This window comes from Salvia splendens, chromosome 2 (assembly GCF_004379255.2).
Source record: "Salvia splendens isolate huo1 chromosome 2, SspV2, whole genome shotgun sequence".
NCBI classification, from domain to species: domain Eukaryota; kingdom Viridiplantae; phylum Streptophyta; class Magnoliopsida; order Lamiales; family Lamiaceae; genus Salvia; species Salvia splendens.
The window spans coordinates 36369462-36430409 of NC_056033.1; the positions used below are offsets into that span (position 1 = coordinate 36369462).

At 39.0% G+C, this 60948-nt stretch overlaps 5 protein-coding genes across 5 annotated transcripts; 1 reads left to right on the forward strand and 4 right to left on the reverse strand.

The window, feature by feature from the left end:
- Positions 1-10372: 10372 nt before the first annotated feature.
- LOC121792476 (transcription factor MYB3R-3-like) lies at positions 10373-15878 on the reverse strand. The gene is made up of 9 exons (XM_042190435.1): positions 15751-15878; positions 15238-15389; positions 14543-14594; positions 14301-14358; positions 13981-14075; positions 13772-13875; positions 13144-13272; positions 11455-12417; positions 10373-10751 (listed from the first exon to the last, which is right to left on the reverse strand). Exons 2-9 carry the CDS (start codon positions 15381-15383, stop codon positions 10727-10729), a joined length of 1572 nt encoding a protein of 523 aa, XP_042046369.1. The 5' UTR covers positions 15384-15389; positions 15751-15878; the 3' UTR covers positions 10373-10726.
- A 1108-nt stretch (positions 15879-16986) lies between these two features.
- On the reverse strand, positions 16987-19066 carry LOC121779273 (protein TRM32). The gene is made up of 2 exons (XM_042176584.1): positions 17770-19066; positions 16987-17693 (listed from the first exon to the last, which is right to left on the reverse strand). Exons 1-2 carry the CDS (start codon positions 19034-19036, stop codon positions 16987-16989), a joined length of 1974 nt encoding a protein of 657 aa, XP_042032518.1. The 5' UTR covers positions 19037-19066.
- A 12940-nt stretch (positions 19067-32006) lies between these two features.
- LOC121792462 (probable protein phosphatase 2C 4) lies at positions 32007-34875 on the forward strand. Its single transcript, XM_042190419.1, has 4 exons — positions 32007-33654; positions 33746-33859; positions 34156-34420; positions 34524-34875. Exons 1-4 carry the CDS (start codon positions 32233-32235, stop codon positions 34637-34639), a joined length of 1917 nt encoding a protein of 638 aa, XP_042046353.1. The 5' UTR covers positions 32007-32232; the 3' UTR covers positions 34640-34875.
- A 1857-nt stretch (positions 34876-36732) lies between these two features.
- On the reverse strand, positions 36733-41337 carry LOC121792485 (pectin acetylesterase 5-like). The gene is made up of 12 exons (XM_042190448.1): positions 40975-41337; positions 40779-40861; positions 40475-40604; positions 40143-40228; positions 39926-40015; positions 39414-39538; positions 38590-38650; positions 38077-38133; positions 37908-37985; positions 37727-37832; positions 37249-37394; positions 36733-37147 (listed from the first exon to the last, which is right to left on the reverse strand). The coding sequence occupies exons 1-12, from the start codon at positions 41219-41221 to the stop codon at positions 37034-37036; spliced, it is 1323 nt and encodes a 440-aa protein (XP_042046382.1). The 5' UTR covers positions 41222-41337; the 3' UTR covers positions 36733-37033.
- A 355-nt stretch (positions 41338-41692) lies between these two features.
- Positions 41693-44610, reverse strand: LOC121792493 (actin-like). The gene is made up of 5 exons (XM_042190466.1): positions 44348-44610; positions 43252-43323; positions 42763-43156; positions 42040-42653; positions 41693-41969 (listed from the first exon to the last, which is right to left on the reverse strand). Exons 2-5 carry the CDS (start codon positions 43309-43311, stop codon positions 41904-41906), a joined length of 1134 nt encoding a protein of 377 aa, XP_042046400.1. The 5' UTR covers positions 43312-43323; positions 44348-44610; the 3' UTR covers positions 41693-41903.
- Positions 44611-60948: the final 16338 nt, after the last annotated feature.

The window sequence follows — 60948 nt, forward strand, 5'->3', positions numbered from 1 at the left end:
TCGACTCCATGATTCCTCCACCGTACCTTCACCGAAACAATTGTCTTATTCCTCAATTCTTGCACCCTTCGATCCAAAATAGCCTCGGGCTTCTCCTCATAGCTTAGATCGGGATTTAGGACCATCATCTCTTCTTGGTGAACGATGTGTGTGGGGTCAAACACGTACTTCCTCAATTGTGACACATGGAAGACGTTGTGCACATTTCCAAAGCTTGGTGGTAGAGCCAACCTGTATGCTACCACGCCGACTCTATCCAAAATCTCGTATGGACCAATAAATCGGGGTCTCAGCTTTCCCTTCACTCCAAAACGAGTTATTCCCTTAGAAGGGGAAACTTTCAGAAAGACCTTTTCCCCGACCTCGAACTGTAACTCGGTCCTTCGAACATCCGCATAAGATTTCTGTCGATCTTGTGCCTCCTTGATCCTCCCACGGATTTGTCGGACAATCTCTATCATCTCTTCTACAGAGTCTGGTCCGAGAATTCTTCTCTCACCCACTTCATCCCAATAAAGTGGCGATCTACACTTCTTTCCATACAAGGCCTCATATGGGGCCATCTTGATAGTCGCCTGGTAACTATTATTGTAAGCGAACTCTACCAAGGGCAACACTTCTTCCCAACCTACGCCTCGATCTAGCACCACGGCTCGTAGCATGTCCTCCAATGCTTGTATCGTTCTCTCCGACTGCCCGTCGGTTTGCGGGTGGAAAGCTGTACTGAAATTCAACTTAGTCCCCAACTCGCGTTGCAGGCTTGTCCAAAATCTAGAAGTGAATTTAGCATCACGATCAGATGTGATTGTCGCTGGAACTCCATGCAAGCGTATAATTTCCCGTACATATACCTTAGCCAACTGATCGGATCCATAAGTGGCACGAACAGGCACAAAATGGGCAGATTTGGTGAGGCGATCTATAATCACCCAAATCACCGTGTTCCCTCGCTGGGATTTTGGCAGTCCTACCACAAAGTCCATTGCAATATGTTCCCACTTCCATTCCGGAATCTCGAGGGGTTGCAATTTCCCATAGGGCCGTTGGTGTAGCGCCTTTACTTGTTGACATGCCAGGCATCTCTCCCCAAATGCCGCAACATGCTTTTTCATACCGTTCCACCAAAACTGTCTTTTCAAGTCTTGATACATTTTGGTGCTCCCTGGATGAGCAGCGTATGGGGTTTCATGTGCTTCTCTCATGATTTCCATCCTCAGGCCTTCATCCTTAGGCACACACAACCTTCCCTTGTATGTGAGACCATTATCCGCTGCCTCACGAAAATTTCCGAGTTCACCCGTCCTCACTTCTGAGCGAATCTTCTCTAGTAACGTATCTCGCCGTTGAGCTTCTACAATTCTGGCTCTTAAGTCGGGTTCCATCACCAACGTGGCTACTATTCCTTCCACAGTCTCGGGCATTCTCACTACTTCCAACCGCATCTTACTGAACTCTTGGATTAAACTCTCCTCGATAGTAAGAAAGGTGGCCAGCTGAGATTGAGACTTCCTACTAAGAGCATCGGCCACTACGTTTGCTTTTCCCGGATGGTAATTTATACCACAATCGTAGTCCTTCACCAACTCGAGCCACCTACGTTGGCGCATATTCAGCTCCTTTTGCTCAAAGAAGTACTTTAGACTCTTATGGTCCGTGTATATCTCACAACGGACTCCATAGAGATGGTGTCTCCAGATCTTCAAAGCATGCACCACAGCTGCCAGTTCCAAGTCATGCGTCGGATAATTCAGTTCATGGGGCTTCAATTGTCTCGATGCATATGCAATCACTTTCCCCTTCTGCATAAGCACACATCCCAGTCCCACCTTCGACGCATCCGTATATACCGCATAGTCAGTCTCTGGCTCCGGCACAGCTAGGATTGGTGCGGTGGTCAATTTCTCCTTCAACAACTGAAAGCTCGCCTCACATTCTGGCGTCCAAATCATCTTGACTCCCTTTTTCAGTTGTTGCGTCATTGGCCTTGCTATCTTCGAGAATCCCTCGATGAATCTTCGATAATAGCCCGCCAGTCCTAAAAAGCTTCGGATTTCGTTTTGTGTAGAAGGTGACTTCCACTCTTGCACCGCTTCTACCTTGGCCGGATCTACACGAATTCCATCTGAAGTTACTACATGTCCAAGAAAATTTACTTCCTTGAGCCAAAACTCGCATTTACTGAACTTGGCATATAGTTTCTCGTCCCTTAGAGTTGCTAGGACGGTTCTCAAGTGCTCTTTGTGCTCCTCCTCGTTCTTTGAGTAAACAAGCACGTCATCGATGAAAACCAGGACAAACCGATCCAAAAATGGATGGAACACGCGGTTCATAAGGTCCATGAACACTGCCGGGGCGTTCGTCAGTCCAAAAGGCATTACAACGAACTCATAATGACCATATCTTGTTCGAAAAGCTGTCTTGGGTACATCTTCTCGCCGAACCCTCAGCTGATGGTACCCAGACCTCAAATCCATCTTAGAGAAGACTCCTGCCCCTCGAAGTTGGTCAAACAAGTCGTCTATCCTTGGTAGTGGATACTTGTTCTTCAGCGTTAGTTTGTTTAGCTCCCGATAGTCGATGCACATCCTCATCGTTCCATCCTTCTTCTTTACAAACAACACTGGTGCTCCCCATGGTGACACGCTAGGTCTAATGAATCCCAATTCCAGTAGCTCTTGCAGTTGCACCTTAAGCTCCTCCAACTCTTTTGGCGCCATTCTATAAGGTGCTTTGGATATTGGTGCCGATCCGGGCTCCAGATCGATCGTGAATTCTACTTGCCTGTCGGGTGGGGGTCCCGGCAATGCATCGGGGAAGACATCGGGATATTCACTCACTATCGCCACATCTTCTATCTTCCTGTCTTTCTTCTCCTCCCCATTCAAATAAACAAGGTACGCTGGACATCCCTTCCTCATCATTGTAGTGGCTTGCAGCGCAGAGATAATGGACTTGCGTCGGCTCATTGGGACTCCGTGAAACTTCATCGGCTCTTTTCCGGGGGTTTCAAACGAAATTTCCCTTTCTCTACAATGAAGGGTAACGTGGTTCTCCGCTAACCAATCCATACCCAAGATTATGTCTACGCTACCCATCGTCATTATTTGCAAATTATAAGCCACTAAACTGAGTTCACCTATTCCAAAGTTCACACATGCACAAGATCGGGATATATCTATAGCCCCGCCTACCGGTGAGGTCACACTCATAGTGGGTTCGGTCTTAACAGTAGGTAATTCCAAAGTATCCACACAAGACGTTGATATAAAGGAATGCGACGCACCCGTATCAAACAAGACAACTATAGGCATATTGAGAAGTGTGCCCATACCTGCCAAGTTTCCTTGCTCAAAGGTTTCTTTCCCGTTTGCCGGCTGTTTCCCCTTCAAGGCGTAGGCCCTTGCTTGCGATGGTAATCCTTGGCGGCGTTGTTGCGGTGGAGGTGCAGGTAGTGCCTGGGATTGTGGACGGAAACCTAGCTGGTTCTGTCTCGTTCCCGTTCCCCTGTGCTTGTTTGGGCAATTTCGGATGTAGTGGCCACTCCCACCACAGTTGAAGCACCTAGGGTCTCGACACTCCCCGGCGTGGTACTTGAAGCACCTTCCACATTGAGGGTTCCTCGGCGGAAAGTTTGCCCTCGGTTGGAAAGTATTCTGTCTCCCGCCATTGTAGGGTGGGTTCCTCATGTGTTGTGGCCTCTTACCACCATACTGAGCCTGGTCACCATCCCACCTCCTCTTCTCTTGGTGGCCCGGCTGAGCTTGTAGAGGTGTCGCGTTTGTTGTTGCCACAACTCTTGGCTTAGGGAGTGCATCTTCCACGTCCAGTGCACAAGTCAAGATCTCCGAGTAGGAGAGTTCTCCTCGACAGGCCAATGCGGCCTTTATCTCATCTCTAAGCCCGACCCGGAACTTCACCGCCCATTTCTCATCGGTGTCCATCAACTCGGGCGCATATCGTGCCATCTGCGCGAGGGCTCGGTCATACTCGGTTACAGTCATTCGGCCTTGGCTTAGTGTGTGGAACTCTACCACCTTGGCCCGTCTGTACGTCTTTGGAACATACTTGTTATCGATCTCTACTTTAAACTCCTCCCATGTTAGCGCCTCCAGGCGGGCAGGATTCATAGTTCTTTGCCGAGTCTCCCACCAGTAATCGGCAGCACCTGACAGTTGAAAGGTAGCACCAGCAATGCGCTCCCTATCTGTGCACTCCATGACCCTGAAGATACGCTCGAGGCCGCGTATCCACTCTTCCGCTTTGGATGGATCTCCTTGTCCGTCAAATTTTGGGGGATTCTGCCTTGAGAACGTAACTATGAATCTTTCTTGTTGAGGCGGGGGTGGAGGTGGTGGTGGCGGTGGTGGTGGAGGTGGTGCCTCCACGTTGGGTCCTTGTCGTGGTTGGCGTGCACGTCTTGGCGGCATTCTGATTCAATATCCAAAAAGTGTTACTACAATTCTCATCCAAAATTACCACTTTCTCAAAATTTTCTTATAAAATCTTCATGTAGTATAAGATGCAACACATAGGATATATATATCAAAATCCAAATTCTCATTAAAAGAAAGAAGGCCAACATTGTTCCCAAGAGTAGATCGTACTGCAAGCAAAAACTGAAAAGACAACGAACTATTCTAATTCTAGACTACGACTCTATCATCCTCATCCATAGGCCCTTCCTCCGGGTCTTCGTCGTCGTCCTCCTCGGAGTTCCCTGGCAGAGCCTCCTCATAAACATCTTCATACCCTTGTTCACCCTCGTACATGCTCACATACTTGTCCTGATACACGACCCTCTCTTCCACCTCCTGTGGGGGCTGCTCCTCTCGAGAGTCCACCAGTGCACAATACACGGCTTTCCGAAAGCCAGCCATGTCACCCACCATGTCGTCGGTAGCGGGCTCATGCCACGTGTACCTCCTCGCCGTTCTTTCGGCCCACTCCTTCCAGCTATCGGGAAGCAAATCTATTAGCTTCTCAATGCCGTCATGCTCTGTCACTCCGAACTCCTGAGCTGCCCTCCAGAGGGTGTCGAAGTGTGCCACGAACTCGATCAACGGTACGTGATCCTTCTTCCGGTACACTCTATAATCCCTGAGCACCCTCTGTGCCCTAAGTCTATCGCGATCACTCCATCGCGGGGTTCGGAACATACGCGCCATCTATAGAAAAACAGAAACAACCGCCTCGCGTATAAAAACAGAGTACATAACCGAATAAGAGAGAGAGAGAGTGTGTATGCACGTATCGCTGTTCTAACCCAAACCCGCTGGTGTTCAAAGGCCAAAAGCTCTTATCTATCATAGGTCCAAGAAGCACTAGTGAAATTCTATCACGTCTAAGTTCAAACATTCAAAAGGCCAACACATACTCACATAAAAGCTCACATCAACATTCACGTCATCATATCATCACACATCAGCCACATGCTTTCATATAAGTTCATCATACATCAACAGTTCATAACACCATAACAGTTCATAACTCAAATAATTTCCAACTTTTCCACATCACGTTGTACCCTTCCACATTTCTCAACATTTACTTAAACTTTACATAAAAATCATTTTCAACACCAAAATCACAATTTCCTCCACTTCCATATACTTTCCAAAATTTCGAAATTTTCATTACCTCATTTCAGGTTGAGTGCGATGAGTCGGATGTTGAGCCAATGACACTTTTGAAAACTTACTCCAGTCAGAAAAAGAATTTTTTTTTTTTTTTTTGGGTCCAGAGCAGAAAGAGAAAACCTAGGCTCTGATACCACTCTGTCACGCCCGCATTTCCTAAGGATAGGAAGTACGGTGGACCGCGACTAGGGGAGGAATAAAGAAGCGGGGAAGAAAGGGGAGAACAGGAATATTTGACCCAAAAGCATTTATTAAAAAGAAGTTCACTTCAAACATTGTACTAAGAAGACATTTCTAAAGTTAATGTAAACAGAGTTAAATAAAAACAATGTATCGGATTACAAAGCAGCGGAAAAGACCAAAAGACAGATGATGCCGGGTATGACGACACGACACCATCCAAAGACCAAGTAAAACACTCATTTGGCTTTCACTGCTCAACATCCGTCATCCCCATCGCCGCTCAACCTGCACATTAAGAAAACAACATGCAGGGCTGAGTACTTATTGCACTCAGTGGACACACGCCAAAATCATAGTTTGTCATGCCACATCAGTGTAACCTTGGGGTTTTAAGTGTAAGAAAGTAACCCAAGTACACAAAATATATTTCATAAATTCGACTGCGCAGTCATTTTCAGATATTGCCACCCTTATTCCCACTATCATACACTATCTGATCCAACCATGACAAGGGGCGTGGCCACACCCCAGGTCAACTAGACCGGCCAACTTGCTCTCAGATGGCTCCCGGTCTCGTGTACACTAGCCTGAGGGTTCGCAGCCCAACAGACCCGAATTCGATTAAACATATGTGGTAAACCACTTCAGATAGGTTTCAAAACAAAACAATTGGCAAGACAAACAGTTCACCTCCATAAACATTTCCGGAACAAAGTCCGTATTTAAAGATAACCCACATAAAAGTAGGGTAGAAAAGCCCACCTCGATTGCTTAGCTTTTAAAACAGTTCCCTTCAACCACACTTTCCTCGAAAAAGATCACCCTTTTGAAAGATAAATAAATCATGATTAGAGTCAGGGTAGACGATGTTTAAACGACAATGCATGATTCCTACGTGGACGACTTCAACATCTAGCACGTTACACGAACACACACTTAACGACATCTCATAAGCCAAACACACAAAGACACGCCCGAAAACACACCCCGCACGCACCCGACACGCAAACGACGTACCCAAAACGCGCACACGTCACGCACACACAGCACTCAAACTCCTGGCACACCCACACTGCACAAACGGCTCACCTGGCTCGGAACAGGTTCGGGAAAAAGGCTCGGCGTCTCGCCCTGGCTCGGTACCTCGGCCGGCTGTCTCGGCCGCCTGCTCGGCACCTCGGCCGACCGTCTCGGCCGTCCGGCTCGGCACCTCGGCCGACCGTCTCGGCCGTCCGGCTCGGCACCTCGGCCGACCGTCTCGGCCGCCTGTTCGGCACCTCGGCCAACCATCTCGGCCGTCCGGCTCGGCACCTCGACCGACCGTCTCGGCCGTCTGCTCGGCACCTCGGCCGACCATCTCGGCCGTCCGGCTCGGCACCTCGGCCGACCGTCTCGGCCGCCTGTTCGGCACCTCGGCCAACCATCTCGGCCGTCCGGCTCGGCACCTCGACCGACCGTCTCGGCCGTCTGCTCGGCACCTCGGCCGACCATCTCGGCCGTCCGGCTCGGCACCTGTCTCGGCACAGCTCGGCACCTGTCTCGGCACAGCTCGGCACCTGTCTCGGCACAGCTCGGCACCTGTCTCGGCACAGTCCAGTGTACACTCACTTTCCTCCAACCTCCGATTCTCAAACCCTATACGACATTCACACCACACCTCCTACGTCCCAAAACACACCCAAACACCTGGGTCATCCCTTCAAAACTCTCCACAACACTGCCCTAGGCCGAACCCTACAACTCTCGGCCAACACACACGAAAACTCTCGAACCAAACACTGATTCCTCCGAGCCATCTCTTGGCCAAACACACCCACATACATCACAAAAGCACAACACTCAGAAACACACCCAAAGCACACACAAACAACACCCAGAACACACCACACGCAGAACTGCGCAGTTTACTTGCAAAAATCATAGTAAAATCATACGACATCCAAAGAAGCTGAAATTTACACACCACACCGAAGACACATCCAAGTTTATACGGTTAAAATTTCGTACCAAAAGGAGATCGTTTGCTCAGTCAAAACGGGGTCGGAACCCACTGTCAGTTACCAACAAAACATGCTCGACAACAACACATAATCACAAAACCTATTCAGCATCTAAACCTTCCCAAAACGTCCTACATGCATGTTTTTTCGAATTAAACGAGAGTTGAGGCCTTGTATTACCTTTCCCGGATAGTTCAACGTGGTGAAAAAGCTTTACTTCCTCTTACGACTCCGATTCACGACGAAGGGGGTATCACCTTGAGGAATCCAAGACGATGATGAGAGGGAGTGAATGAAAAAGATGAGAACCGAGAGGGAGAAGGAGAGAGGGAGCTTACCGGTGTTGAGAGCAATTGCAAGAGAGAAAAGAGAAAAACCGATGTGGGGAGAGATTGGAAAGGGGATGATGTATCGGTTAAGAGGGAGTGGGGAGGTTGAGAAAGTAGTGGGGAGGGGGAGAGAAACCGAGAGAGAGAGAGAGAGATATTTAATTTATTAATTAGGATATTAATTTGCTTTTCAAAAACCATAAACTAAAAATTCACACCCATAAATAATGTAAAACAAATAAAACATACCACACCATATCTTAAACAAGATATTCACAAAAAGCAAACACCCTTTAATTAAAAAAAAAAACGGACATTACAGTACGAATCTTCTGCCATCCACTTGTTGAGTCTTTAAACCCAAAAAAATCTATGGAGTACTAATTGGGGGCCAATTTACAATAAATTGTAAATGATATATTATGGGTTTTTTGGTTGATTTTGATTTTGATTTTTATCTTTGGAACTAGATTCTTGATGTCATTGGCCAGAGGGTGTCAGCCTCCACTGTCGTCTATGGCCATCTTCCTCGATGTCCATGGTCGGATAATCGTCTACTTTCGTCGTCGATGGTGCCCCTCTTAAATTCATGCTTTTGCTTTAATTATTTTTCATTGGTCAATCCAGTAATTGTTGGTGTATTAATCGATGTAATGGCCATCTTCCCATTTCTAGCACATAATTGGATTATTTTTAATTAATTGCATATTACTCTAATTAATCTTGTTACCAAATTCATCTTTGATTTAACTACTTAATTAATCAATATTATTATACCTCCGTTCCGCGGAAGTTGAGTCATTTCTTTTTCTACATTCGTTTTTGAAAAATTATACTCCATAAATAGTTAAAATAGATAAATAGTAAAGTAAGAAAGAAAATAATGAAGATAAGACTTTTCTCTACATTATTCTTTCTTACTTTATTTTTTCTTCACTTTAACTATTTATTATCATTTTTTCAAAACGAGTGTAGAAAATGAAAATGCCCTATTTTTTGTGGACGGAGGAAGTATTATTTTTCTAAAACGAGTGCAGATAGTGAAATGACTCAACTACTATGGAACTGATGGAGTAACATTTATAATGTTCCCTCTTGATTTTTTATTTAAGTGCCCTTAATAATCAAATAATATTGAAGTTTAGTCAAATTTTGATTCGTCCAATATTTTTTAAATTCGAATGAAAAGTAACGAAATTTTAAAATTTCTCCTTTAACCCATGATAAATTTTTAGAGGCAAATCAGAAGTTAAATTGCGCACACGTGTAAAATTTTGGTGTTATCAATAAATAGTATAATATGTAAATGTATTAATGTAATGACATATGCAACTAAAAGTACTAGCAAAAATTGATCAAATAGACAAACGAGTATTTTTCAAAACTTCATGGTTTTTCATTCAAATTTTGAAAGGTGTGAGATAGACTAATATTTGATTAAACTTCATGATTTTAATAGGCAATTAAGCTAATAAAAAATTATCATTACATTTGTATTTATCTCTATGATAGATGCATGCATACAACTCAATACCAAATTGGAAAAAAGTATTTAAGGTTTCATATATTTAACTCTTAAAATTTTGAAATTTTTTGAAATGGACTTGATGGAAATCAAGGAATAATTTAAAATGAGACACTTTACTTTAGACAAAGATAGATAGTATTCCATCCTTCCATAAAAAATAAAAAAATAGTCTTATTTGTAGATGACACGAATTTTAATGAAAAATTGATAAATTAAAAGAGAAGGAAAAAAATAGGTTAAGTAAGAGAAATAAGGAGAAAAAATGGGTAAAATATGAGAGGAGTAGGAGAAGAACTTTTTACTTTTAGAAATAAGATTATTTTTGGTGATCATCGTAAAATGACAAAATGAGACTATTTTTCGTGAAATAATGGAGTATTTAGTAGTATCAAAATTTGTTAGAATATCTACTAATAGCTATGTACAATTGAAAGTAATACGGAGTACATGAGATATAAATGTATATAATGAGAATGGCATTCTCAATGTATCGTTGGTATCGACGATAATTCATTATTTTGATGAATCATCCATTCAAACAGAAGTACTGAGAAGAATCAAAATTCAAATCAATTGACCAAAACTATTCTTTTACATTTCTTTGAAAGAATTTTTCTCCCCTTCCGACTCTTAGTTCTTTAATAGATAGAAGCGATGAATTGCATAAAATAGAATTGAAAATCCTAAATTTCTGGGTTATCCTCGAGCACTATTAAAACTCTGCTAATAAAATATCACAAATTTCCCCCAAGTAAGAAGACTTTATTCTATATCAAGGAACTGCATTATATTCTAAAAATTTCCCTAGACCAAGACTTATTCTATATCACGAAAAACTATAATACAGAATCTATCTAAGAGGACAGTTCCTATACAAAGTCAGTTAGAGTTTGAATCTGGATGATTGAGAAGAAATATTTTATCTTAAATATAATCATTAAATGGAGAAAAAGGATATCCATCTTTGCAGAACCTGTATCCATGATAGGCCCTGCGCTTTAGCTTGCAATTGTGCATCTAGAAGTGTCTGGTTCCTTCCGTTAACAGCGACTATGATCCAGTTCTATCAGCATATCTGACCAACAAAAAGAAGATGAGAGTGGCTAATCAGATCAGGCAAAACAGCACAGATGCAGAAAATGGAAGTCAAGAAGCAACAATAAGAAATCTTTACAAGCCCGATGTAAGAAGAAGAAAAAGAAAAAGCGCAGGTCATCATGTATAAACTTTTTCACTTGCTTCGTTTGAAAGCTTAATTTTTACATTAACGACGTATGTAAAAACCTCCTAGTAGGTGAACCAAGTCAATATTTAGGGTTAATTACCAGAAACAACGAAAACTTTACCTGAACTTACATTTTTAACACATTTAAAACGTAGCAATTACAACATCCCCACCATTTCACAAATGAAAAGACAGTTCCATCGGTAAAACAATGTTTAGCAGTACACGGCATACCAAACACAGTTTTCTGAAAAGTTAGGGATGGTTTGCAAGATAGAATGAAGTGTGGTGTTGTAATTGCAACATCTCAAAGTCAGCGTTATTTATTTCCAACAGTAGATGAAGAAACTTGACAAGAATCATGGTACTTCAGATAATATATTAGGCCATATAATAAAATGAAAACCTCATTTAGATGATGCAACCTAAAGCCTAAGAACTTGAGGACATAAGAAACATAAATGAAGAAACTTGAAAAATAAGAATACTACCGATAAGGGGATTAGGACATTATATTTCAAAGCACTAAAGTTAAATTCTTACAAATCATCACCTCTTTTGACGCGTGTAGACGAACTTTGTTACAGGTGGAACTTTCTTAACCTCTCCATCTTTCAAGTTATAGTCACAGCAATCATGCTCCATGACAGTAGTGAAGTCGAGCTGCTTCTCGACAGATTTAAGAACTGAAGTCCTTTTAAATCTTAATCGATATGGAGGAGATGAATTAAATGACTGATTGCTGCTTAACCCATCTTCATTATCGCAAGTAGGATTTTCACATAAGCAGTTGTTCTGCAGCCCCGTATTCTCAGAACTATTTGTCTGGTCATGATCAGTATTAGATATAACTGTTTCCTTGGGCTGCTGCAGCTCAGACTTTCTCTTTCTTAGTATTGATGGAGTGATTGGAAAGCTTTTTGCAGCATTTCTCAGTATAGACTCAGGGGTTTGCATATACAAGCTTCTACTATTTACACTTGGTGGAGTAATGAAAGGTGTGGGTGACAATGCCGTGACGTCTGCTTCCGGTTGCATCAAGAAAGTATTACCAAGATTTGAATCTAGCTGACCATGGCTTTCTATTACTGGTGGCTCATAATATAATGTCTCATAAATTGGAGTATCACAATGCACTGCTGTTCCGATAATTCGGTATTGATCAACTTCTCCACAGAATCTCTGTCTCTCAAATTCAGATTCTGTATTTGAATGGGTAGTGACTGCCAGACAGTTTGTGCCCTCAGGGTTCATAGACTCACACTGCCGATAGGCAGCAACATCATGATCAGCGAGAATAGCATCTAGCTTATCCTTCCCATCTTTAACTTTACATGATTCAATAGTATCACACGAAGCCAAAACAGGCGACCTCACTAAAGTTATCCTACTGATATCCCTAGCGCCATTTAGAAGAACATTTTTAGATACTGGAGGGAGGCTCCCTGTAGCCAAATAGAACTCCAGCTTTTTCTTCAGTGAACTATTCCAGTGATTCTTGATTGCATTGTCGGTTCTGCACAGATAAGAACTCAATTAAAATATCAGCAAAGTATGTGCTGAGCAGCAATAATTAAGGATCATTGCTCCTCATTGTTGGCTCTACCGCACTTTTCTTCTTTGTTTTCTTTATTTCCTTTCCTTTATTGGCTGGCACTTTGCCTTCCAAATTATACAATTTTACACAATAATATACCTAATTGGAACACTGCCAAAGGACTCATAAATTCAGATGACACAGTGAACAAATCATAGCCCAGCTCAATCAGAGCCATTTTAGCAAGTTGCTACTATATCTAATTCAGTATTTAGTTCTCTAGTCTAATTTGCAATTGCAAGCATTATACTTTCATTTGTGACTTATCAGCATCTTTCATGAGAATAATCTCTATATCTGTGCAGCTAAGAAAGATGCAGAAGAAGTCTCACATAAAACAAAGTTGAAACTCTTAGCAGTTGCACAATATAACATGTACACTTCACACCTGCACAATTTCCTGACTTTAGTCCCTAAAGTGTCAGGCTTATTTGTCCTTTTACAATATGCAGAAGACAGAAGCGTCACTTTTGTTTCAATAGTTTTTACCGGATAGACTACAGATATCGGATGAAAAGGCTACCAGAATTTCATTTTGATTTGTAAGTTGCCAGATGAAGAGCAAAAATAAATTTTCCTTTACAATACAATATATTCCTTCCTTTCTCGTCTTAAGAGTAAAATAAGTTAGCAAAAGAACAGTACCTTCCAGGCAGAAGCTTAGCTAATTCAGCCCATTTATTCCCATTGATCCGATGAGCATTAAGCAGAGTAAGCTCCTCGTCCAAAGTCCAAGCATCCTTCTTAATATCCGGATTCAAATGGTTGTGCCACCTGAATATTTTCCAATCAGACAAGGAAGACGATTTTCAAAGCTCAGTTAACATATATGTGAAAATGTGACTACAAATACACTACTCTTAAGAGGAATTTAATCAGTACATATTATATTAAGTTATTAACACAAAACTGGTAGCATCACACAAACTATACACTTCTCTGTTGATATGGTGTTTCTGACAAGCCAGGAAAAACCTTCAAGAAAGCAAAATGAAACCTTCATATTTAGTCAGGATTCTTAATCAATACATGCATTATTACAGAAAAAATAGAAGTATGATGGAACAGTGAACCATTTTATTAAAGATTCTATGAAGAATCATTGATCGATCTAGGGAAAATTAACATGTGTTACTTTCTACCAAGATATTTTCTAAGACATGCATGCTACCTGTCAAGTTAAACATCAAGAGTCAGTCTTTGTGCCACATATGACATATCTACCGACAGTCAATAGGAAGATATTAATTGTTAGGTCCATTATTGATATTACCTCTCACGGCACTGCTTTCCAATTCGACCTGGCAATGACTTTGCTATGACTGACCATTTTGTAGGTCCATATTTGGCCACTAGCTTTGTGATTTTCTCATCCTCCTACAAAGTCAGGTCATTAGAAGTTGAAATCAGGAACACCATGATACTATAATGAATCTAGCAATTGGGAAATTTCAGATGAGATGGAGGAGTATAGCAGCCAACCTCTGGTGTCCAGGGACCTTTCACAAGTTCTGGATTCAGAACCTTTTGCCATCGATGCAGGCACTGCACTTCTGATCTATGTGGAAAAAACTCAGCTGTGTCCATATCAATGGTTTAGTGAGACCACAAAAGTTGAGAAAGATTTGAGAGAATGCAAGGAAAAGAGACATGGTAAAGTAACATTGTAAATGTAAATTATTTGAGAAAGGTCTTATATTAATGACATTAAAACATCAAAGCATTAATAATCCAATCGAGTTGCAAATTTAATAGGTCTGTCGAAAAGAGAAGTTAATAAAAGAGAGAATCTTAAGAGATACCTATTTTCTTCCAAGACTTCCCTCTGAAAGCTGACACAGCTTTTCGTAGTGTATCATCCTGAAGCAAAATTGTTTAATTTAATGTGCAGTAAATATTGCCTGAAGAATAACAGAATTACTTGGACAGTTGTATTTCTTACAACCACTTGAATTCCAGTTGTCGTCATGCAACATTAAGGTGAAAACTAGAACATAAGTCATTCCAGCAAAAGATACATACGTTCCTTGGGAATAGTTCTTACCTCCTCTGGAGTCCAACCTCCTTTCGCTCTTCTGATTGGACCAGTAGTTCTTCTGTAAAACCAAAAAATGGTATCAAATGTTAGATTATCATTTTTAAAGAAAAAAATAATCTTTATTCCATTGCAATAAATGCAAAAGTTTATCCAGTTCTTTGTGAAATAGGTCCATATTATATACACCGGCAAGATGTCATACCAGTTATTCTCTCAAAGAAAAAAGAAAGTTCGAAATTATGAATTGCTGCTGCTCCTTTTAATGGGACAAGCAAACAAATTGACATGATAATGCTAGATTTAATTCAGAAGGCACCACTATACTAGAATACATGATGTGCATGGGTAGAACCAGAAAATAATTAATGAAGTTCACATCTTTCTAATTTCTTAAAAGACAACAGAAGAATATTCACACAAATGCACTGAAAAAAGAAACAAATTCATTATATTTAAGTATCTAACAACCATACATAATCAATCAAAAACATGCATCATCAATAGAAACATCTTTTATCCATGTATTTATATTGGGAAAGAGAAAAACGTCAGTATATTAATTCACAAAAGAAGAAGCATAACAATGCAAGAAAATCAATCCAAAATATGATTCAGATAAACACTAAGGCAGACATGAAAATTAAATATACTTGAACCATAAATATCACATGCACTCATCCAAAAATGAAAGAATGCAATACCTATGAGCTGGAGAAACACTTCTCGGACTAGTTGCCCCAAGAGACTTTAGTGCGGAGCTGCTACTGTTCTCCGAAACAGAGGAGCTTGAAGCAACAGTAGATTCCTTGTTCTCAAGGCAAATGTCATCAAATTTTACCTCTGCCATTAATCCCTATACATTATCACAAGTCCACATTCCTAAGCTTCCTTAATTCAACCAATCGAATTAACTTCCAAACAAATTGTGTAATAATAACAACTCCAGTCAAATTAAAGAAAAATAAAATCTTTAGCTCGAATACTAAACTAAGTCCAGATCTCAGAAACGAAAGGTAATTGAAACCACAAGACTCCGAGCCAGGAACGCCGCACGAAGAAATTCCAAACCTCACACAAATATTCGATTGATCACAGCAGTTGAATACGTAAAACGCAGTAATATTGATCAAACAGCAAGCAACAGAAAAAGAACACCACAAATTCACAAAAACTGAGAATTCTATCACCTCGAAATAAAAATTGCATCGTCTAACCTCACCAATTGGGAAAGTAGCTCCTCGGATTCCCAAGCCCTAAGAAAACTAAAAAATCTCTGAATTGAAAGAGAGAAAATCCCCTAGCTTCGAAAACCTTTTGCCCGTTGAAATTGGAGAGAGAAAACAAATAAATATTTATATAATGATTTGTATATAACGAATACCTGTGAGATGCCGTGTCCAATTTATATATCCATATATTACTAATTTAATTTTATAAACTTGAATGGAATATCTCATAGTATTTCATTTTTGACCATTTTGCCTTTAAATATTATTATTTCATTTTTATTATTAAATTTTACAATAAAAATACAACATACTCTATATTCTACTATTTTTTTATTCCTTTATAAAATTAAACAATTTCAAACTCACGCTATGACACATTTATTCTCAAACAAATGGAGTATTTATTATGAAAAAATTGGTGCATCAAGTTAGGATCTATAATCATTGTTTAAAAGTATATTGTCATATTTTATTAAATGAATTTTAAAATAGTTAATTATTACAAATTGTCGGTAAAATTTTATTTATCTATAATTATTCTGATGAAAGAACACGAAAGAAACTAGTTACGTTCTTGAGAGTTAAAATTGCTAGAAGAAAATGTTTTACTTTCATAAAACCTACATTAATATGTACTTTGCATTAATACGCATGTAAACAAGATACTTCTTCTATCTCAATGTAGTTGAGGCGTTCTTTAGGGCATAGAGATTAAAGATCGAGTGTTTAGTGAGTTATTGAATAAGAATAAAGTATGACAAATTAAGTTGAACGAAATTAAAAGTCCAAGTAATACTAGAAGTAATAAGGAAAGAAAAAATAGAGGAGTTAACAGAGAAAATAAATTGACAGAAAATGTGCATCGATCAAAATATCGACGACAAAAGTTTGGAAGTGAAAAAAAGAAAACAAAAAATGCAAAATGCAAAGTCGAAAGACTTTTATGATATTTCTTTTTCTAGAGATTGTAAATGTGTAACCTACTTGGAAACTTCTTTATATAATTCGCTCTATGTTTCATTTACGCTCTAAGTTTCACCTAGTAGAAGAATAAACATAAAACCATGACGAAAAATAAAAAAAAGTTATGAATCATTGATCACATGATCAAGTGCTTATATATATCCATACTATGTATTTGATTTTGATCATCATTCATCTTTACACTATACTATATCATAATCAAACTACTCAAACTAATAGCTACAAAAAAATAAAGGTTCAAAAAATCTCATCAAGAAGATCATGAAATATAATTTCCTCAAGCTCAAGTCCTACACACTCTGCATCCAACTGTAGATTCATCCAACCGTCGTCCCGAGCCAAGTCGCGGCTCACAGCATCATCCATATCCGTATCAGACTGAGGCACTGAGCTAAGCAGCCCTCTTATCTCAGCCCACACTTGCTCCAAGACGCGCGATCCCTTAGGCAAGGGATGCACACTCGAGCGGGTAGTGAGACGCGTGGGCCAGTAGCAGAAAGATCTTTCATGGATCTCTAGCAAGACCTGGTTGATGAGATCAAACAAGAGGATCTGGTTGGATATCCCATCTTCTTGATCCGGTGCACAACATGAGTCTTGCTGATCGCTGACTTCCTCAAACACTGAGGGGGTGAGAGGGTACTCCCCTGACCGCCACTTCCCCAGCGTGCTCTCGTTCCTCGTGAACCCGGACAGCTCAAGCACCCCCCTCACGTAGTTGAACTCCGCATTGTTCTTCTCATCCCCCTGCTCCTGCACCAGTTCACTATATAACTCCTTTATTTGGCTCTCCTGAACTATGCCAACCGCATCTTGTGCTGACATACACCTATCGTATACGTCTACGTCTAGGTCTAGGTCTAGCTCCCCTTCTTCCACATCAAGTTCGATTAGTTCATCATCCTCCTCCTCAATGCTACTATGCCTTTTGGAGGATCTTGAATCTACAAAACATTCAACAAAGTCACATCACCAAATCATGCACTGATTCAAATATTAATGAAATGATAAGCTACTAACCCTCTGAGGGTGATGCTTCATGCTCTTGCTGCTCAACTTCTGATGGCACGTGAGACGGCCTCGCCTCCTCATCACCTGCATCATTCTCTTCTTCTTGCTCCCTATGTCCTGTGACACCTTCATCTTCACTATCCACGCGTTCCAACGCCCTCTCCTCGTTAAACCTGATATCAGGAATATGAGTCCTGATATCAGGAAGCGAGAGAATCCTCCCCAGAGTGGGAGGCTTCCTCCCAACACCACTCGACTTCGACTCATTTCTTTTACCCTCTTTTCCGGAGCTAATATCCAGCAACTGATTATACCTATCCAACGAAGCCGCCCTCTTGTAGTCCTTTGAAGAGCCCTTGCCAAAATCCGACCTCCCGGCCTGGACACCATCCTCGGTCAGCTTCTTCGAGGGACTGGTCCCATAAGGCACCTTGTGGTGCAACGCGTCCATCATGATCCGATTCTTCTCCTTCTTCCTATCCCGGATGACATACCTGATCTTCTCCCGGATATTCTTGAAACGCATCAGCCCAGCTCTGTTCTCGTCGCTCTTCTTCCTCAAAATGGTGGCTGCTGCTGCTGCAGGCGAAGCGGCATTGTCCAAAACCTCACACGCCTGGTTCTCTTGCTTAATCTCCTCTCTACTTTTATTCACATCATGACTCCTCCTCGTAGCAGCCCAGCCTTCCAAATCATCGAAATCTGTCGTCCCCGAATGAGCAAACGAGATGGACTTATTCAATCCATATCTCAAATTAGGCGAGCGGCGACAATGCAGCTGATTAGCCATAGAAATACTTGGGTCTTTCATGATATTCAAGAACATCTCCTCTCTCACATTGAGCAGATTCAAAGCATCCATGAAAAGCTTGGATTCATGAAGAGCATCGACTCTGGTAGGCTCGATTGCGTAGATCAAGTTGCCATGAACAAGGGTGTGATCTCTAACAGGGTGATCTACCTCATTCTGTTTCAGATAGTTGAGCCTGATGTGGCGCCCTCGAGAGGTTGAAGCATAGGGGTCGGAGCAGCCTTCGAGAGGCGCCCCCACGCAGTCGAGAGACTTGCCCTTATGGTGGAAGAGGAGGTTCTCGTCGGGCGGGTTTGGGACAGGGTAGGACGTGCTTCGTCGGTGGTGGCCTTTCTTCTTGCAGACCTCCTCTGTCAAGGCTTTTATTCTTGACTTCATGGAGGGGGTTTTGTGGTCGGCGGCATGCTTAGCCTGAGACAATTCACACCATGCATGTGTCAAACCTAAAATGTGCGTTCTTATCATGTTTTATCTTTAAACGTACACTAGATTTTTGGACAGAGGGCTCGACGATGTCTTGCTCGTCTTCTTCTTCAACACCTGAAGAAGCTTTGCCTGCAGATATGAATGGATTAAGAAAAGGGAGATGGATGAGAATGTATATGTATGTATCGTTGGCAATTGAAACTAAAAATAAATTACAAGTATCAACAATTCGTTTTAGGATGCAACCTATGGATGGATTTGTATTGTATTTAGTAGTACCATGGGCATTGGAGTGCTTTCCATAAACGAGACGAGCACGAGGGATTCTTTTGACGACTTTTTCCCATCGATTTTGTTGCAAAGTGTGAAGTGTGCCCCACATGCATCCAGGGCCATGATGCTTCAAGGCAATTTGTGAATCTTTTTTCTCCGAATTCTTCCCTATTTTGAACATTCTTCTACTCTTTTGATCATCAAATATTCCCATTAATTTATGAACAATATTCAGATTCTCAGCTGATTTTGCTTGTATCGCGATGAGCAGATGGTGATGGTGGGATATCCGTGTTATTCTCTGTGGCTATGGCTGTATAATCATATTTAGAGAGAAAGAGAGAGGGATGGATGGATGGATTTGACGCATGTTTTAAAAATTTCATACATATTTAATCCTGGTTAATCATTTTTTATATCCACATAATAAAATCACTTTCGAATAAAATACACCGTGATGCGAAATTCCCGGCGGAATTCCCAAAAATACCTCCTGTCACGTCATAAGGAATTCCCACTGCACTGCCACGTCATAAGGAATTCCCACTGCACAGTGGCGGAATTCCCTGCGGAATTCCTGAAGGAATTCCCACAATTAAAAAATTCACAAATTCACAAATTAAATAGTCGACACAAATAGGGGAAAATATTCCATTAATAAAAAAAAGAATAGTACATTTCACCAAATTAAAAAAATACATTTCAATAATGCTTCACCCCTACATCAACGACGACCCCTCCGCTGTCATACTTCTTCAATAATATCGTTCTGGAGTCGAACATGGGCTTATTTTTGGCGCATGTCGGCGAATGCACGGACTTGATCAACATCGTCGTGGGGTATCCCCATGCGGACATTGCCAGTGGCCACGCCGTGACTTGGACCCGCAGCATCAGCGTCCTCGTTGGTCCACTCAGTCAGTGCTGGACCTTCATCTTCGACAATCATGTTGTGCATGATAATACATGCGTACATGATGTCGGCGATGCTGTCAACATACCACAGCCGTGCGGGACCCTTCACTGCCGCCCATCGACCCTGTAGCACTCTGAATGCCCGCTCCACATCCTTGCGTGCTGCCTCCTGAAGTTGCGCAAAGTATATCTTCTTTTCATCTGCTGGGCACCTGATCGTCTTCACAAAGACGGGCCACATCGGGTATATCACATCCTCCAAATAATAGCCCATGTTGTGCTGGTTGCCGTTGGCGACAAAGTTGATGGCCGGACCGACGCCCATGCACTGGTCGTTGAAAAGGGGCGACGATTGGAGGACGTTGATGTCGTTGTTCGACCCGGCTACTCCAAAATAGGCATGCCAAATCCACAGCCGGTAGTCAGCTACCGCTTCAAGGATCATCGTGAGATTTTTAGCCTTGAAACCAGTAGTGTACATCCCTTTTCAGGCAGCGGGGCAGTTCCTTCATTCCAGTGCATACAATCTATGCTGCCTAACATCCCCGGAAACCCGTGCTGATTCCCGTGCATATCCAGCAGAGCCTGACAATCTTCGGGTGTAGGCTTCCGAAGATACCTGTCCCCGAAAATCTCTCTAATGCCTTGACAAAAATACTTCAAGCAGTCGCGTTCAGTCGTCTCGCCGATGTGGAGGTACTCGTCGAACATGTCGGCCGAACCTTCGTATACCAACTGCCTAATTGTGGCAGTGCACTTCTGAATTGGCGTGTGGCTGGGTTTACCAGCCGCATCCTCCCGCACCCTAAAATACCGTATCGGCGCTCCAAAGCGCCCACGATAAGCATAAAGAGCGGCCGATGCATCCTAAACCGTCGCCGGAATAGGTTCTCCCCAAACCGTGGCTCCGGCGCAAAGTAATCCTCGTGCAACCGCTTGTGGGCAGTGAGGTGATCCCGGGAGACTATAGTGCGACGATGGATGGGTCAAGGCACCGCCGGCGCCGCGGCCGCTTGTTCCTCCCTCTCAGCGGCCTCCCGCACACGTGCGTGTATCATCCTCATCATGTGTTCATAATGCCCACCACCACCACTATAAAAGAAATTTAGAGAGAGAGAAACTTGTTAATACAAGTGGTGCGAATGAAATGAAGTTCAACGGGATGTATATATAAGAACCGGAAAAACAACATTTAATGCATTAAACGAGAATTCCGCGCGGAATTCCGCGGGCGTCAACGCAATGGCCGACGTCAGCACGGAATTCCCCGCAGAATTCCGCCGATGGCCGCGGAACTGCGAATTCCTTCACGGAATTCCGTATCCGTGGACGGGACGCGCAATGGCGGACGTCGGCCACGGAATTCCCGCACGCCGGTGGGAATTCCGCGTGGACGTCCGCCATTGCGGATGCTCTTAGCACTCTACTTTAATTTTGGTTCATTTTAATTTCTGTCTGAAATATATATATTTTTAGTACAATTTCCCATAATTGAGGATTAATATAATTATGGCGAAATTAGTGCAGTTTGCTAATTACCAGAAAAATGCTTTCCTGTGCAGAACAATAATTATTTAAAGGCCCAATGGGGCGTACAAAAAAGCCCAGGCCTGCTGCGGATGCTCTAACGGTTGGGGTTAAATTATTTTATTTTCTAAAACGGATTTGAGGTAGGTTTATTTTCAGATTCTAGCTAAATTAATGGCATTGTGTATCCAGTCAATCTTAATTACAAAAAAAAATCTGCAACTATAATTAGTTAAAGACATATGAACCACTGAATTTTTATTTCCAAACCCAAATTAGATCCGCTGCACTATGTCAATTAAAAAAATCAACCCAAATTTTTTGTTTATTCATATTGGCGAGATTTGATATCTGAACTAGTCGTGCTCCAGGAATATATGATCTTTCAACAATAAATTTATTCCTATCTAATTTATTTTAAAATAATCGAAAAGAAAATTTGGTAACTACAGCTGTTGAAGTAGTTTGGCTGGCTATAAGAGCATCTCCAATGCTGGCGGACGTCAAATAGCCGTCAAATAGCCTTCACACTGCCACATCATCAGCACTACAATTCTCCTGCCACATCAGCTTGCCACATCAACTGGACATCAAATAGCCATCAAATAGCCTTCACACTACCTATCCACATCACTAATAACAATTATATAATTTAATTTACAATTGTATCAACATACATAATTTAATTTACGAGACAAATACGGAAAATTCGAATAATAATATTAAAATTTAAAAAGTACATTACTTTTAAAAAAAAGTACAACAATTTAAAAAAATTACAAAAAGTAAAAAGTACATTAATTTAAAAAAGTAAAACAAAATCACTCATCGCCGCCGTCCTCGTCTCCGTCGTCGCCCAACGCTTCTTCACTGCCGTCGCCGCCGCCTCCGTCGCCACCTACGCCGCGGCTATTCCCGCCGGTGTCCCTCCTCATCGCCTCCAGTTCTTCACGCTGGCTCTGGAGCAATACGCGAAGAAAATCCTTCACCTCGGGGTCCACCGCCGCTTGGAAGTCGGCTAAGGTCTTCACCATTTGAGCGCGCGTTTGTTGGCGCGCGAAGAATTTGAGCTCCTCGGTAGACCTGCCGAGGGGGGATGCCGAATGGACATCCTGGGAACTCGGTGTGCCCCCCCCTCGCAACCTGCTGCGCCCGCCTTTGCCCAACCGGGCGAGGTCGGCGACCGAACGACCGAGGAGTCGGGACCTCCTGGGCCGTCTCGGGGAGGTCTGACGAACCACCGCTGCTGCCGCTATAATCTCCGGTATAGTTCAGTCTCTGCCTCTTCGGCCAGCCAGCGTCGACGCCTGCCCGGAATTTCTCCGACTCGTTGAGCACAACGTAGCAGTTCCAGTAGGTGAACTCATAGTACTTCTTATCCGGATCGGGGTAGGCTCTTTCCGCAATCCTCCTGCAGTCTTCCTCTGTTTGGCCACTGGTCTGCATGCGGAGGGCGTTGGCGTACAAACCCGAAAATCGAGAGACGCCAGCCCTGATTCGGTCCCAGCACTTCCGGACCTCCTCCCCGGTGCACGGTCTCCCTTCAGGGCAAAATGCCCTGTAGGCTGCAGCTATCTTCGCCCACAAGTTGACGATCCTCTGGTTGTTTGAAACGAGAGGATCGTCGCAAACACTCACCCACGCCTTGGCAACCGCAACGTTCTCCGCGTCCGTCCACTTCCTCCGGCCCCGGATTTCGGCGCGGGGCTGCGACGACTCGCCGACCTTCTTCGCCTTGCCCTTCTTCTTACCCCGCCCTACTCCCTGGCTTTGAATGAGAGTTTCAGAAACGTCGTTAATATCAAAACCCAAGTCCGCTAAGGAGAAGGTCTCCGAATACTGTGCATCCGTTGGGGTCGATGTGTGCGAAGAACCGGTGGAAAAATCAAAAGTCGGCCGATAGGCGTTGTCCCCCCCGTGCGTCGCCTGCGACTGTGGAATCATATGTTGCGCCGGTGGCATCATCTGCTGCGCCGGTGGCTGCATGCCGGGTGCCCACCCCGGCATCATCTGCATAGGGGGCTGCATGCCGGGTGCCCACCCCGGAATCATCTGCTGCCACGGGTACACGTTGTAGTACCCGCTCATTGGAGGCCAACCACCTCCCCCAGGAGCCGGGGAAGTATGGGACCCTGCCCCGGGAGTCGGGGGCGTCTGAGACCCTACACCGGGAGCCGGGGGAGTCTGAGACCATCCCCCGGGATTAACTGGAGTACCTTCGTAGTTGTTCTCCATTGCTCGTTATTGATCTTGTACAGAAAGTAAGGTAGAGAGAGAGTACTCGTTAAAACAAGTGGTGCGAATGAAAATGAGGTTCAACGCGCGTATATATTGTGTTTTGCGAAAAAAAAAAAAAAAATATTTAAATCCGACGCCGGTTTGGCGCCGATCCGGGAGCCACAATGGCGCCCGTGAGGATCGGCGTGGGAACCGGCGTCAGCGCGGGAATCGGCATGGCGACGCCGATTTTGACGCCGATTTCGCCCACGCCGGTTCCAATGGTTCGGCGTCAAACCGGCGTGGGCGAAAAATCGGCGCTCCGGTGGTGACGCCGACCATTGGAGATGCTCTAACTATTTTCTGGTGCAATTGGGCAAACTGGTATATCAAAAGTCAATGTTTGATTATAATTAATTGCACAATATGACTGTATTTAAGTCTATTCAACGTGTACAACGACTTAACTATTTTATTTTCCCACGGGTCGATCTTTATTAGTTTAATCATATATATTAAACGTGAAAAGAGAAATATAGTCCTAAAAATCGACATAAAAAGCACAATTAATGTATGATTGAATTAACTTGTTGGGTGTAGCTTTCTAAAAGAACTTATTCGACGTAGCATAAAAGGAATTCTTTTTTATTTATAATAATTGAGCTATATATTTTTTTGAGGTGTTATAATTAAGGTAATAGATCATGTTATCTCCGGTTAAAAACAAATTTTTTAATCACTCATATTTTATTTTGTCTTTTATTTTATTTGCTCTTCATTATATTTTCTCTCCATATAATTACTAAACACTACTCCCTCAGTCCGCCACTAGGATTCTCATTTCTTGGCAGCACGTGTTTTAAGAAATGTTATGAAAAGTGGATGGAAAAGAGTTAGTAGAATAGGGGTTCCACTTTTATATATTAGTTTTAAATGAAATGTGAGTGGAATGAGTTAGTAGAAGGTGATACCCTATATTACCAGTTATGGTAAAAATGAACCGGAAATCATATTTGCGGGCGGAGAGAGTGTTTTCTAATTCTCATGCCAAAAAACATCTCACTTGGGACAGATGAATTACAAACATTTTATAGTATTATTTTGAATTAGTATGACCCATCTTTCACCCAAATTAAAATGATTATTCTAGTTACTAATGAATATTATTTCGTGGAGTTTACTATAATTTGGCATGCATAAAGAAAATATGAGGCGTTGAAATTGATCTGCCCATCTAGAAGCTCCAATAGTTATATTTCTTTTTTTTTAATTGATGACGATCAGTTAATACTAAATACATGCATGATTGATTAAAGTTTATATTCTAAAATTAATGGCCATTTAACAAAATTCTCAATCAATGATAATTAGATCACCACACAATGCACGAACATCAGAGAAAGAACAAAAGTAACTCATTGGCCTTGAGGTATTAGTCTTAATTTCCATTATCATTAAAAAAATAAGTCAACTGTAAAATATTTGGACAATTTGAAATAACTCATTGAAAATTAAAAATTGAAAATCCGAGTATTTTTGTGAAATGGATACAAAAGAATAAGAGTGGTAGCTTTTCCACATTTATTTTTAAAATCTATCTGAAAAAGAGCAACCGGATTATATTACTCGTATTTCGCAACGAGTTACATAGAGATTCAATGATACACATACATGATACACCCTATAAATTGGAAGTTTGAATTGAAATTAATGCAATGACTATGATGAATTTACGGTAATTAGAGAAGTAGGTTAGAGTCAAATTATAATAGTCAAACTATCTGAAATTGAATACTCAAATAAGAGTAAAATTAATTTTCAATAGGTGAAAGTCAAATCCTATAATCAATATCTCACGCGTATGCATGCGCAAAATTTTCTCAATACCAAAGGTCGGTCACACGCATATCAATTTTTCCCCCCATTTTCTTTGTATATAATTAATGGAGTAATTTGCATGCTGATCCCGTAGTTAGTACTTTTATAATTTAAATGTATATTCCTTGGGATAGTTAAAAATCTTAATATAAGTATATTAAAACCTCAAAATTATATGCAGTCAATTTGATCATGAAATTCTATAATAAAGTACATTTTTATTGGATAAATGCTATGTATGAATCTGAAAGTTAGATGGAGCACAAAGAAATATTCTAAGTTAATTTTAATGGCTTTACATATTCGCAAGTGTTTTTATATGTTCATAACAACAAAAAAATGTTTCATCCACCCTATATATATATAGTCCTCCAAGCAATTTACTCCCTTCATCCACCACCGTTTAAAGTCCTACTTTGATTCAACACTGATTTTAAAAAAATTAAAAGGAAAGTGATAGAAAAAGTTAGTAGAATGTATAGTTAGTAGAATGTATGTTTATTTATTTATTTTGTAAAAAGGATCAATAATGGTTTTCCATCTACCCTATAATGATTCAAACCCTAAGAAAAGTTAGTGGAATTTGGGTATTTTTATTTGTTTTTTTATTATAAAGATGATCAGCAATGGTTTTTCATCTACTCCATGATAACTCGAACCCTCTGGCCTATTAGTTAGAGAAGAAGCGTCTTATCAGTTGAGCTGTGCTTCATTGTTTATAATCTATATAGTAATACTTACATGATATCTAAAAGGAGAGTTTTGAGAATAATAACAAAAATATCATTGTAATTATTTTACTAAAATTTTTAAATACATCTGTTTTATTGCTCTTATAATAATTACGAGAAGTTGATTCCACATTTTTGGAATTCATTTTACTTATTATTATAAACTTACATATACAAGTGAATTTATATTTAGTTAATGTTTTAAACTCATTTTCATTTTATATTTTTCAAAACATAGGTTGAGTCAAATAATCAGAACTCCTAATATAGAACAGAGAGAAATTTTTTTAATTATTTTAACATTGAGACTCTTAATATAGAACGGAAAAAGTATTTTTCATCTCTTGTTTCTATTGCAGATTCTCTTATTATTTCTCTTCCATTATCCTCCCTCTCACTGACCCCTAATATTCTTATCGTAATAACTTAACTTTCAATAGTAATTTGGGCCCAGAACGTCAAAGTCATGGCTCTGCTAATGTGCACATATACGTACTCGTATAAGAAAATGTTCAGATGAGCACTCATGATTAAAATTGAAAATAAAAACGAAGAGCTATTTTTAGTATGTGTTTTAAATTTTCAAAATATAAAACCAATTGAAGTGGATGACTTTTAAATGCCACAAATTGAAGTTATTCTACCATTTATTCATCAAACACGTATCAGACACGGAGCCCTCATTCCACGTAGCAGTTTTGATTTATGTAATAATGAAAATAATATATTGAAAAGATCAAGTTAAACCTAACATATCATATGTAATTATGTAGCCGCATATCATAATATTAGACGATCACTAATTTTTTGAACAAGAGTTATTACAATCTATATGTGATTTGAATCATTTGATCTAACTTAACCGGGTTATGAATATGTTTGTTAAGTGGTACATGGAAATACGGAAACATAATAATATAGTATTACACAAATTAAGGAGGATTATGATGCCTTTTGCTTTATGTTAATTCCTTCTTTAGACTAAGTGGGTTATATTTACCACTTTACCACATATATATACTACTTCATAATGAAAAGACAACTTGACTAATAAAGAAACTTCATATTTCAGTTACAAGTAATGCAGGAAAATGGTGTAATTCTAGAATTTGGCCAAGCTTTGTCTCTATGAATGAAATTGGTCGGAATTTGAAGTCAAAGAATTTTAGAACCTTTGAAAATTTTCAAAATGACAAAACACAACTATATATTCACACATGCATGGTGGATAAATTCAATATGATTATTATGATTATTATTTCGATAAGAAAAAAGCAGGAGTGTTTATTTATTTTTAATAAGGGAACAAATTACATTTGAATCTACATTTTAAAATAAGGATTGTTTAAATTTTAGTTTTATTTTATAAACTTATCTTGATATTATAAATGAGACCTTTTCTTAGATATCCACATTTATACGATTTCCTCAATCCTTCCTATAAGATGCGTATATGTACCTTTCTAAAAATTTATTAAGAAATTTTTGGAAATAATTAAAAGAGGTTAGCACTTAGCATGCACCAACGCTGAATAGCAACGTATGACTTAAATATTTGTCAACTTATTGAATCATCATATGTATTGATTTTGATTTAAGTTACACACATATATCTAATGCTTATATATTATGCGTGTGATGGATGATGATTGATGATGTTGTGCAATAGAGCAGAGCCATAATGAAATTGATAAAATTGAAAATGAAAGGCCACATTGAATTATAGGCATTATGACATCCAAATCAGCATTCCACCTTTATTTTTCCAAAATTATAATATCACCATTCACAAGTGGAGCATTTTGACTTTCCATTAACCAATTATCTTCTCCTTTTATGCAAACCAAAATTAGTTCAGAACCAGACGCAAAAATAATATTACAAAATTACAGAATAAATCAAATTAAGTTATTCGATTATCAATATACATAATACTTACTTATTAGATTACCTTTAGCTTGATCCATTAAGCCATCTCCATCTCGATCTCTTAACCGTCTCATCTCTTCACTATTCATGGGTCTCACTGTACTTTTTCACCCCATCTCTTAACTAAGAGACAACACTTGCATCCTTCCATCTCTTAACCGTTTCTTAACCATCTCATCCCTTAACTATTCATTCAATTCATTTTTTATTTTTATTTTCAACAAATTCAATTAATAAAAACACACTTCATTAAATAAAATAAAATTACAATTTAAAATCCTAAAAATTAAAAAACACATAATTAAAAAAAACACATAATTAAAATCTAAAAATAAAAATAAATAAGACATAATTTAAAATACTAGAAATTAAAAATTACACACTTAAAAACTACTCCGCCGGCGAATCATCCTCTGAAGGCGGTGGCGGTGCACTCAAGCCACCTGTAGGCGGAATACCAATTTGTCTTGCCATATACTCAATTCCGGCAAGATGGGCTTGATATTGGGGATGCGTCATGCGGGAAGTGTAAGCCATCGTGGCGGTCAAGTACATGGACAATAGGGTGTTCGAGCCCGAGACCGAGCCCGCCTGGCTTGATTCACCTCGGCCGCTCCTCCCTCTAGCCGCCTTCGCAGCCTTGGTCCCTTGCGCCCGACGGCGCCCACTGGAGGAGCCTCCTGCATCGGTGGCCGTACCCTCAATCTCTTTTGAGGCGTTGTCTGACCCGCCCTCACTAGACGAGTATTGACCACCCGTCGTGTGCTTCGTGCGTTTCGAGCTCGAGCCCGTGCTGGACTGGACACCCCCAGTCCACCTTTCAAAGTCTTTGACCGCCTCCCAAACATCGACATGTTCGAATTCTTTGTTGTTGTCGTCAAAAAAGACTCACATAGCCGCTCTCAGAATGTCGGCTCCACTGGCTCCGCTTTGGTAATTCGCTGCTTCATTCCTGCAGATCCCGCAAAATTTGTTGGCATCTCTGTCGACTCGGTCAAAATGACTGCGGAGCATCTTCATGGTGCGGCGGCGGGACCCTTTTGGCTTGTTCTCGTTGTAGACGTCGATGACCTTTTTCCAAAAACACTTGCGGGTTTGTTGATTCCCGACGATGGGATCGTACGAGACGCTGACCCAAGCATTGAACAGAGTCATCGTGTCGTTGCGGCTGTATGGATGACGGCCTACATCCTCCTCTTCCTCGGCCGCCTCCTCCTCTTCCTCCACGACGTCAAATGCGCGACCCCCGGAGCTTCCACCGCCTCGTCCTCCTTTCGGATTGGGTTCATCCGGAAAATCCTCCTAATTTGGGATAATCCCTGCGATTGCCCATACCTCGGGGCAGAGGGACGAGAGTATGCATCCACATCAAAATATTAGTGGTTGGTACGCCGCCGGCATCGACGAACCGGAACCGGAAGCACCCAAGACATTGTACATGCCTCCCAGTCGCCAAACGTGTTCAAGTCATAGCCGCCGGAGCCGCCAGAGTTTCTGTCGCCGGACATTTTGAGATGAAAATTGGAGAGGTGAGATGAAAATTGGAGAGAAAATAGAGATGAATTGAGAAGAATAGATGCGTGTTTGTGTGTATAATGAGAATGAAAGAGGAGTATTTATAGAATAAAAAAAGAAAAAAAATTAAAAATTGCCGTTTTTTAATTTTTATTATTATTATTTTTATTAAAATCAAAATTTTAAAAAATTATTTATTGCGTCAGCATGCGCTGACGCGTGACGAGACGTCTCGCCAACCCACCCTCCGGGCCGAGACGCCCGCCGAGACGAGACCGAGATAGCATCGAGACGCGATGCGGATGGCCTTATTCTCGTTTTCATCCTTAGACTATATTCGTCCAACAAATTACTCCATATAATAATCTCGGAATCAAAACTTAAACCGAAATATAATAATAGTAGTCGTATAATCCTACTAAAATATGGTGTGAAACATATCAGACTCAATTCATATTCGAAATAGATGGAGTATTTATCATTCCAAACATAATCACGTCAATTGATTAGTACAGAGTACTACATCTTCATAAAAACGAGATTTTAGTGACGGTTCAAATTTAATGCAAAAATTAGTAAAATAAAAAAATAAAAGGAAAAAGTGATTAAAGTGTTAATGGAGATTTACTCCTAAAAAGAAAAAAAGTTACCAAAAATGAAAGTGGATTAGTTTTGTGGATCACAGCAGAATGGAAAAAAGACTATTGTTTGAGGACATATGAAAAACTTAGGGCTAGTAATTTTCGTCACGACACGAAAATTCAACACAAACACATACATAATTAATAGTTTAGATCAAGTCTTATTAGTTTTGTATCCTTATTAGGTTGACACGTTAAAAATTCAATAATTTTGGATTAGGTTGGGTGACCTATTAAATATAAATATTATTACAAATTTACTTATTTTTTTAAAGTGTATATATTTTAGCTCTATTCTTAGGTTTATCATGTTTAATAATCATGTTTACTAGTGTAATAGTATTATGTTTGAGTCGTTATTGAGTTGTTATCGTGTCGTGTCAACTTATATTATATTGTGTCGTTAATGGGTTCGTGTCATGTTCAATCCAAGTTCGAATTTGAACATGGATGGGGATTCGATCGCTTCGGTTCCAACCGAACTAATTAGTTGGTTAACCGACATATTTTTTTTTGAATTCCAGAACCGAAACCGAACCCTAAGTCAGATTGGTTCCTTGAGGAACCGATCGGTCCTGTCCGACATGTTCTTCGGTTCTACCGAAGCAACCGACATCAAGTGAAAGAAATTAAAAAAGTGTGTGTTTGCTATTACAATTCCTTGTACGTACTTTCGAACTTTGAAGCCCCTCGTCGGAGAGAGTAGCGTCGTGGAGAGTCGGAGCAACAACCTAGTCGTGGCCCGCTGGAGAGAGCAGCGGCGTGGAGAGTCGGAGCAACAACCTCGTCGTCGCCTCGTTGGAGAGAGCAGCGGCGTGGGAGAGACCAGCATGAACGTGGAGTGATAAGTTGAGACTTAAGAGAGAGAAGCATTGTAGGGTTTTCACTTTTTACTTTTTACAATTTTATGAAATTAAAATAAATATATGAAAAAATTAAACCCACTAACTGGTTCTTTGGTTCTCAATTAGAATCGAGAACCGCTTAAACTCTAATCCACAAACCGAAACTGAACCGTGACCTTATTTTTTTTGTTCTCGAGAACCCCTAGATTTGAGTATAGCAAGTCGAATTTGTGTTCGGATTGAGAGTTTCTTAACAAAACAGTTTCAGATAAACCCTTGTTGGATTGGATCATTATCAAGTTAACCATACAAGAGTTGCCACATTAACATTAGTCACTGTTACTAATCTCTCTAAAAACAACTATTGCATTTCATCCGCATCACATTCTTCAACCGTTGGCTACTATTCTCCAATAAATTCCCTTCAAACCCCACACGCACTGGTAAAAGGAAAACACACACACACACACACACACACACACACACACACCTATAGATACAAATATATTGATAACTAATAGTCAACGCCTTCAGCCCTCCAAAACCAAAACGTCTACAATTAAATAACAAATCTAAATTTTTATTCTCAATACCGTCACCCGTTTCAAGTCAACTCTTTCTCTCTCTCTTCTTCAACTCCATCACCAAAACGTGAATTCTCTCAACTTCAAACCCATCTCTCTCTCTCTCTCTCTCTATTAGAGAAAGCAAATCAAGAATTGAACCTTTCCAATTGTCCATAGTTTCTCTTCCTACAAGTAGAAATGGGAAACGGAATCGGAAAGCTAACTCCGTGCTTCGCCGGAGATATTTCACGGCGGCGCAACGACGTGGCGCTGTGCCTATCGGAGCCGCTGGACGAGGGGCTGGGCCACTCCTTCTGCTACATCCCGCCCGACCCTCTTCACAAAATCCAATCTTTTGACGACCCACCAGCCTCGCAAACGACAACGGTGTATCGCACCATCTCCGGCGCTTCCATCTCCGCCAACACCTACACCCCTCTCTCCACCGCCTACGCCGCTGCTTCTGACTCAATCGACAAAGCTTCCGCCTTTGAGAGCTCCAATTTCTTCTCCTCAATCCCGCTCCAGCCAATCCCCAGAAACTCAACCGCCACCGTTAAATCTGGCCCGATCCTCAGAAACTCCGGCCCAATTTCTGGCCAAATTGAGCGCGGATTCCTCTCCGGCCCCATCGAGAGGAGCTTCATCTCCGGCCCCTTGGAGAATCAGTACGATCAGCAGCTGCAGAGGTACAAGCCCAAATCCAACAAATGGGCTTTAATCAAGAATTTCAAGAGAATTGTCTCCAAATCTTTCAAGGGTTTCTCCAAAGAATTGAGAAGAAATCACAATCAGGAAAGTCACGATCATCAAAATATAGAGCCCCAAAATCACATTCAAACAAGTAGTAGTAACAGCGGGAACAGCAGCACGATCACGAGCCACAATTTGAGCACAGATATGAGCTTGATTGACGAAAACGACGACGTTGGGGATGAGTCTTTTGGTAGCCAAAATTTGCAGTGGGCGCAGGGGAAAGCAGGGGAGGATAGGGTTCATGTAGTCATCTCTGAGGAGCATGGATGGGTTTTTGTAGGCATCTATGATGGATTCAATGGCCCTGATGCAACTGATTTCCTCTTGAACAATCTTTACTCAAATGTGTCTAAAGAGCTCAAGGGTTTGCTGTGGAGTGACAAGACCAATTCTTGCGAAAATACAGTGAATAGTGCTTCATTCATGTCCAAGAGCTTGGACAGTAAGGAAAGGGTGGATCTTGACAGAAAGTTGAGGGAGAAGTTGAGCAATTTAGGGCCGGATGGAATTGTGGGTTCGGACATGGCGCCCGTGAATCATTTGGGGGTGTTGAAGGCCTTATCTGAGGGGTTGAGGAGGACGGAGGCCTCGTATTTGGAGATATCGGATATGATGCTGTTGGAGAATCCGGAGCTGGCCTTGATGGGGTCTTGTGTGCTTGTGATGGTGATGAAGGGAGATGATGTTTATGTGATGAATGTGGGGGATAGTAGGGCGGTGTTGGCTCAGAGAGACGAGGATGGTTGTGGCACTGGGAGGGGGAGGAAGGATAGTGAGGAGGTGCTCTATGGCTATGAGTATGAGAATGTGCACCATTTGAGTTCTTGTCAGCTCACAATGGATCATGGCACTTGTGTTAAAGAGGTAGATTCTTGTTATTTTCTAATCAAGGTTGGATTTTTGGCCTTTGTTGGTGTTTTGTGTGCTGAATTTCGTGTTTTTGTTGTTGATGCAGGAGGTGAGGAGGATAAGAAATGCACATCCTGATGATCCGGCTGCAGTCATCAATGATAGAGTGAAAGGTTCCTTGAAGGTGACAAGGGCATTTGGAGCTGGTTTTTTGAAACATGTAAATTTCTCATCTTTTTTTCTTGTTAAATGCTTCTTGCAGCTTATATCATGTTTATGTTGATGCATTTGATCTAAAAAGTAACGAAAACGTCTAGTTGGCATTCGAAATAGATGAACAACCTTTCTATTTCAAACTTGTGTGAATGTCTTTATTAGACTGGCTAGCCTTATCCATATGTAGATTGCTTCTTGAATTTGAAATCGGGCTTGAACTTATGTTTCTGTAATGCAATCATGAACGGAAACCTGAGCCGTAGGTTAAAATACTGATCATGCTTTCTCTTGATCCGGCAGCCAAAATGGAACAATGCACTTCTAGAGATGTTTAGGATCGACTATGTTGGAACCTTGCCGTACATCATATGCTCGCCTTCCCTCTGCCACCACAAGCTAGAGGCGAAAGACAAGTTCTTGATCCTATCTTCCGATGGCCTCTACCAATACTTCACCAATCAAGAGGCCGTCTCAGAGGTTGAAACATTCATGGCAATGTTCCCAGAGGGGGATCCGGCTCAACACCTTGTCGAGGAAGTCCTGTTTCGTGCAGCCAAGAAAGCTGGTATGTCTCGTCTCTATACGAAAAGGGCGCTAAAGAAACGTCTATTGAAAGCACGCTAGTGATTTTTTTGTCCCAATATCTAACCGTTGTGGAACCATTGCAGGTATGGAGTTCCATGAGCTTCTTGATATCAGACAAGGCGATAGACGGAGGTACCATGACGATGTCTCTATTATCATCATCTCCTTCGAAGGTAGGATATGGCGATCATCGGTGTAAGTAGTGTTAGTAAAAAAATATAGATACAGATTAGGAAAAAGTGCATAGAAGAGTTTTTACAGTGTTGGAGAGTTGTTTTTGAGGGTGGAAATACCTACCAGTGTGTGTAAAATTATGTGTATAAAGTTGGGAATTTTGTAAGTTATGGTGCTATCTTGAAAGTAACATTCTTGATCAAGAAGTGCCATATTTCAGCCGTATTGAGCTCTAATACTAATTCTTTTGTTCTTTGCTTATTCTAATAGTACTACTTATTAAGTTACTACTCCCTATTGTTCTCTTTTATCTCTTTCAATAGTGTTTGCTTATGAATAGAGAAAAATTCACGATAATGAAAATCTTAAAATCGAATACTACATAATAAGCAAACTAAATGTTGTAAGCAAAACTATTTATAGATGTATGGATTAGATAGAAACCTAATACTCAGTAATTAGTGACGAAGGTTTTTCTAGAAGAAATAAACAAAACCACAACTCCACACTCAAATTAGATAGTTGACTTCCAACTAAACAACGAAATAGTATGATGCATTATATAATTATAATCCATGATTTGTTGGATGGATGGTGCATGAACAAAATGCGGTAGGTTCATGATTAATGCAAATGGGTGCCGAATAAGTATTATTTAAATATAGATTTATGAAAAGTAGTAGTGTGAACTATGCAACTTAAAAAAAAAAAAAAAAAAAAAAAAAAAAAAAAAACAAACAAACAAAAAAAAAAAAAAAAAAAAAAAAAAAAAACTATGCAACTTATTAAATATTTGGGACAAGTGCTTGTGGTTTTGGTATCTCTGACATCTCGTGACTTTTATTATAATTAATCAAAAGTTTGGTCTGTAGTGTCAGCATCGATTGTGGGGGCTATTGATGGTTGTATATCATTTTAGGCTAATAGCTTAAAATAAAGATATTAGAATTGCATATGTACAAGGACAATGACCCTATTGTTTTAATTGAATTTTAGTTTAAACTAATTTTATTATTAATATTATTTTCTTGATACATCGTCCTTTTTATATTTTTAAAAATATCCTTAAAAAGATTTGATTTGAAAAATTTAAAATAAATTCTCACATAATTTTCAATTTGATTTAGAGATAATTTTGCATGTACCAATAAAAAAGTTACACTTCCTAAATATGAGATATATAATTTGAAAAGGTTGTTTTTTTTTCCATATTATGACATAAGGGTATCAGTCGTTTTAAAACATTTATTAACAAGATACATTTACGAAATAAATTAGAAAAGTATAGAACATAAGTAAAAGTGGTGTTTTTATGAAGCCAAATTGATGAACTGAGGAAAAAAGTAGTCCTTGAAATATAACACTATTTCTCAACATTGTTCAAGAGATTTTACTTTATATTGAACATAGATTAACCCTCTTGAGATTTAGATAGATTCTTTATTGATGGGATTTTGCATGCTTGTAGAATATAGATAGTGTTACTACACAAAAACACAAAAGAATATAGATAGCGCGAATGTTTAGGGTTGGACAGAAAGATTTCCTAGGGAGATTGTTATTTCTATTATATTATGAAATCCTTTCAAGAAGAACATCGAATGTTAGCTCAAATTCATACCAATGACATAATTTTGGTGTTCGACAACCACTCATAGTTGAATAGCAACACCTTCCACTAAATTCGATTTCTTAATATGTAACTTAGTCCAAAAGCTTCATGCCACCAGTTAATAAGCTTATAAGTCAACCCATATTAACATTTTTCTGTTATAAAAGTCATGGAAAAAAGAGCATATAATTTAATCTCACATCACAATAATTGCGTAGAAGGGTTTCATATAATAAAATAATATACTATTAAGAATAGCTGGAGAGTCATCGTCATAATCCGAACATCAATTCAACAATAATACTATGTCATTTGCATGTAGCTATAGTAGTATTGAAAATTTGAGGGTTGACCACTGTATACTAGAAATACTACTAATATTATGTACTACTATCGCAAAACACACGCATAGAAATTCGAAAGTCATGCTGCATGTGGGAAGAGGAACATCAGCAAAGTGGTTACAGTCAGTTTGATCTTACCAAGTCATAAACTCTGAATGCATGTAAAAATCGACAATCTTATAGTACCATATCTTCCACATAAATAGCAGTCTACAAAACAAATCTGATCTAGAAATGTGAAAAATGCATTTTCAATACCATGATTTACCAAAAGAACTTACAGCGCTCGACCCCGTCGTGTTGAAGAAGTTGGACAAGGGGAGAGTAACATATTCTTCCATAGGCAGCATCTAAAACTGGTCCCAGTCACGGCTCATACTTGAGAATCAATTCAACCAGCTAAACAGTTGCTGTGAGGAGAGACGAGATAATAGCATCTCTAATGTAATCTTGGGAGTAATTCTCAACCAGCTGAGAGATCTTTGTTATAGCAAGTAGGGTTGCACGGGAAAGGACAGTCGACTCTTATTGCTGATTCTCTTTCGAAGTACCAATCACCTACTGTTTCCGCAACTGTCTGTTTTACAGAGAGGAAATGGAGATGTATATGCTGATTCAAGCCATCATGGACAAACATTGTGTCTGAACAATATTTAAACAAGAACAAGGAAAACTAACTTTGCTGTTGATTCTGGGAGATGTGGGTGAATGCCATGTCCCAGCTGCCCATGTCTGGCAATGGATAAAACAGGAATTAATAAACATTCCCCATTTTGGTTTATTCTGAAATCCATCTAGTGTCCTGAGCAATGAATTTCTGTAACCTGCATACATGAAAACTCATTACTGGAATCAGAAGTTATAAGAATTTATGCTAATGTGCACAACTGAAACAATTTTAAGCCATGGCAGAGTTAAATCCGGAATGGACAATTACAAACAATGTATCCACCAGAATCTAGATTAACAAACAACACTACTAAGTTCAGGTAAGCAGGTAATATTGACAACCCAATTTCCACCATTAAAGTTAGTTACAGGGACCCGAGAGAAGTTTGATCTGAACCCATAGTAATTGCCAGCTGATTTGAATAATCAAACATGTGAACTTTTTTGCACATATAAGTGAGAAATCTAGCTTATATAATAATAGTACCATGGAGCACTTCTAGCTGGTTGGAGTTGCAATTAAAAATATTTAGCCTGCACTTGCGCCAACTGCCTTGGGGATCCGACAATTTAGGCACATAGATGTTTTCTATCTGGAAGAAAATACAAAACGTGTAATTATAACATGTTAGAAATGTTGAATCCGCTGGTAATACATAACAAAGTACCTGCCAAAAATCATATGCTGGTTGAACAAGGAAGACAGGGGTCCTTATATTTCCTATAAATTCCTGAGGGAAGAAACACTGACACAAGAAACACTAGGTCCTTAGTTTAAGGAAATAAAGAGATTTTGAAGAACAATGAGCAGCCAAATATTTACAGAAGCAAATTCACCTTAGAGGGCTCGCCAGATCTGGCAACACAATCATGGTTTAAACTTTTTGCAATGCCCTGCAATCAGGTCAGGTGAGGACAAGTTATAAATCTATTCATCATACACAATTTGAAAAATAGATTATTTTTGTGTTTGATGCCTGCTGAAAGCAATCATACATTTCAGTTACCCATCGTATAAGAATTATTCACCTTTCAAAGAGATAGGCCATGTTCTAAGCCTCAAGGACGAACTCTATCTATCAGACTTGGAAAATGTTCAGTAAAGGGAAGTTGTTATATGCAATATTGTTCTTAATGTAAAGCCCAAAAGGTTCAGGAAAAATAGAGTCTAGCTCCACAACAGTACTTGAGACTTCCCACTCTGATTGTTTTACTAGCGAACAAGTAGTATTGTATTTTGTAAGTGACAGAGAGATCCCTAATGCAAGAAATTGTCACCAAAAAAGGCATACGAACACACTTAAAATCTCTCGCATACATCAACAGGCTATGAAGTTTTGGATAGACAACCTGGAGATGAACAACATCATGATAAAAGGATTCGATGCCATGGTTTCCAACAATATCTTTCCTGTAAGAGAACAAATCACTTTTCAATTTGAACATGACAGACAAGGCAAAGAGAATATAAAGAAAAGAACTTCAGTATTTTTTAATAGATGCTATTTTAGCTTAACGACTTATTTAGTTAATAGCCAAGCAATCAACCATCTATCTAGATGCTATGTGCTTATTACTTCACTTTAAAACTCAGTTAACTGACTACAAGTCCAGCTATTTGCAATATACTCGTTTAAGACACTTTCAGCAATAATCTATTTGTGACAAAAGGAAACTATATTCACCCTTTGTAGATGTCCAACCTTATACTTGGAGCAAAACTTGCTATGCTATAAAATGAAACCTTGTTTTTTCCATCAATATAGAAAAGCGAATTTCCAATCCCTATGTTGCCATATTTGAAAACACCTTACAAAACAAAATTGCATATTAAAATTGGAAATACAACTAACAGATGCACCACAAAGTTCATTCCTTCAATTCAGCATGTATACACTGCCAACCATTCTTTATTAGTAAACAAGTTGGCTCTACAGCCTTTGTCGCTATTGTTTATGTCCCCAAAAACAGTGAGTGGTGTGAGGAAAAAAATGTTATTCACAATCCTGCAAAACATTGGGAAAGATAAAGAGCCACTGGCATGCATCAGTTGATTCTTAGTAACTCGAACCCATATCTAATTAACTTACGCAAAGATCTGCAGAAGCAAAGTCAAAGAGAAATAACAGAACAATAACAATCAAAGAGGTGAATAGAGAAATTGCAGCACATACTCATTAGGGAAAAAACCTGCATCTGCCAGACATTTCACATCTGTATCTTTTGGAAGAAGATCTCGGAAGTCATCACAGTGTATGAGAATGGCCAAACCACCAGCAGAGCATCCTGTGAGAATGGCCTGTGATTGTGAAGTTGGCATAAGCAATTGCAAAACCTAATATTTGCAATAAAATTGATGCTGGCAACAAGATGCATTTGATGTATCAAAGATCAACCATCACATCATTTTGAAATTTGAATAATCAGAGTGGGGAGGAGAAAGTGCAGGACTCATGTACTCAGTTTAAGATGTCATTCGAGGATATAATGTAAAACTATAAGCATATATCAAACTTGAAATGGCAATACTGAGTCGAAAAAAAACTAAATTTCTCAAACAGATAGCAAAAATCATGGAGTACTATATATGAACGTTTCATTAAAAAAGTAAAGTGAAAAAGAAGAGATCATGGATGTTTGCCTACGAGCTGATGGACACATGGAGAGACAAATTAACTTTAGTTACCTGTCTAGCTTTAGACATTCCAATTGTCAATAGCTCATCCATAAGTGTGTCCCAGATAAGCTGACCTCTGAAGAAGAGTTCTGTTCCGTTCTGAAACATAAATGAATAGAGACGCAATTAAACTACTGCCAAGGTTCACCACAATGTTTTATGCTTCCGATAGGTGTGGTAAATAATTACATGATAAATCTAAACCATCATCTTTAATATGACTTACTTGGAACTCAGTATCAGGACGAGGACGACTGGAAAATGATGATCCATCACAATACCTTACTTTCACCTTGTTCCAGTTGAAAAAATCTGAAAGATTGCCCAAAGCATTAAACAAGAAAGAACTAGAAAGAAAAAAATCAATGGCTATAATCCATTAAAATTATATTGACTCACCCATAATTTGGAAGATGTCCAAAACATTGAACATTTTTTAGAAGTGGATACAATTATATTGAACTCGACCATAATTTTAAATAAAACATATGCAGTGCAAAACTTAAACTTGAAATAAATGCAATATATTTTATAATAGGTACACAGTTAACATCATACCAGGATTTTGAACTGGATGATGGCTCAAGATTCCCAAAAACTGATCTTGTTTGTCCATATAAGTTGATGAACCTAATTTTGTTTTCTTCCGATCCGAACAAGATGTTATATTGCTACACCATCCTCCACCCTACATAGAAACGCAATATTCATACAAGTAGTTGATCCACAACAAAAAAAAAGTTCATAATAATAAGCATCTGATGATCACCAGTTCATTTTAATCCTCATAAAATTTTACACACACATCATTCAACAAATATATCACTCATGCACAGTTACAATAAGTAAAAATTAAATAAACCTCAACGTGAATTAGCCAACTGTCGGAGCCCGATCCGAATCCTCGCTTTAGATGATAACCAGGCAAACTCCCATCCAAACAAACTGCATCCGATCCGTGTTGAATCAAACATACATACTCACACACTATACATATATACTACGAAAACCTAAAATTGGATTCGCATTGCAGAAAAACAAACGTTATTGATGCTTACACGCAGAATTTTGCTGCGCTTTGGAAAGAGGCGTGAAAGGCACCCACTCTGAATCTGCCTCTGAAGTTATTACGTTTGTACCTCCAAATGTGCGCGAGGTTTTTGGAAACGGAGAGAGGACGAGGAGGAAAAAAACGATTGCGGCCGTGGCAGTGGCCATTGTCAGCTCCCTCTGCGACAATTGACGCCACCACCGCCATGGGCCGTCGGAAGTGAAGCGGAGAAGGCGGTGCTGATTAGCTGGCATTGGAGGCAAGGAAGTGCGACGAGATATCGAATGCCGCTAATGGAGTTTGTACCTTGGGGTACCACCGGGGAGATTCATTTTCTTTTCGTATATCAGTTGACTTAAACGCATGTGTTTGAAAAAAAAGAAGAAATTTCTCTTTTATGGAGTAGTTTTATTTGATGGAATTAATAATATATTTTAAATGAGGTCGATCCACACACCGTGAATTTTTTGAAATTACAAATGTATTATCCCTTTTTTTCGGAAGTTATTTGTAAGAAACTATAAAAAGAAATTATAATCAATATACTTAATTAATTTCACTTTATAAGGAAATGGCGATGGCCGATGAAGAAAAAGATTGAACTTTGATCTCTATTTCCTAAACCGGTATAGATCGTGTTATTTAGATCTTGCAAGTATAGGAAAAGAAGGGGAAAATAATCTAAAACATAAACATAACGATAATAAGCAAAAACTACTGGAATAAAAGACAAAATGATTATTGAAAAACAAATGTGCAGAAAAACATTCAAACAACCAATAAAAGCAAAGAGAGCACAACAGAGGCAACAAACCTATAATAGCTGAATTTCAAAAGCAAGAAAAACAACTTAATGAAGTAAAAAACATGGAAAGTAACAAGAAACAGCAACTGAATTGGAGAGCATTTCCTTGGGAGAAGTCGATGATTGAGCGATCAGAAACATTTCCGGTGCACAATGGAAGGGCCGGACTCGTCGTACTCGGCCTTAGCAATCCACATCTGCACAAAATCAATGAAATATTGAAGAATTTACAAACGAGTGTAATGTGTAATGTGTAACGTAACGTGCCTGCTGGAAGGTGCTGAGGGAAGCGAGGATGGATCCCCCGATCCAGACACTGTACTTCCTCTCGGGCGGAGCCACCACCTTAATCTTCATGCTGCTTGGAGCCAATGCACTGATTTCCTTGCTCATCCGATCAGCAATACCGGGGAACATGGTGGTGCCACCACTCAGCACAACATTCCCGTACAAGTCCTTCCTGATATCCACGTCACATTTCATGATCGAGTTGTATGTTGTCTCATGCACGCCAGCAGCTTCCATTCCTATCATTGCTGGCTGGAAGAGCACCTCAGGGCAACGGAAACGCTCATTCCCAATCGTGATCACTTGCCCATCCGGCAGCTCGTAGTTCTTCTCTATGTCCGAGCTAGTCTTGGCCGTCTCCATCTCCTGCTCAAAGTCAAGGGCAATGTATGTCAGCTTCTCCTTCATGTCCCTCACAATTTCCTTCTCAGCAGAGGTTGTGAAGCTGTAGCCACGCTCTGTCAGGATCTTGGCGAAGAATTCAGTGAGGTCGCGCCCAGCAAGGTCAAGTCGAAGAATTGCGTGAGGGAGAGAATACCCTTCGTAGATAGGCACAGTGTGACTCACACCATCACCAGAGTCCATCACAATACCTAAAACAAAGGAGCACATCACGAATAAGAAACATCACAGACTCTTCCTGTTAACTAAGCTCATTGTATCCTATAAAATTTGCACGAAGACAACGAGATAATCTCTTACCAGTCGTTCGACCACTGGCATAGAGGGACAGAACAGCCTGAATGGCAACATACATGGCAGGGGAATTGAAGGTTTCGAACATGATCTGTGTCATCTTCTCTCGATTTGCCTTTGGGTTGAGGGGTGCTTCTGTGAGGAGAATTGGGTGCTCCTCTGGGGCAACACGAAGCTCGTTGTAGAATGTGTGATGCCATATCTTCTCCATGTCATCCCAATTGTTAACAATGCCATGCTCAATTGGGTACTTGAGAGTTAGAATACCTCTCTTGGACTGAGCCTCATCACCAACATAGGCATCCTTCTGTCCCATGCCGACCATCACACCTGTGTGGCGCGGGCGGCCTATGATGCTAGGGAACACGGCCCTCGGAGCATCATCTCCAGCAAATCCAGCCTGAAACATGGAACAACATAACATAACAGTCTTCCCAGAAACAGAGAACCAGACAGAAACACTGATGTTTTTTTGTGTAAACAGATATTACGTACCTTGACCATTCCAGTTCCATTGTCACAGACAAGGGGTTGAATATCATCACTCTCTGCCATTTATTTGCTGATCTGCCAACAGAATACAAGCTTAATGGTTAATTTTGATGAAAAGTGGTGGGACAGCGTACCAATACAATTTCATTCGTCGCATCATGTTTAGGAAACTTATTTTTCATATAGGGAGAAATGGTATTAAACAACTCCGGTAGATTAAAATGCATTAACAAATGTAATGAATCACGTCGTGGAATAGGTAAACTAACTCCTAAGAACATGCCAAAAGAAAGTTGATAAGGGCGATGCTACTCTAGATCTCCTTTTTTTTCACAAGGTCCAGCTCCCTTGAGCTAGGATACAGATTTATAACTGGTGTTCTATTCAACCATTCAGCTCCCTCTTTGCCAACTGTTCGAATGAGGATCTAAACGACCGCAACTCTAACAAATTGAGAGTTTTCACAAACTGTTCATTAAGACTAAAAATGCAGGGACTAACAAATTGTTTCAGTTGAAGCTATCAAATCATGCCTAACATCATTTGCATTAAACGGAAATCATACTCATTCCAGATCTGCTTTTTCCTTCCTAGAAATGCCATTTTCCATAAAATCTTGCAAGCTAGCTAATATCCTTAAAATTTTATGAAATCGAAACCAACAACTGACAAATTGTCACGTGGATTGAATATACAACACAGATTCATATTTATTCCACAGAAATCTCTCAAAAAGCCAAATGCAGCTGAATTTCTTCAACCTAATATACCATATCCATCACATTTCTGCATGCATTACGCATCGGCGTCACACGAAGCAACCGAAAAAGGAGGATTGGAAAAAAAATCTGAAGTTTTAAAATCAAATATCAGCCTGCTCTTACGAAAGATCGCATCCATGCAAACACAAAAATAAATCAATATCTAGGCACACGCACATTGTTAACATAAATGCAACGATTACCTAAAATCAACCTAATAAAACAACGGAAAACTAATCTTACGAGGAAAACAATGCGAGAGCAAATAATCCACATAATTTCAACCAAACAATAAAGGAAAAGGAAAAACGAAGAATCAATAATCAGAATTTGATCACCTCTGATTCGAACGATTACGAGCGTTTTTCAGAAACAACAGAATGCTATATGGCCTTCTTCAAACAGCCGATCACGTTTCCAAAAAAAAGGGTAAAAACAATTGGAAAAAAGGAGCGAGAATGAGGGAGTCGGAGTGAAATGAAAATGCAAATGCGAATGAAATGAAAGAAGATGGAAACTTGAGCTTTAAATGCAACTACAATCCCGCATTATCTTCTCCGATTGACTCGTGCATTAGTGTAGTGTACAGAATGTTTGTAGGGTGAATTTCATATTGACCCCTCTCTATTCCTATCTTTATCATCATTATATATCGACTCCTCAAACTATACGAATATCTCAAAGTTGACCCCTAAAAGTGCGGTAATGCATTTTGTGGCCTTTTGACTGCAATATAATCTCTCCATCTTTTTAATCCTGAAATTATATATTTAATGTTTTTTTTTATTAGAAGTACATTACAAATGCAAAGCTTGTTTAACTCGAGCCTAATTAGCTTTATTAATGACTGCAAAACGCCAAAACATTTGTGAAACTTAATAGCGAGATCCATGGGAGATGCAGCGTGCTCAATCGATTAAAATCAATGTTTTAAAAACCGGACCGGCAAGCGAACCGGCGTCATTACTGGTTCATTGGTTGAACCGGAATACTGTTTATATATATATATATATAGGGTCATGATCTATGGCAAACACCTCTTAAACCTATAACTAGAGAACAAATCATAGCCACAAGATCAAGAAAATCAAGGGCTAGTATTAATACATGTAATTTTCTAATTTAAGGAGAAATTAGTTCCCTCAATCATAAATTTACTCCATAATAACCAGACGGGGGTATTATGGTAATTTTGTAAAAGCTTGATACCAAAATCAAGTTATCACAGTTCTCATGGCGTCGCAGCACTCCGCTGAGGGTTTCGTCGAGTTCAAGTAGGCCCCGCAGGGCACCAGCTTAGAGGCGCAATCCAACGACTGCCCCTCCGCCACTCTTCCAGCGGCCAACAACACCGCCACCATCAACAAGGCGGCGGCGGCGCTCCGGAAGGAGCTCATCGCGGTGATCAAGGAGAAGAAGGAGGCGATGGCCAAGGGCGGGCCGCTCCACGACATCTTGTCGCACATGATCGTGGCATCTGACCCCGAGCGGGAACACACAGATCTATGATATGATTTAGCCTGCATTTCCCAATTTATCTTCTGTTTTTCTTAGTTTTGATTTCCTTTACTTAGGGAATTAACATTAGGTGATAAGCTATCGTTGCAATTTTTATGATGGGATGTAGTGTAGTATTTGAATTTTGTGAGATTTTAGCTATGCATTTCAGATGTAGCCCCTTTCTGTTTCTTCTTGCTCTGATCTAATTATAATATCAATGTTGAATTGTCCCAAAAATAATCATGCTAAGAGTGAAGAGTGAAGTAAAATCATGCTAAGAGTGATGTGTTTTGTAAACAAGAGTGAAGTAAAATCATGCTAAGAGTGATGTGTTTTGTGAACAAGAGTGAAGTAAAATCAGAACAAGAGTGATGTGTTTTGTGAACAAGAGTGAAGTAAAATCAGAACAAGAGTGAAGTGAAATCAGAACAAGAGTGATGTGTTTTGTGAACAAGAGTGAAGTGAAATCAGAACAAGAGTGATGTGTTTTGTGAACAAGAGTGAAGTGAAATCAGAACAAGAGTGATGTGTTTTGTGAACAAGAGTGATGTGTTTTGTCCCGGTTTAGGAATATTGCACATTTTCATTACTATGATTATTTAGACCAATATCACAAAATGGTGCATCAAAGCTACTGGATAAATATGCAGAAAATAAAATGGAAAGGATCACATACATTTTTCAGTGACAACAAAAAGGCATAATTTCACATTAAATTAATAAATCAAATGGTTAAGCTATGCTACAAAAAAATAATCAGTGAACAAACATTGCCCAATCAAAAAGTTTAACGGGAACATACAAACAAGAAAGAAACTTATAAACACTTTTATACATAATAATTGAATGTCATAACACCAGCAAAACCTCAAATGGGATCAAATTGATGCAAAACACATTTTAAACAGAGCATAAAATTAAATTTGGGAGTACTATTTTTTAATTAGTTAAATTCGTGACTTGTGAATTTGTTTCTTGTCGTTGTTTTAATATGAATAACTCATATTTAAATCTTTGTTATTCTTCATTCTTACTACTATAAAATTACCATCAAGAAATTATAATACACTTATTATTTTTGAAGATTTATTCGATATTTGTAAATTAAATTAAATTCTGATTTTGATTTTTAAAAAATTATTAAATAGATTATGAAAGACTACTTATTGAGGTCATAACGTAAAAGGATATAGCTCCATTTATAAATTAGTGCACCATGTGCAATTCATCCCCACAATACAATAAGTTAAATCATCCCCACAACTCATCCCCAAAATCAGAACAAGAGTGAAGTGAAATCAGAACAAGAGTGATGTGTTTTGTGAACAAGAGTGAAGTGAAATCAGAACAAGAGTGATGTGTTTTGTGAACAAGAGTGAAGTGAAATCAGAACAAGAGTGATGTGTTTTGTGAACAAGAGTGAAGTGAAATCATAACAAGAGTGATGTGTTTTGTGAACAAGAGTGAAGTAAAATCAAAACAAGAGTGAAGTGTTTTGTGAACAAGAGTGAAGTAAAATCAGAACAAGAGTGAAGTGAAATCAGAACAAGAGTGATGTGTTTTGTGAACAAGAGTGAAGTGAAATCAGAACAAGAGTGATGTGTTTTGTGAACAAGAGTGAAGTGAAATCAGAACAAGAGTGATGTGTTTTGTGAACAAGAGTGAAGTAAAATCAGAACAAGAGTGATGTTTTGTAAACAAGAGTGAAGTAAAATCACAATAAGAGTGACGTGTTTTGTGAACAAGAGTGAGGTAAAATCATAATAAGAGTGACGTGTTTGTGAACAAGAGTGAGGTAAAATCATGAGTGATGTGTTTTGTAAACAATTACATTTCACCTATAAACCAACTAATTACATCAAGTAATTAATTAATGAATCATTCCTCTTGTCCGCCCATTTCATTAAACTACCCCAGCAGTCACATGAATATGTAATTGATTTCATTAAGAGTACTTTTTTTATAGATGGGTTAAGATGGGTTTATTGGAGTTAACATAATTATTCCCACTGTTTGTGTTGGGTGGACTTCGAATGCATTTGTACTTAGATTTGTTGAATAATTATTACCACAATTAATTTCATATGAATAATCAACACAATTAATTGTAAAAAAACAAAAAATAAATTAGGTAATTAAAAAAATTAAATAGATGTATATAGAAATTATCCTAATCTTTCGGAAACTCCAAATATAGTTTCCAAATTGAATTGGAGCTGGAAAATTGAGTGATACACACACAATCTGATCAGCCTCACCACCAAATTCACATCATACACCCCTACTCCTCCGCCGGACACCAGAAGGTCCAGCTTCGCCTGATCGAGCATCTCCCAATCAGCCGCTCCAGCGCCGCTCTACTCTCCCGGCTAATCCCCAGCCCCGAGAGCAGCTTCAGCACCCAAAAAAGCCCCAGTAGGAGAACACACTCCTCCCAATCACCACCACCCCATGCACCGCCGTGTCTGTCAGCTCCCCGTACTCCGCCGGAAATAATGGAGTGTGAATTGGAGTTGGAAAATTGAAGGAGATGGTTGGAGTTGAATATGATTTCCCAAAATACCCTTGTTAATTACTTTTTATTTAAAACATGTAAAAATAGCTAAGTCATGAGATTAATTTGGAGCATTGAGATGTGTGGCTGAGATTTGTTCTCTAGTTATACACTTAAGATTAGTTATATATTGATCACTACCCTATATATATATATATATATATATATATATATATATATATATATATATATATATATATATATATAGGGTCATGATCTATGGCAAACACCTCTTAACCATATAACTAGAGAACAAATAATAGCCACAAGATCAAAAAAATCAAGGGCTAATATTAAATTTCGAATTTAATGGGATATTAGCTCCCTCAATCACAAATTTACTCCATAATAACAAGTCAGGGGTATTATGGTCATTGTACAGCGAATTAAATCCAATTTTGAAAATTGAATTCAATTAGCGTCTCGTCTTCTTCTCTCCTCCTCTCTTCTCTTCCTCTCGTTGGCGTCGCCGTCGCAGTAGCAGGAATCGGACGCTGAATTGGGGAAAAAGGCGTCGCTGAAGGTGGAATTGGATGCTAGAGATGAGCGAATCCAGGTTTTGGAAAGGATTGTGGAGAAATTAGAATGAGAAGATTTGGCGGAGGAGGAAATGCATAGGTGCTTTGATGAGAAGGAGATGGTGATTAGGGAGATCGGCGGAATCACGGTTGATCACATGTATCTCCTTGGATACGAATTAAATGTATAGGTGCTTTGATGATAGGTGCTTTGATGCATAGGTGCAGTTGATGATATGAAATGCATAGGTGCTTTGATGATAGGAATTAAATGTATTTGTGTGAATAGTAAGCAGGCTGCTGTTGTTGGTTTAATGGATTTGTATTCAATGAATTCGGCAAATTGATTTTCCGGCGAATGTGTGTAGAGAGAGAATCAGTGAACTGAATAGTTGATGTGTGTGTTTGTTTCCCACATTAGTGAAGTAAAATTAGAAGTAAAAAACTGAATCATTCTAATAGTGATGATATTTTAAACAATAGTGAAGTAAAATGAGAATAAGAGTGATGTGTTTTGTAAACAAGAGTGAAGTAAAATCAGAACAAGAGTGATGTGTTTTGTGAACAGCAGTGAAATAAAATCAGAATAAGAGTGATGTGTTTTGTGAACAAGAGTGAAGTAAAATCAGAACAAGAGTGAAGTGTTTTGTGAACAAGAGTGAAGTAAAATCAGAACAAGAGTGAAGTGAAATCAGAACAAGAGTGATGTGTTTTGTGAACAAGAGTGAAGTGAAATCAGAACAAGAGTGATGTGTTTTGTGAACAAGAGTGAAGTGAAATCAGAACAAGAGTGATGTGTTTTGTGAACAAGAGTGAAGTAAAATCAGAACAAGAGTGATGTTTTGTAAACAAGAGTGAAGTAAAATCACAATAAGAGTGACGTGTTTTGTGAACAAGAGTGAGGTAAAATCATAATAAGAGTGACGTGTTTTGTGAACAAGAGTGAGGTAAAATCATGAGTGATGTGTTTTGTAAACAATTACATTTCACCTATAAACCAACTAATTACATCAAGTAATTAATTAATGAATCATTCCTCTTGTCCGCCCATTTCATTAAACTACCCCAGCAGTCACATGAATATGTAATTGATTTCATTAAGAGTACTTTTTTTTATAGATGGGTTAAGATGGGTTTATTGGAGTTAACATAATTATTCCCTCTGTTTGTGTTGGGTGGACTTCGAATGCATTTGTACTTAGATTTGTTGAATAATTATTACCACAATTAATTTCATATGAATAATCAACACAATTAATTGTAAAAAAACAAAAAATAAATTAGGTAATTAAAAAATTAAATAGATGTATATAGAAATTATCCTAATCTTTCGGAAACTCCAAATATAGTTTCCAAATTGAATTGGAGCTGGAAAATTGAGTGATACACACACAATCTGATCAGCCTCACCACCAAATTCACATCATACACCCCTACTCCTCCGCCGGACACCAGAAGGTCCAGCTTCGCCTGATCGAGCATCTCCCAATCAGCCGCTCCAGCGCCGCTCTACTCTCCCGGCTAATCCCCAGCCCCGAGAGCAGCTTCAGCACCCAAAAAAGCCCCAGTAGGAGAACACACTCCTCCCAATCACCACCACCCCATGCACCGCCGTGTCTGTCAGCTCCCCGTACTCCGCCGGAAATAATGGAGTGTGAATTGGAGTTGGAAAATTGAAGGAGATGGTTGGAGTTGAATATGATTTCCCAAAATACCCTTGTTAATTACTTTTTATTTAAAACATGTAAAAATAGCTAAGCCATGAGATTAATTTGGAGCATTGAGATGTGTGGCTGAGATTTGTTCTCTAGTTATACACTTAAGATTAGTTATATATTGATCACTACCCTATATATATATATATATATATAGGGTCATGATCTATGGCAAACACCTCTTAACCATATAACTAGAGAACAAATAATAGCCACAAGATCAAAAAAATCAAGGGCTAATATTAAATTTCGAATTTAATGGGATATTAGCTCCCTCAATCACAAATTTACTCCATAATAACAAGTCAGGGGTATTATGGTCATTGTACAGCGAATTAAATCCAATTTTGAAAATTGAATTCAATTAGCGTCTCGTCTTCTTCTCTCCTCCTCTCTTCTCTTCCTCTCGTTGGCGTCGCCGTCGCAGTAGCAGGAATCGGACGCTGAATTGGGGAAAAAGGCGTCGCTGAAGGTGGAATTGGATGCTAGAGATGAGCGAATCCAGGTTTTGGAAAGGATTGTGGAGAAATTAGAATGAGAAGATTTGGCGGAGGAGGAAATGCATAGGTGCTTTGATGAGAAGGAGATGGTGATTAGGGAGATCGGCGGAATCACGGTTGATCACATGTATCTCCTTGGATACGAATTAAATGTATAGGTGCTTTGATGATAGGTGCTTTGATGCATAGGTGCAGTTGATGATATGAAATGCATAGGTGCTTTGATGATAGGAATTAAATGTATTTGTGTGAATAGTAAGCAGGCTGCTGTTGTTGGTTTAATGGATTTGTATTCAATGAATTCGGCAAATTGATTTTCCGGCGAATGTGTGTAGAGAGAGAATCAGTGAACTGAATAGTTGATGTGTGTGTTTGTTTCCCACATTAGTGAAGTAAAATTAGAAGTAAAAAACTGAATCATTCTAATAGTGATGATATTTTAAACAATAGTGAAGTAAAATGAGAATAAGAGTGATGTGTTTTGTAAACAAGAGTGAAGTAAAATCAGAACAAGAGTGATGTGTTTTGTGAACAGCAGTGAAATAAAATCAGAATAAGAGTGATGTGTTTTGTGAACAAGAGTGAAGTAAAATCAGAACAAGAGTGAAGTGTTTTGTGAACAAGAGTGAAGTAAAATCAGAACAAGAGTGAAGTGAAATCAGAACAAGAGTGATGTGTTTTGTGAACAAGAGTGAAGTGAAATCAGAACAAGAGTGATGTGTTTTGTGAACAAGAGTGAAGTGAAATCAGAACAAGAGTGATGTGTTTTGTGAACAAGAGTGAAGTAAAATCAGAACAAGAGTGATGTTTTGTAAACAAGAGTGAAGTAAAATCACAATAAGAGTGACGTGTTTTGTGAACAAGAGTGAGGTAAAATCATAATAAGAGTGACGTGTTTTGTGAACAAGAGTGAGGTAAAATCATGAGTGATGTGTTTTGTAAACAATTACATTTCACCTATAAACCAACTAATTACATCAAGTAATTAATTAATGAATCATTCCTCTTGTCCGCCCATTTCATTAAACTACCCCAGCAGTCACATGAATATGTAATTGATTTCATTAAGAGTACTTTTTTTTATAGATGGGTTAAGATGGGTTTATTGGAGTTAACATAATTATTCCCACTGTTTGTGTTGGGTGGACTTCGAATGCATTTGTACTAAGATTTGTTGAATAATTATTACCACAATTAATTTCATATGAATAATCAACACAATTAATTGTAAAAAAACAAAAAATAAATTAGGTAATTAAAAAAATTAAATAGATGTATATAGAAATTATCCTAATCTTTCGGAAACTCCAAATATAGTTTCCAAATTGAATTGGAGCTGGAAAATTGAGTGATACACACACAATCTGATCAGCCTCACCACCAAATTCACATCATACACCCCTACTCCTCCGCCGGACACCAGAAGGTCCAGCTTCGCCTGATCGAGCATCTCCCAATCAGCCGCTCCAGCGCCGCTCTACTCTCCCGGCTAATCCCCAGCCCCGAGAGCAGCTTCAGCACCCAAAAAAGCCCCAGTAGGAGAACACACTCCTCCCAATCACCACCACCCCATGCACCGCCGTGTCTGTCAGCTCCCCGTACTCCGCCGGAAATAATGGAGTGTGAATTGGAGTTGGAAAATTGAAGGAGATGGTTGGAGTTGAATATGATTTCCCAAAATACCCTTGTTAATTACTTTTTATTTAAAACATGTAAAAATAGCTAAGCCATGAGATTAATTTGGAGCATTGAGATGTGTGGCTGAGATTTGTTCTCTAGTTATACACTTAAGATTAGTTATATATTGATCACTACCCTATATATATATATATATATATATATATATATATATAGGGTCATGATCTATGGCAAACACCTCTTAACCATATAACTAGAGAACAAATAATAGCCACAACATCAAAAAAATCAAGGGCTAATATTAAATTTCGAATTTAATGGGATATTAGCTCCCTCAATCACAAATTTACTCCATAATAACAAGTCAGGGGTATTATGGTCATTGTACAGCGAATTAAATCCAATTTTGAAAATTGAATTCAATTAGCGTCTCGTCTTCTTCTCTCCTCCTCCTCTCTTCTCTTCCTCTCGTTGGCGTCGCCGTCGCAGTAGCAGGAATCGGACGCTGAATTGGGGAAAAAGGCGTCGCTGAAGGTGGAATTGGATGCTAGAGATGAGCGAATCCAGGTTTTGGAAAGGATTGTGGAGAAATTAGAATGAGAAGATTTGGCGGAGGAGGAAATGCATAGGTGCTTTGATGAGAAGGAGATGGTGATTAGGGAGATCGGCGGAATCACGGTTGATCACATGTATCTCCTTGGATACGAATTAAATGTATAGGTGCTTTGATGATAGGTGCTTTGATGCATAGGTGCAGTTGATGATATGAAATGCATAGGTGCTTTGATGATAGGAATTAAATGTATTTGTGTGAATAGTAAGCAGGCTGCTGTTGTTGGTTTAATGGATTTGTATTCAATGAATTCGGCAAATTGATTTTCCGGCGAATGTGTGTAGAGAGAGAATCAGTGAACTGAATAGTTGATGTGTGTGTTTGTTTCCCACATTAGTGAAGTAAAATTAGAAGTAAAAAACTGAATCATTCTAATAGTGATGATATTTTAAACAATAGTGAAGTAAAATGAGAATAAGAGTGATGTGTTTTGTAAACAAGAGTGAAGTAAAATCAGAACAAGAGTGATGTGTTTTGTGAACAGCAGTGAAATAAAATCAGAATAAGAGTGATGTGTTTTGTGAACAAGAGTGAAGTAAAATCAGAACAAGAGTGAAGTGTTTTGTGAACAAGAGTGAAGTAAAATCAGAACAAGAGTGAAGTGAAATCAGAACAAGAGTGATGTGTTTTGTGAACAAGAGTGAAGTGAAATCAGAACAAGAGTGATGTGTTTTGTGAACAAGAGTGAAGTGAAATCAGAACAAGAGTGATGTGTTTTGTGAACAAGAGTGAAGTAAAATCAGAACAAGAGTGATGTTTTGTAAACAAGAGTGAAGTAAAATCACAATAAGAGTGACGTGTTTTGTGAACAAGAGTGAGGTAAAATCATAATAAGAGTGACGTGTTTTGTGAACAAGAGTGAGGTAAAATCATGAGTGATGTGTTTTGTAAACAATTACATTTCACCTATAAACCAACTAATTACATCAAGTAATTAATTAATGAATCATTCCTCTTGTCCGCCCATTTCATTAAACTACCCCAGCAGTCACATGAATATGTAATTGATTTCATTAAGAGTACTTTTTTTTATAGATGGGTTAAGATGGGTTTATTGGAGTTAACATAATTATTCCCACTGTTTGTGTTGGGTGGACTTCGAATGCATTTGTACTAAGATTTGTTGAATAATTATTACCACAATTAATTTCATATGAATAATCAACACAATTAATTGTAAAAAAACAAAAAATAAATTAGGTAATTAAAAAAATTAAATAGATGTATATAGAAATTATCCTAATCTTTCGGAAACTCCAAATATAGTTTCCAAATTGAATTGGAGCTGGAAAATTGAGTGATACACACACAATCTGATCAGCCTCACCACCAAATTCACATCATACACCCCTACTCCTCCGCCGGACACCAGAAGGTCCAGCTTCGCCTGATCGAGCATCTCCCAATCAGCCGCTCCAGCGCCGCTCTACTCTCCCGGCTAATCCCCAGCCCCGAGAGCAGCTTCAGCACCCAAAAAAGCCCCAGTAGGAGAACACACTCCTCCCAATCACCACCACCCCATGCACCGCCGTGTCTGTCAGCTCCCCGTACTCCGCCGGAAATAATGGAGTGTGAATTGGAGTTGGAAAATTGAAGGAGATGGTTGGAGTTGAATATGATTTCCCAAAATACCCTTGTTAATTACTTTTTATTTAAAACATGTAAAAATAGCTAAGCCATGAGATTAATTTGGAGCATTGAGATGTGTGGCTGAGATTTGTTCTCTAGTTATACACTTAAGATTAGTTATATATTGATCACTACCCTATATATATATATATATATATATATATATATATAGGGTCATGATCTATGGCAAACACCTCTTAACCATATAACTAGAGAACAAATAATAGCCACAACATCAAAAAAATCAAGGGCTAATATTAAATTTCGAATTTAATGGGATATTAGCTCCCTCAATCACAAATTTACTCCATAATAACAAGTCAGGGGTATTATGGTCATTGTACAGCGAATTAAATCCAATTTTGAAAATTGAATTCAATTAGCGTCTCGTCTTCTTCTCTCCTCCTCTCTTCTCTTCCTCTCGTTGGCGTCGCCGTCGCAGTAGCAGGAATCGGACGCTGAATTGGGGAAAAAGGCGTCGCTGAAGGTGGAATTGGATGCTAGAGATGAGCGAATCCAGGTTTTGGAAAGGATTGTGGAGAAATTAGAATGAGAAGATTTGGCGGAGGAGGAAATGCATAGGTGCTTTGATGAGAAGGAGATGGTGATTAGGGAGATCGGCGGAATCACGGTTGATCACATGTATCTCCTTGGATACGAATTAAATGTATAGGTGCTTTGATGATAGGTGCTTTGATGCATAGGTGCAGTTGATGATATGAAATGCATAGGTGCTTTGATGATAGGAATTAAATGTATTTGTGTGAATAGTAAGCAGGCTGCTGTTGTTGGTTTAATGGATTTGTATTCAATGAATTCGGCAAATTGATTTTCCGGCGAATGTGTGTAGAGAGAGAATCAGTGAACTGAATAGTTGATGTGTGTGTTTGTTTCCCACATTAGTGAAGTAAAATTAGAAGTAAAAAACTGAATCATTCTAATAGTGATGATATTTTAAACAATAGTGAAGTAAAATGAGAATAAGAGTGATGTGTTTTGTAAACAAGAGTGAAGTAAAATCAGAACAAGAGTGATGTGTTTTGTGAACAGCAGTGAAATAAAATCAGAATAAGAGTGATGTGTTTTGTGAACAAGAGTGAAGTAAAATCAGAACAAGAGTGAAGTGTTTTGTGAACAAGAGTGAAGTAAAATCAGAACAAGAGTGAAGTGAAATCAGAACAAGAGTGATGTGTTTTGTGAACAAGAGTGAAGTGAAATCAGAACAAGAGTGATGTGTTTTGTGAACAAGAGTGAAGTGAAATCAGAACAAGAGTGATGTGTTTTGTGAACAAGAGTGAAGTAAAATCAGAACAAGAGTGATGTTTTGTAAACAAGAGTGAAGTAAAATCACAATAAGAGTGACGTGTTTTGTGAACAAGAGTGAGGTAAAATCATAATAAGAGTGACGTGTTTTGTGAACAAGAGTGAGGTAAAATCATGAGTGATGTGTTTTGTAAACAATTACATTTCACCTATAAACCAACTAATTACATCAAGTAATTAATTAATGAATCATTCCTCTTGTCCGCCCATTTCATTAAACTACCCCAGCAGTCACATGAATATGTAATTGATTTCATTAAGAGTACTTTTTTTTATAGATGGGTTAAGATGGGTTTATTGGAGTTAACATAATTATTCCCACTGTTTGTGTTGGGTGGACTTCGAATGCATTTGTACTTAGATTTGTTGAATAATTATTACCACAATTAATTTCATATGAATAATCAACACAATTAATTGTAAAAAAACAAAAAATAAATTAGGTAATTAAAAAATTAAATAGATGTATATAGAAATTATCCTAATCTTTCGGAAACTCCAAATATAGTTTCCAAATTGAATTGGAGCTGGAAAATTGAGTGATACACACACAATCTGATCAGCCTCACCACCAAATTCACATCATACACCCCTACTCCTCCGCCGGACACCAGAAGGTCCAGCTTCGCCTGATCGAGCATCTCCCAATCAGCCGCTCCAGCGCCGCTCTACTCTCCCGGCTAATCCCCAGCCCCGAGAGCAGCTTCAGCACCCAAAAAAGCCCCAGTAGGAGAACACACTCCTCCCAATCACCACCACCCCATGCACCGCCGTGTCTGTCAGCTCCCCGTACTCCGCCGGAAATAATGGAGTGTGAATTGGAGTTGGAAAATTGAAGGAGATGGTTGGAGTTGAATATGATTTCCCAAAATACCCTTGTTAATTACTTTTTATTTAAAACATGTAAAAATAGCTAAGCCATGAGATTAATTTGGAGCATTGAGATGTGTGGCTGAGATTTGTTCTCTAGTTATACACTTAAGATTAGTTATATATTGATCACTACCCTATATATATATATATATATAGGGTCATGATCTATGGCAAACACCTCTTAACCATATAACTAGAGAACAAATAATAGCCACAAGATCAAAAAATCAAGGGCTAATATTAAATTTCGAATTTAATGGGATATTAGCTCCCTCAATCACAAATTTACTCCATAATAACAAGTCAGGGGTATTATGGTCATTGTACAGCGAATTAAATCCAATTTTGAAAATTGAATTCAATTAGCGTCTCGTCTTCTTCTCTCCTCCTCTCTTCTCTTCCTCTCGTTGGCGTCGCCGTCGCAGTAGCAGGAATCGGACGCTGAATTGGGGAAAAAGGCGTCGCTGAAGGTGGAATTGGATGCTAGAGATGAGCGAATCCAGGTTTTGGAAAGGATTGTGGAGAAATTAGAATGAGAAGATTTGGCGGAGGAGGAAATGCATAGGTGCTTTGATGAGAAGGAGATGGTGATTAGGGAGATCGGCGGAATCACGGTTGATCACATGTATCTCCTTGGATACGAATTAAATGTATAGGTGCTTTGATGATAGGTGCTTTGATGCATAGGTGCAGTTGATGATATGAAATGCATAGGTGCTTTGATGATAGGAATTAAATGTATTTGTGTGAATAGTAAGCATGCTGCTGTTGTTGGTTTAATGGATTTGTATTCAATGAATTCGGCAAATTGATTTTCCGGCGAATGTGTGTAGAGAGAGAATCAGTGAACTGAATAGTTGATGTGTGTGTTTGTTTCCCACATTAGTGAAGTAAAATTAGAAGTAAAAAACTGAATCATTCTAATAGTGATGATATTTTAAACAATAGTGAAGTAAAATGAGAATAAGAGTGATGTGTTTTGTAAACAAGAGTGAAGTAAATCAGAACAAGAGTGATGTGTTTTGTGAACAGCAGTGAAATAAAATCAGAATAAGAGTGATGTGTTTTGTGAACAAGAGTGAAGTAAAATCAGAACAAGAGTGAAGTGTTTTGTGAACAAGAGTGAAGTAAAATCAGAACAAGAGTGAAGTGAAATCAGAACAAGAGTGATGTGTTTTGTGAACAAGAGTGAAGTGAAATCAGAACAAGAGTGATGTGTTTTGTGAACAAGAGTGAAGTGAAATCAGAACAAGAGTGATGTGTTTTGTGAACAAGAGTGAAGTAAAATCAGAACAAGAGTGATGTTTTGTAAACAAGAGTGAAGTAAAATCACAATAAGAGTGACGTGTTTTGTGAACAAGAGTGAGGTAAAATCATAATAAGAGTGACGTGTTTTGTGAACAAGAGTGAGGTAAAATCATGAGTGATGTGTTTTGTAAACAATTACATTTCACCTATAAACCAACTAATTACATCAAGTAATTAATTAATGAATCATTCCTCTTGTCCGCCCATTTCATTAAACTACCCCAGCAGTCACATGAATATGTAATTGATTTCATTAAGAGTACTTTTTTTTATAGATGGGTTAAGATGGGTTTATTGGAGTTAACATAATTATTCCCACTGTTTGTGTTGGGTGGACTTCGAATGCATTTGTACTTAGATTTGTTGAATAATTATTACCACAATTAATTTCATATGAATAATCAACACAATTAATTGTAAAAAACAAAAAATAAATTAGGTAATTAAAAAAATTAAATAGATGTATATAGAAATTATCCTAATCTTTCGGAAACTCCAAATATAGTTTCCAAATTGAATTGGAGCTGGAAAATTGAGTGATACACACACAATCTGATCAGCCTCACCACCAAATTCACATCATACACCCCTACTCCTCCGCCGGACACCAGAAGGTCCAGCTTCGCCTGATCGAGCATCTCCCAATCAGCCGCTCCAGCGCCGCTCTACTCTCCCGGCTAATCCCCAGCCCCGAGAGCAGCTTCAGCACCCAAAAAAGCCCCAGTAGGAGAACACACTCCTCCCAATCACCACCACCCCATGCACCGCCGTGTCTGTCAGCTCCCCGTACTCCGCCGGAAATAATGGAGTGTGAATTGGAGTTGGAAAATTGAAGGAGATGGTTGGAGTTGAATATGATTTCCCAAAATACCCTTGTTAATTACTTTTTATTTAAAACATGTAAAAATAGCTAAGCCATGAGATTAATTTGGAGCATTGAGATGTGTGGCTGAGATTTGTTCTCTAGTTATACACTTAAGATTAGTTATATATTGATCACTACCCTATATATATATATATATATATATATAGGGTCATGATCTATGGCAAACACCTCTTAACCATATAACTAGAGAACAAATAATAGCCACAAGATCAAAAAAATCAAGGGCTAATATTAAATTTCGAATTTAATGGGATATTAGCTCCCTCAATCACAAATTTACTCCATAATAACAAGTCAGGGGTATTATGGTCATTGTACAGCGAATTAAATCCAATTTTGAAAATTGAATTCAATTAGCGTCTCGTCTTCTTCTCTCCTCCTCTCTTCTCTTCCTCTCGTTGGCGTCGCCGTCGCAGTAGCAGGAATCGGACGCTGAATTGGGGAAAAAGGCGTCGCTGAAGGTGGAATTGGATGCTAGAGATGAGCGAATCCAGGTTTTGGAAAGGATTGTGGAGAAATTAGAATGAGAAGATTTGGCGGAGGAGGAAATGCATAGGTGCTTTGATGAGAAGGAGATGGTGATTAGGGAGATCGGCGGAATCACGGTTGATCACATGTATCTCCTTGGATACGAATTAAATGTATAGGTGCTTTGATGATAGGTGCTTTGATGCATAGGTGCAGTTGATGATATGAAATGCATAGGTGCTTTGATGATAGGAATTAAATGTATTTGTGTGAATAGTAAGCAGGCTGCTGTTGTTGGTTTAATGGATTTGTATTCAATGAATTCGGCAAATTGATTTTCCGGCGAATGTGTGTAGAGAGAGAATCAGTGAACTGAATAGTTGATGTGTGTGTTTGTTTCCCACATTAGTGAAGTAAAATTAGAAGTAAAAAACTGAATCATTCTAATAGTGATGATATTTTAAACAATAGTGAAGTAAAATGAGAATAAGAGTGATGTGTTTTGTAAACAAGAGTGAAGTAAAATCAGAACAAGAGTGATGTGTTTGTGAACAGCAGTGAAATAAAATCAGAATAAGAGTGATGTGTTTTGTGAACAAGAGTGAAGTAAAATCAGAACAAGAGTGAAGTGTTTTGTGAACAAGAGTGAAGTAAAATCAGAACAAGAGTGAAGTGAAATCAGAACAAGAGTGATGTGTTTTGTGAACAAGAGTGAAGTGAAATCAGAACAAGAGTGATGTGTTTTGTGAACAAGAGTGAAGTGAAATCAGAACAAGAGTGATGTGTTTTGTGAACAAGAGTGAAGTAAAATCAGAACAAGAGTGATGTTTTGTAAACAAGAGTGAAGTAAAATCACAATAAGAGTGACGTGTTTTGTGAACAAGAGTGAGGTAAAATCATAATAAGAGTGACGTGTTTTGTGAACAAGAGTGAGGTAAAATCATGAGTGATGTGTTTTGTAAACAATTACATTTCACCTATAAACCAACTAATTACATCAAGTAATTAATTAATGAATCATTCCTCTTGTCCGCCCATTTCATTAAACTACCCCAGCAGTCACATGAATATGTAATTGATTTCATTAAGAGTACTTTTTTTTATAGATGGGTTAAGATGGGTTTATTGGAGTTAACATAATTATTCCCACTGTTTGTGTTGGGTGGACTTCGAATGCATTTGTACTTAGATTTGTTGAATAATTATTACCACAATTAATTTCATATGAATAATCAACACAATTAATTGTAAAAAAACAAAAAATAAATTAGGTAATTAAAAAAATTAAATAGATGTATATAGAAATTATCCTAATCTTTCGGAAACTCCAAATATAGTTTCCAAATTGAATTGGAGCTGGAAAATTGAGTGATACACACACAATCTGATCAGCCTCACCACCAAATTCACATCA

Coding starts and splice junctions, on each gene's coding strand:
- LOC121792476 (XM_042190435.1), bottom strand. CDS start 15,383: ATGGCAGAGGTAAAATTTGATGACATTTGCCTTGAGAACAAGGAATCT. Junction 14,359..14,542: donor GAGGTTGGACTCCAGAGGAG/GTAAGAACTATT, acceptor ATTTTGCTTCAG/GATGATACACTACGAAAAGC. Junction 10,752..11,454: donor GTCTACACGCGTCAAAAGAG/GTGATGATTTGT, acceptor TTTGTTGGTCAG/ATATGCTGATAGAACTGGAT.
- LOC121779273 (XM_042176584.1), bottom strand. CDS start 19,036: ATGATAAGAACGCACATTTTAGGTTTGACACATGCATGGTGTGAATTG. Junction 17,694..17,769: donor TGAAGCATCACCCTCAGAGG/GTTAGTAGCTTA, acceptor AATGTTTTGTAG/ATTCAAGATCCTCCAAAAGG.
- LOC121792462 (XM_042190419.1), top strand. CDS start 32,233: ATGGGAAACGGAATCGGAAAGCTAACTCCGTGCTTCGCCGGAGATATT. Junction 33,655..33,745: donor ATGGCACTTGTGTTAAAGAG/GTAGATTCTTGT, acceptor TTGTTGATGCAG/GAGGTGAGGAGGATAAGAAA. Junction 34,421..34,523: donor TCGTGCAGCCAAGAAAGCTG/GTATGTCTCGTC, acceptor GAACCATTGCAG/GTATGGAGTTCCATGAGCTT.
- LOC121792485 (XM_042190448.1), bottom strand. CDS start 41,221: ATGCCAGCTAATCAGCACCGCCTTCTCCGCTTCACTTCCGACGGCCCA. Junction 40,862..40,974: donor AGCGCAGCAAAATTCTGCGT/GTAAGCATCAAT, acceptor GATCGGATGCAG/TTTGTTTGGATGGGAGTTTG. Junction 40,229..40,474: donor TCATCCAGTTCAAAATCCTG/GTATGATGTTAA, acceptor GCAATCTTTCAG/ATTTTTTCAACTGGAACAAG.
- LOC121792493 (XM_042190466.1), bottom strand. CDS start 43,311: ATGGCAGAGAGTGATGATATTCAACCCCTTGTCTGTGACAATGGAACT. Junction 42,654..42,762: donor TGCCAGTGGTCGAACGACTG/GTAAGAGATTAT, acceptor CCTTTGTTTTAG/GTATTGTGATGGACTCTGGT. Junction 41,970..42,039: donor CCCTCAGCACCTTCCAGCAG/GCACGTTACGTT, acceptor GATTTTGTGCAG/ATGTGGATTGCTAAGGCCGA.